Source organism: Euphorbia lathyris, chromosome 4, assembly GCF_963576675.1.
Source record: "Euphorbia lathyris chromosome 4, ddEupLath1.1, whole genome shotgun sequence".
Lineage (NCBI taxonomy): Eukaryota > Viridiplantae > Streptophyta > Magnoliopsida > Malpighiales > Euphorbiaceae > Euphorbia > Euphorbia lathyris.
The window spans coordinates 42,655,181-42,727,269 of NC_088913.1; the positions used below are offsets into that span (position 1 = coordinate 42,655,181).

The following is a 72,089-nucleotide window of genomic DNA, read 5'->3' on the forward strand; positions in this document are numbered from 1 at the left end:
TGGCAAAATCACCATCAAAGGAGACTGTATCTTGGCCAAAAAACTGCAATGGGAGGCGACTCAACCTCGGACGGTTCTCTATCTTGAAGACGGCCTGATGGATATGAGGGGGTACAATCCCACACCAATTGAGCCAGTCAGCGACTGCCTAGTCGGTGAGAACAAGACACTGAAGATCAGCACCAAGCTCTCGTCTCCGCTGGCCGATGAAATAAAGGCCGTTCTAGCTGAACATTCTGACGTATTCGCTTGGTGCACATAGGACATCACAGGCGTTTCGCCCGAGCAAGCAACCCACAAGCTGAATATCGACCCTTCCGTCGAACCGCTAAAACAGAAGAAACGGGTGCAAGCAAAGGACAAACAGGCAGCTGTCAAAGCAGAGATCGATAAGCTTTTGGCTGTAAAATTTATTCGTGAGGTCCACTATCCGGATTGGCTTTCTAATGTCGTACTTGTAAAGAAAGCCAGTGGAAATACCTCATGTGTGTAGACTTTACCGATGTTAATAAAGCATGCCCTAAAGATTCTTATCCTTTGCCTAACCTAGATTAGCTTCTCGACCAGACGGCCGGGTGCAATATTCTGTCACAATTTGATGCCATAGCTGGTTTTCAGCAGATACCTCTGGACCCAGCCGATGCCGAGAAGATCTCTTTCATAACGCATGAAGGCACGTATTGCTATAACGTAATGCCTTTCGGCTTGAAGAACGCAGGGGCCACATATCAGCGACTAATAGACAAGATGTTCACTCACCTCATCGGTAAAACGGTACAAGTATACATCGACGACATGGTCGTCCTGAGCACTGATGAGAGCGACCACCCGCGTGACTTGGCGGAGGTGTTTAAAATTTTCAGGGATTACAACCTCAAGCTAAACCCGAAGAAATGTTTCTTCGGTATTCGTAGCGGCAAGTTCCTTGGTTGCGTGGTTTCGGAAAAGGGTATTGAGCCTAATCCCATAAAGATCGAGGCAATCTTAGAAATGGAATTGCCACACAATTTACAGGGAGTTCAGAGGCTCAACGGGAGGGTTATCGCCTTGGTACGATTCATTTCCTGCTCGGCACAGCGTTGTTTGCCTTTTTACAAAGCAATCAAGAAGGAGCATCCTTTTAAATGGTCTACGGACTGCCAGGCGGCATTCAACGCCATCAAAACTTTCCTCGCCATGTCGTCACTACTGTCGGTACCAAAGCAAGGACAGGACATCCATGAAGGAAATTAAGGCTAAGGTATATCAGCGGAAATATAAAATTTTTAGCCTACTTCCTTTTAACCATAGGATCCGTTAATCGTTATTTCATATAAAGAGGGATAAGAAGGAATACCTTTCGATGAACAATCTACCGTTGTTAAAGAAGCGCCCACAATTCTTCTCCGAGATTCCAACCACAAAGTTTAATACGGTGAGGCTAAGATGAAATCAACCCTTATGAGATGCAACCAAAATAGATTGCCTCTAATAAACCAACACAAGATCAAAGAGAAAGAGGGATGAATAAGATTAATCAATCGATGGAATGCCGAATTAATTCTTGTCCACGAACTTGGGGAATAGAATTCTTTTTCTCTCTTAATTAAGCAATTTCGAAAATCACTTAAGGGGAGGGATATAGGCTCAGTCGAAATTCATTAGGGGAGGGGTATATATATTAGCTTGTATCTAAACCCTAGTTAGATAGGAATAGGTTACTTAATAGGAATCCAATTCGGAAAAGGATTCGTAATTATTATCTCACTATATATCTAATATATTTAGGATAATAATAAATAACCTAATTGGATAATAATAGGAGAATATTAATCTAATTAAAACTCCCAATTATATTATCTCTTAATTAATTTAATTCATAATCCTAATCTAATTAGGATTAATGGAATAAAATTAATTCCTTACTAACATATATAAATTTCGGCCCCCTCCTAGTATTTGGGCCTTACTGGGCTTAATTGGGCTTCCATCTATTAATCATATCCATCTCTCTTTTGGTTCCAAGTCTTATGTGTGATCCATTAGGTCCTTACTACTTCTGGCCGTATGCAACCTATTAAATTAATTTCTTCAAGAATTATATTTAATCCCTTGCATAACGGAATGATGTACAGAGTATGTTATTGGCAAGTCCATAATCATTCCCCCAGAGTCCGTTAAGAAGACAGGTTGATTCTGTCGTTAACCCTTCCGTATTAGTTACGGTATAATACGATCCTTTATCAACTACATCCTTGAACTGAATCTTATGACTATGGGTAATGTCAAGTCACATATAGCGAGACGTTCGTTTTACTTGTTATTGGCCGAGTCAACTCAAAAAGATAGGTTAAGTGAAATCCGAATTTCTACTCTTAAGCTATCACCTTGCAAGGGTTTAGAGTCGAGTCTTCCACAAGCGATCCTTGGATGTATCTCCCATTAATCGGGAGTGATAAATGCTCATTCCAATGTATAACTACCCTGAAATTACTTCCTGTGACACCCAACCTTTGCAGTTCACACCCCAGAGTCATCTCTGTTAAGGATCGTGGGACCACAGGATCAAAGTCTCACATTCAGTAATTCAGGATGACCAATTAACATTCCTTTGAGTCTGAGGATTAGTTATACCTATTAATACCAATGAGATGAACAGTTGACAAGGATGAATCTACCCATCCTGTTATCTCAAGTCGGATCCCCAATCCTAATGAACAACGTTTCACCGGATCTATGTAACTGTCTAGATATCTATATATGTGAAGCTTGTGAGATCAGCTTTCTGTCGGACAGAAGACATTGTTACATACAATTCTCAACTGTGATATATCAATCCTAAATATATCACTTGACTTGGGGTGGTTTTAAGTTTATTAGTTTATTATAAAGTTTTGTCTCACTTCATGCTTGTATGAACACTTTATAATCACTTTAAACAAACTTACGGATTTCCTTTTATTAGACTTTATTTAGTGCTTAAAAGGGATTGCCTTTATATAGTTATAAAACATATATCTCATTAAAACAAATGATATAAAGAACAATTCATTTACAATAAGTTTGTATCCTGCAACAATTGACTATAGGACACAAAACCCCAACATACTCCCACTTGGACTAAAGCCAATTGTTTCTAAAACTTATCCCAGTAGAAGTTAAATGACGATCATGTACTTTCTGGGTTAAAGGCTTTGTCAACGGATCTGCAACGTTGTCCTCTGTAGGTACTCTTTCTATTCTCACATCTCCTCTAGCCACAATCTCTCTAATGATGTGGTATCGCTTTAGGTAGTGCTTGGATGCATTATGAGACCGTGGTTCCTTTGCTTGCGCAATGGCTCCATTGTTATCACAGTACAGAGTAATGGGATTAACAATGTCAGGCACCACACCTAGTTCTGTAATGAACTTTCTAATCCAAACTGCTTCCTTTGCTGCTTCCGCAGCAGCGATGTACTCTGACTCGGTCGTAGAGAAAGCTACGCTTCCCTGCTTGGAACTTTTCCAACTGACCGCGCCCCCATTTAGGATAAACAGGTATCCTGATTGGGATTTAAAATCATTCTCATCTGTGAGATGACTAGCGTCTGAAAATCCTTGTATTTTCAGATCTCCTTCTCCGTACACTAGAAACATATCTTTAGTTCTTCTCAAGTACTTAAGAATGTTCTTGACGGCAATCCAGTGCTCGTCTCCCGGATTCCCTTGGTAACGACTCGTTACAGATAACGCGAACGCTACGTCGGGTCTAATGCATAGCATAGCATACATAATCGAACCGATCGCGCTGGCGTACGGGACTACAGCCATGCGTCGTTTGTCATCATCAGTTTTAGGACATTGATGATTGTTTAACTTTACTCCATGTACCATGGGTAAGTTACCTCGTTTCGATTCAAGCATGCTAAACCGATTTAGCACCTTTTCAATGTATGTAGCCTGTGAAAGACCAAGCAGTCTACGTGATCTATCCATATAGATCTTTATACCAAGTATATAGGCTGCTTCACCGAGGTCTTTCATTGAGAAGTTACCGGATAACCATATTTTCACTGACTGTAAAAGAGCAATGTCATTTCCCATTAACAGTATATCGTCCACATATAGTATGAGAAATGCTATAGAGCTCCCACTTGCTTTCTTGTAAATGCAAGCTTCTTCGCAATTTTGTTCGAAACCAAATTGTTTTATGGTTTCGTCAAAACGCTTGTTCCAGCTTCTAGATGCTTGCTTGAGTCCATAAATGGATCTCTGAAGTTTGCAAACTTTATTTGCATCCTTTGATATGAAACCTTCAGGTTGCACCATGTGTACATCCTCAAGCAGGTTTCCGTTTAGGAAAGCTGTTTTCACATCCATTTGCTAAATCTCATAATCAAAATGAGCGGCAATTGCAAGCATGATTCTGATTGATTTGGACATAGCAATGGGAGAGAAGGTTTCGTCATAATCAACACCTTGTTTTTTACGATATCCTTTCGCTACCAACCTAGCTTTGTAGGTGCTAACCTTTCCATCCATGTCAGTCTTCTTTTTGAAGATCCATCTGCACCCTATGGGTTTTATCCCTTCGGGTGGATCAACCAAAGTCCAAACTTGGTTAGTATACATGGAATCCATTTCAGAATCCATGGCCTCAAGCCATGCTTTAGAATCTGGACTAGTAAGAGCCTCTTCGTAGTTTTCGGGTTCGTCGTCTAACACGGGAACCTCGTCATCATCTCCCATTAGAAAACCATATCTAACTGGGAGTTCACGAACTCTTCGTGATCTACGAATAGGTGCCACTAGAGTCTCATCTAATGGGACTTCTTCGGGTACCTCAACCACTTCTATTGTTTCAGTCGTTGTTTCTTCCTCTTGAACTTCGTCGAGTTCAATCACGCTTCCCTTTTGTGTTTCTTCGAGAAAATCTTTCTCTAAGAAGGTTGCGTGTTTGGATACTATTACTTTCTGATCATCTGGATGATAGAAGTAATACCCTATGGTTTCCTTGGGATATCCAATGAAGAAACATTTATCAGATTTAGAATCTAATTTGTCGGACGCAACGCGTTTGACATATGCTGAACAACCCCATACTCTCATGAAAGAGAACACGGGTTTCCTACCAACGAACAATTCATATGGCGTGGAACTAGCGGATTTAGTTGGTACTCGATTTAGGGTGAAGAGGGCAGTTTCTAAGCCATAGCCCCAGAACGTCTTTGGAAGTAAGGCCATGCTCATCATGGATCGTACCATATCTAATAGGGTACGGTTTCTCCTCTCGGATACACCATTGTGTTGTGGCGTATAGGGAGGTGTCCATTGTGAGCATATCCCACATTCAGTTAGATAATTCAGAAAATCATCAGAAAGATATTCGCCACCTCGATCAGATCGAAGTGTTTTTATTTTCTTTCCTAATTGATTTTCCACTTCATTCTTGAAGCATTTGAACTTGTTAAAAGCTTCTGATTTGTGCCTCATCAAGTAGATATAACCATAGCGAGTATGATCATCTATGAAGCTAATGAAGTATCTGAATCCTCCTCTTGCTTGGACTGACATAGGACCACATACATCTGAATGAATGAGTCCTAGAGTGTCTGATACACGCTCACCTTTATTGCTAAAGGGTGTCTTTGTCATTTTACCTTTTAAACATGATTCGCATGTTTCCAATGATTCAGAATCGATTGGATCTATAAGCCCATCTGAATGTAGCTTTAGCATGCGTCTCTTGTTTATATGGCCTAAACGACAATGCCACAAGTAAGTTGAATTATCTAGCTTATGTCTTTTGGTATCAATTGCAAAAACAGGAGTTTTATCATCTAACACATAAATCCCATTTTGTGATATTCCTGAAAAATAAAAGATCGAATCTTTATAAAAATTGCAACTATTGTTCTTTATTGAAATATGAAAACCGTCGTCAACGAGACGGCTAATAGAAATAATATTACGAGACATCTCAGGAACGTATAAACAATTCCTTAATTCTATTACAAGCCCAGAGGGCAAAAGTAAAACATAATCTCCAATTGCGAGGGCGGCAACTCTTGCTCCATTTCCCACTCGCAAGTTTATGCTTCCTTTCTTTAGTTCCTTAGTCTATTTTAGCTCCTGCATATTTGTACAAATATGAGATCCACATCCGGTATCAAGTACCCAAGATTCAGACAATGAAACCGTATTTATTTCAATATAGAACATACCAGATGAAGAAGCACTGCCTTTTCCCTTCTTGAGGGTGGCTAGATACTCCTTGCAGTTTCTCTTCCAATGCCCGTCTTTACCACAGAAGTGGCACTCTCCTTTGGGCTTCTTAACTTCCTTTCCCTTAGACACATCTTTCTTACCTTTCTTGGGATGTTTAGAATTGGGAAATTTCCCTTTTCTTTTCCTCGATCCCTCGATTACAAGAGCCGGTATGGCCTTGTCTTTCTTCATATTGGGCTCAACTGATTTGAGCATGTTTGCAAGCTCTTCAAGAGAGGTTTGCAAGTCATTCATTTGGTAGTTCATGATGAACTGTGAATAACTCTCTGGGAGGGACTGAAGAACCAAGTCGGTACTTAATTCGTTGTCCATCACAAATCCAATACTAGAAAGTTTGGTAATATAGCCTATCATCTTGACACAATGTGTCATGACAGATGTGCCCTCTTGCATCCTGCAACGATATAACAGTTTTGATATCTCGTAGCGTTCGCACCTGGTTTGTTTCCCAAACAATTCCTTTAGGTGCATGATGATGGAATAGGCATTCATCTCCTCATGTTGCCTTTGTAATTCCGGTGTCATCGATGCAAGTATGATGCAAGCGGCATGATCATCATCAGCCTTGTGCTTCTGATAAGCATCAATTTCCTCGATGGGAGCATCATCTTCAGGGACAGGGGGTATCGATGTATCAAGTACATACCCAATTTTCTCGAACTTCAAAACAATTTTGAGGTTACGAAACCAGTCGGTGAAGTTTGAACCATTCAATTTGTTATCGGTAAGGATGTTTTGCAGATTGGTTTTAGTCATGATTTTAAGAGTGTGTGTTTAAAAAAAACCTTAGGGTGAGAAAGAGTAAACGTATGTCATTCATTTGCTTTAAAGTTTAACAATCTAAAATTATAGGCCTTTTAATTTATTTCAGATTGCTCCCACTATTTTGCCAAATTAATAACCCTCCATATTAATTCGAAGAATTTCACAAATCCTTTAGTGAGCTAGGATCCTAACTCCTGAGATTTCGCCTTGAGTTTACTCAACAAGCTAGTCTCATTCATTAGGTAGATTCATACAATCAATCACATCTTTAATGTGATTCCTAGGTTATTGGGTTACTAACCACATTAGTAACTAATATGCTATTCATATTAATCCCAACCGTTTTGCCCATTAGTTTATGACAACATGAGTTTACTCATCCAATTATCATAATCTAATTTAAGTATTACCCCATATTCATGAAAAATGATTTTCGATAATTCAGGTGTTACCATAAGACCCCGAGCTTGAGTTTACTCAACAACCCAAAGGCCCCCAGTACTGCCGGCTGAATTATAATATTAGGGAGGGGCAACCGATTTTAATAACTTACTTATTTACTTAACTTTTTAATGAGGGATTTTATTTAAGTCTCATAATCTAACTTAGTCTTGATTTGCTTTAGCATACATCAGACATACATACATTCACATACATTGGCGTTATGGACACATTATCTAAATTATTCTGTCGAGCCAGAGACGGAATAAAAGGCCAAACCTAAGGAAATACTAACTATTACATATTTCTCTTTAGGTCCTCTGTCTTCTCCATGGCGCCTTGAAATTATATATTAATTTCTATACTACTATAAGAAAACTTCAATTGAATTGAAGGGAATCAGATGAGAGGAGAAATTACAATAGATAGTAGAAAGGCAGGACGCGCATGCCCTATTTCAAAAATACCAAAAGACTAAAAGAGGGTCCAAATATGTCCATAACTCCAAACATGCATAGACTCAATTAAATAAATTTAATTGGTTGATTACATAACCAGCTTATGTAATATTTAGGTTAATCACATTAACTCGTCAAATTAACTTTCATCCAATTTTACTTCTAATCGTTTTGTATCTTTATATTAATCCTTAGATTAATATAACCATATAAAACGTTGATTATGCTCGTCCCATTTATTTTGATTTTAATTCATTTAACACTTTGATTTACATATTTGTAAAAACAAACATTTAAACGAATTATTCATTCGATAATCAAAACAGAAAACTATTAATTTCTGAAACATATATTTACATAAAACGATTTTAAACCTATTTTAAAATCAAGTGGGTGTCGGGCCGGGCCCGAGGTCGGGGCCGCTGCCGATTGGCAGCAGCCTTTAGGGCACGCGGGGCGCTGCCGCCTTGCGGCAGCGGCGCCCCTGCGCCGCACGCGGCTGCTGCCGCGTGACAGCGGCCAGTCGCGCCGTGAGGCGCGACTCGGGCTGCTGTCATATATTTTTTTTATATTAAATATATATATATATATTTATATATATATCAGTTCTAAAATAATTTTAAAACGGTTTTCAGAAATAGGATAATCTACAATAGATTTTCGTTTTATCATTTAGAATTAATAAAACTAATTTTATCAACCTAACTATAAAACTAATAGATTTTGTTATAATGATTATCAAACGAAATAATTAGGAACATAAGCATAATCAGTTTTAATTAACAATTAATCAAAACTTTATTTATCTTTAGCATTAATCAATCAATACTATTTGTCAATTAATCCTAACCATAAATATTTATTCAATCCTATTGAAAACTTCTATATTTTCATATATGAAATAACGGATTTAACGATGGCTCTGATACCACTGAAGGAAATTAAGGCTAAGGTATAGCAGCGGAAATATAAAAATTTTAGCCTACTTCCTTTTAACCATAGGATCTGTTAATCGTTATTTCATATAAAGAGGGATAAGAAGGAATACCTTTCGATGAACAATCTACCGTTGTTAAAGAAGCGCCCACAATTCTTCTCCGAGATTCCAACCACAAAGTTTAATACGGTGAGGCTAAGATGAAATCAACCCTTATGAGATGCAACCAAAATAGATTGCCTCTAATAAACCAACACAAGATCAAAGAGAAAGAGGGATGAATAAGATTAATCAATCGATGGAATGGCGAATTAATTCTTGTCCACGAACTTGGGGAATAGAATTCTTTTTCTCTCTTAATTAAGCAATTTCGAAAATCACTTAAGGGGAGGGATATAGGCTCAGTCGAAATTCATTAGGGGAGGGGTATATATATTAGCTTGTATCTAAACCCCTAGTTAGATAGGAATAGGTTACTTAATAGGAATCCAATTCGGAAAAGGATTCGTAATTATTATCTCACTATGTATCTAATATATTTAGGATAATAATAAATAACCTAATTGGATAATAATAGGAGAATATTAATCTAATTAAAACTCCCAATTATATTATTTCTTAATTAATTTAATTCATAATCCTAATCTAATTAGGATTAATGGAATAAAATTAATTCCTTACTAACATATATAAATTTCGGCCCCCTCCTAGTATTTGGGCCTTACTGGGCTTAATTGGGCTTCCATCTATTAATCATATCCATCTCTCTTTTGGTTCCAAGTCTTATGTGTGATCCATTAGGTCCTTACTACTTCTGGTCGTATGCAACCTATTAAATTAATTTCTTCAAGAATTATATTTAATCCCTTGCATAACGGAATGATGTACAGAGTATGTTATTGGCAAGTCCGTAATCATTCCCCCAGAGTCCGTTAAGAAGACAGGTTGATTCTGTCGTTAACCCTTCCGTATTAGTTACGGTATAATACGATCCTTTATCAACTACATCCTTGAACTGAATCTTATGACTATGGGTAATGTCAAGTCACATGTACCACGCTTCGCGCCTGCGGCGTTTTCGCCAGACGGTCTTTTCCAGTAGTGCCATCCTCCCCGCTGGCTGTATGGGCGGGTTGTCCCTCGCTGCTGCGTTCTGTTAGGCGGCTCTCGTTTTACTTGTTATTGGCCGAGTCAACTCAAAAAGATAGGTTAAGTGAAATCCGAATTTCTACTCTTAAGCTATCACCTTGCAAGGGTTTAGAGTCGAGTCTTGCACAAGCGATCCTTGGATGTATCTCCCATTAATCGGGAGTGATAAATGCTCAATCCAATGTATAACTACCCTGAAATTACTTCCTGTGACACCCAACCTTTGCAGTTCACACCCCAGAGTCATCTCTGTTAAGGATCGTGGGACCACAGGATCAAAGTCTCACATTCAGTAATTCAGGATGACCAATTAACATTCCTTTGAGTCTGAGGATTAGTTATACCTATTAATACCAATGAGATGAACAGTTGACAAGGATGAATCTACCCATCCTGTTATCTCAAGTCGGATCCCCAATCCTAATGAACAACGTTTCACCGGATCTATGTAACTGTCCAGATATCTATATATGTGAAGCTTGTGAGATCAGCTTTCTGTCGGACAGAAGACATTGTTACATACAATTCTCAACTGTGATATATCAATCCTAAATATATCACTTGACTTGGGGTGGTTTTAAGTTTATTAGTTTATTATAAAGTTTTGTCTCACTTCATGCTTGTATGAACACTTTATAATCACTTTAAACAAACTTACGAATTTCCTTTTATTAGACTTTATTTAGTGCTTAAAAGGGATTGCCTTTATATAGTTATAAAACATATATCTCATTAAAACAAATGATATAAAGAACAATTCATTTACAATAAGTTTGTATCCTGCAACAATTGACTATAGGACACAAAACCCCAACAATCCAACTGTACTTCACTATCGCCGATGAAACTGTGGCAGTGGTCCTAACTCAAGAAGAGGGTACGGAGCTCTATCCGATTTACTTTTTGAGCAAGGTCCTAAAGGGAGCAGAAGTCTGATACTCCGAGGTTGAGAAAGCTCTATTCGCCATAACGCAAGCATCCGAGCGTCTTCGGCCATATTTTTCAAGCGCATACGGTTGTGGTCAAGACCAATTATCCTTTCAAGAAGGCAGTCCAGAAACCAGAAGTCTCCAGTCGGATCGCTAATTGGTCGGTTCGACTGTCGCAGTTTGACATACGCTTTGAACCCCACACGGCAATCAAAGCTCAAGTGATGTCCGATTTCATTATCGAATTCACCGGGTCATCGACTAGCGACCTCACACTGGCAAAAGCTCACAACAGCGACCTATGGACCATGGGTGTGGATGGATCCTGCGGCCCAGGACGGGCAGGCACATGCATTGCTATTCAGGGACCTAATAACCTCTGACTACGGTACGCCGTCCGACTTGACTTTCCAACCACGAACAATCAAGCAGAATATGAGGCCCTGATCGCGGCCCTTCGGTTAGCCAAAACGATGGTAACCGGACACCTGACGATGTACTCAGACTCCAAACTCATCGCCAGCCATGTCAGCGGTACTTACAGAGCAAAAGACCCAACGATGTGTCAATACTTGGAGCTCGCCAAATCCCTACTCGAGGATCTAAAGAACAAAGGAGTAACCTTCATCCTTACTATCGTACCGCGAGAAGAGAATAAAGAGGCAGATGCCATTGCCGCTCTCGCAGCAGGCGAGCAGTCCCGTGACCCGCATACCCTTATAGAAACTGCTCAGGCCCCAGCCATTAGCACACAATGCTCGTTGCAGATCGACACGGCAGATGCAGCAGCAAGCGGCTGGAGGAGTCCGATAATCAGGTATCTAGAAGATGGAACACTGCCGGAGGATAGGACGCAGGCATCCCTCATGGTTCGGCGTTCCTGGCGGTATGCAATGCACGACGGCCTACTTTATCGGAAGTCCTCCAAATACCCTTGGTTGCGTTGCATATCCGAGGAAGGAGATCACTGTCTAAAAGAGATACACCAGGGCGTGTGCAGCTCACATCAGGGCGCTCGGTCCATTGCAAAGAAGGCCCGATTATAGGGACTTTACTGGCAGACCATGGACTCCGATGTAGTCAGTCTAGTGTATAGATGCTAGGCATGTCAAATTTACGTGAATACTCATCACGCACCGGCAGCTCCCCTCAAGGGCATCATCACACCCTAGCCTTTCACAGTATGGGGAGTTGATCTACTTGGCCCTTTTCCGATTGCCTTGGCTAAAAAACGCTTTCATAGTAGTCGCAGTCGATCATTTCACAAAATGGATTGAGGCGGAGGCTATCGCTAAGATAACCGGCAATAATGTTATAAGCTTCCTAAAACGAACAATAATATACCGATTCGGAGTCCCTCATTCATTCATCACAGATAACGGGCGACAATTTGACTGCACTCAATTTCGCGATTTCTGCACCGAGTGGGGCATAAGAGGTCGTTACACCTCAGTTGCGCATCCTCAGCAACGGGCTCACTGAAGTAAGCAACCGCACGATCCTGTGCGGTATAAAAGCATGCCTTTTTGACAAAGGACAAGCATGGCCCGACCACATCTCAGCGGTATTATGGTCATATCGCACAACCCCGCACTCCGGCACAGGACGAACCCCTTTTTTCTTAACCTATGGAGCGGAGGCAATGGAACCATCCGAGGTCATCCTTCGTTCTCCTCGACATATAACTTTCGAACAAGCTGACAACGACGCAGAGCTTGCTGAGGCCGGAGAGCGATTGCAGGAAGAGCGCTTTAACGCACTGCTCCATATCACGACCCATAAGCAAAACTTGGCACGATATCACAACAAGTGGGTGCGACCCCGCACTTTCCAAGTAGGGGACCTAGTGCTCCGAGATGCAGCCGCCGCTCAATCTCTACTCGCCAAAGGAAAGCTAGGGCAGACATGGGAAGGGCCCTATGTAGTCGACACAGTCCTACACAACGGGGCCTACAAAATCGCCTCCTTGGACGGGACGGTCTTTGACAATAGCTGGAACATCCAAACATTGAAGAAATATTATCAATAAGCTCTTGTAACCTGAATCATGAATAAAAATACATGTTTACAGAACACCTCGTTATTCCCAGATTTCTCAAAAATCTCGAACGTCTCTCCGATTGCGTCAATAACCCTGTGTTATTACCAATCACGCAAGAACGCGAGCTATCCGACAAGGGTCCTCACTCAATAATAACTCAAAACGTTATTTCTAGGCTTCTCGATCATCTCGAACGCCTCTTAGCAAATCGCGTAAACAACCCCATGTTGTTACCGATTAACCGGAACGCGAGCTACCCAATGAGGTCCTCGCAACTAATAACTCAAAACGTTATTTCTAGGCTTCTCGATCATCTCGAACGCCTCTTAGCAAATCGCGTAAACAACCCCATGTTGTTACCGATTAACCGGAACGTGAGCTACCCAATGAGGTCCTCGCAACGAATAACTCAAAACGTTATTTCTAGGCTTCTCGATCATCTCGAACGCCTCTTAGCAAATCGCGTAAACAACCCCATGTTTTTACCAATTAACCGGAGCGTGAGCTACCTAGTGAGGTCCTCGCAACGAATAACTCAAAACGTTATTTCTAGGCTTCTCGATCATCTCGAACGCCTCTTAGCAAATCGCGTAAACAACCCCATGTTGTTACCGATTAACCGGAGCGTGAGCTACCCGATGAGGTCCTCGCCACGAATAACTCAACACGTTATTTCAAATTTTCTCAAGCATCTCGACCACCCCATAAAAACGCGGGATCAACCCAATGTTTCTTTCCGAATAGGAACTGAACGAATATACATTTTGACAAACAAGCAAGAAGCATCGTAAAATTCATGAAAACATAAGTCGGTACATCATATCAAAGGAAAGCACAGATACAGAAATTTAAGCAAACATTCATGCGCGCTGCACGTTTACACGGTCCGGGTTGGGGATAGCTTCGTCATCCATCAAGTCTTGATACATTGCTCGCCAGTCAACACACTCATCAGTATTATGCCCATTCTGCCTATGATACAAACATGCCTTGCCAACATGGGTCACGCGGTGGTTAGGGTTAGCCGGAACCGGTCCAAGACAACCTTCCCTTGCAAACTCGAGAAACACCACGCTTCGAGGCTTTAAAGGATCGACAAACGTCGGACCATACAGACGAGTCCGTGAAGCATGACGCCCCACTCGTCGATACTCCGATTCATGAGGAAGATTAGTTACCCTCTCCAGCTCGTCGGTAAGATGCCTCTTAATCCATGAAGGATGAGGATTTAAAACAGGAGCAACTGTCTCATCGGGATTAAGATAGCCAATCCCTTCTTGCGACTAGATTTTCTTCTCAGTCGAAAAAAACGCACTTACAGCTACCTCGCAGGAATCCGTCACCGACCCAGTATAAGGCATGGAACTCTCACTTTCCATAGTCATTTTTTGAGAGCTTGTACTCCGCCTCATCCACATCGGGGAGGCATATCGCACTTTTCTATCCAAATCATGATCATCCCTCGGCGGACAATACACATAAGGGTGAGGCATCGCCGAGATCGCTTTCTGCACTTCGAGCACCCTGGCAGGATCAACAACATCCCGAAGAGACATACGGGAGGAAGGATAACTCACAAAACAACAAAGAATAAATCTTACCAGAATAGAAGCACCCAGATTCAATACAAAAACGACACCAATTTATAGCCAAAAAACGACAAGACATGAAAGATAGCTCATCAAAAGTAGACATCAAATCAAGTACAGAGATAATGATAAAGAGTTCACAGAGATCTTCCAAAATCCAACAGAGTACGGTTACATCATTACATAAGAAAAATTACAACATGACACTGTTCACGTCTTTTTCTTGAACCGACCACAGAATTCCACAACTTTGGCCAGGGCCTCTTTGTCGAAGACATCTGGCGCAAAGATCACCTCGGGAGGCACAGAATAACTAGCACTATGAGCTGCAGAAATCAGCATCATTTGGTCCATTTTGATCAGTTTCTCTTCGCGCTGCCGAGCAAAAGTCCGCAGATCCACCGCCTCTTTCCTCGCTAGCTCAAGTTCCCGATGGAGTCTCTCGTTCTCCGCTTGAGCGCCAACTTTTTCCTCGATTGCCATAGCAAGCTGGCGGGTCTTGTCCGACAAAGTCTCTTTCTGATTGCGGGTCCAAGGCACATCCAATTTTAATAGCAGCCCGCGGCGCCGCAGTTCTCCGACATCACGAGACAATCGCTGCAACAGCTTGACTTTCTTCTTCTTTTCCTCCACTAGCTAGTCAGACAAACTGGTAATCCGCTCCTTACGACGAACGAGCAACTCATCGGCATTGACCAACTTCGCCTTCACCGTCTCTAGCTCAGCCACAGCGCCTCGCAAACCCTCCTCCATCTCCCGAAACACGTTTTCATCATTCACACACATATCAAAAACCATGTTCGCATTCGCAATAGCCTACAAACATAACAACATGATAAGTTTCTAGCCTTCAAGAAAATGACCATGTTAAAAACAAAACTTACCACACCAAGGGCCGATAAAGTCTCCAACCCCAGATTCGCCTTCGAGACACCATCCATCCGGAATAACTCTCCAGGGACTCTGGCAACCCGGGCCATCGCCCGAGATAGGTCCGACATCATCATATCGGAGTGCACCGATAACCCCATAATGAACTCACGATACTTTGCCAGTTTAGTGTCCATCCTCTTCACCATCTCTGGGTGGTCGGCCTCCCCGGCGTGTGTTCGCTTTGAACTCTCACTTGCACCACCAACACCCTCGGGAACGACCGACCCTTCTTTTTCGCTCCCCATTTTTCCTTTCCCCTTGATCAACTTGCATTTCCGAGATGACGCAGCCTCAATCTGACCCTCATCCATAACGCTGTCATCAGGAATAAAATCGGGTTGCTCCCCCACCCTAACAAGCTCATTATCTTTCACAAGAAGCCCCTCGGGAACCTCTGCAGCCACCTCCCTGTCACCGGCTACGGAGAGCACCCCGCCCATACTTTGAATAACTTGATTCGCATCCTCAAGCGATGAGAATGAGGCCAGAGAGGCCGAGGCCCCAGCAAAAGCTGCCTCAGTATTCTCGATGCCCACACCGAACTCATCTGGGTCGAAGTCCATGCTTACCTGCGGATCTCCAACACCTGCACATACATAAAGCCATTCAAACACAATTTCTAAGTAGAAGAAAAAGCACTACAAAACCCCCCACACTCCTCACCTACTACAGCAATATTCACAGTTATAGCTTCCAATTCAGCTAGCTCGCCAGCAGAAAAGTTGTACCCTATTTTCCACTTCTCGAAATCCGACGCTACCCATCCCTTTAGTTGCGCCATCCGCCACTGATTCCAAATATAGTATCCGGAAGCGAGAAAGTGCCCGACGAGTTCATCCATGTCTTTCTTCTGGTCCTCTCCAATCGGTAAGTTTTTCAAGTATTTCACCAAATGAGTCTCGGAGGCCAACATCTCCCGCGAACTTAACCATCGACCAGAATCCATAGGGTCACCATTCCATTCAACTCGAAACGGGAAATCACCATGCAACTTCCGAATAAGAAAGAACCGATGCCTAAACTCGCTGACTTTGTCTTTGAGCCCCCCGAGGACTTTGAATTTTTGATGAGAGAATGTAACGTGTTACGATCTCGGCCCTTGATTCGGCCGGAAGAACTGGCGGAATACAAGACCGTCGCTCTAAATCCCACCGACTGACATAACGAGTAGAAAGCGACCATCATCCGCCATCCATTCGGATGGATCTGACCAGTACAAAGGTCGTATTCCTTTAGAACTTCCACAAAGAATGGAATGAGGGGAAGCCGCATGCCCAACTCAAACTGCTCTTCATAAACAATCAGCTCATCGCCCCACCAGCATGATGAGCGCGGTCATCCTCATCCAAAGCAACCAGTTCATACGGCTGCCCTATCCGATATGCCGTGGAGATCGAGGCCAAGTCTGCGGACATGATTATACTATGAGCGTCCTCAACAACAAACGACTCGGGTCTCCTCGGGTGCTTCACTTGCTCAAAATGCCTACCATCGGTGCCCGCCGCACCCGCCTGTCTCGTCCATATCTTAGACTCATTTCTTCGTACAAAGTGCCCAGGTGACGTGTCGGCGTTATCAAGTTATCCGGCAGAGTCACCATAACCTCCAGCACACCAGGCCGAACGCCACCAACAGGTCTCTCCAAACTCGGGGCAGCCCTAACCGCAACCGCCTTTTTTCTTCTTCGCTTTTACAGCAGGAGAGCTACTTTCCCCTTCCGACTCGGTCCGCCTCCTCCGCTTCGATGAACGAGTAAGCGACGCGTCACGAAGAGTAAAGTCACCCGGAGTAACATGCGGTAAACGTCTGAAGGCTCCCTGGGAAGAACCCTCTAACATACTCCCTCTCCCCAAAGAAAACAGAAAAGCAAAGGAAAAGCAGAGAAAGCAAGGTTTAACTGACCTCCGACAAAGGCAAAACAAGACACGGAAAGAAGAAAGCTCCACCGGACGATACGAGGAATGCTGCACTACCGGACACCTCCTAATTCCGAACAAACGAACTCCGTAGTGCGACAGGCAGCCTTTTTGCAAAAAGAAATTTCCAGGTACAAGAGAAGTCCCCAAATGAAAATCGCAAGCAAAAGAGAAGGGGAAGTCCTTTCTCCACTATTTATAAACACAGCATAAAGTGACAGCGCCGACAAAACACCCTTTCCAATACATATGGCGGCGCATGTAGGGGGCAATAACTATCGCATTCAATGCTACAACTGTAACCCCTAAATAAAGAAGCACGGAAGTTAAGGGGCCTTCCTCATAATCGAAACAATCGGCTATCCGCTTCTACCATTTCAAATAACACAACCACATCGACTCCAGGCCTTCAATTCGCCAAATCGCATGAAATGCTCGCCATACCTGTTCACGGGGGGGACTACATGATTCGGAATATATATATCCCGACCCAAGACTAGGCCCAAGGGCCCGAAAGCCCACACCAATCTCCTATAAATACCCCTAACAAGGGAAGGGAAAAGGGGGGTGCTTCTTGAATAGACTGTCCGGGTAACCCCACATCTTCTCGAATATTTCCTTTGTTAATCCCCATTGAATATCTAACTGTCTTGATCGTCAGAGTGTTCACAGGGACCACACCCCGCACAGAGACGATTATCAGGAACCGCGGGAATCTGCCAAGGCTGCCCGAATCACTGTAGTGCATTCCCTAATTACTATATAAAACCTCCCAAAGACATTTACGATTAGCGAGGATAGGATCAGCATACACAATGGTGATAAAGAAAGGGTATTTACTAGGACATATGACTTTACCGTGAATAAATTGCTTATCCATCTTCACGATATCAAAAAGAATTAAACCGGGCTTCCAGAAAAGCCAAATCCCACCAGCACGACCAATAGCCTCAGACCGAACACACTTCCAGCTTCTAAATTTCTTAACCACATCATCTGCTTTAGCTCCACTAATCTTACTCTCTAGAAAAGCAAAGCAACAATGGTTGAACTGTTTAATTAAATCCTTCACATGGAGACGGGTAGCCTTGCTTGTCGCTCCTCTAACATTCCACACAAATAAATCCATCAAACAGGAGGACAACCAAACCACAAACCCGCCCCATTAGGCCAGATATTTATTAGGGGCTCCTATGAGCCTAGAAGAGGTCCCTCCCGACCCCCGTTTCTCTAAGATTCTAAAAGAATTTTGGTTATTCTTATGACTACCTTTGAGTTTTTTCATACTCATCTTGTTAATTCCCATGGCCTTAACATTCCTAGACTCATTAATGACTTTAGGGATAACACCATCCTTATTCCTTACAGTCTCCTGTAGAATTTGAATCTGGGGACATCCCTGTACCTCTTTTTTAGACTCAAAGAGGGGGTTTACTATTGGAAATTAGGTTAAGGTATAGCAGCGGAAATATAAAAATTTTAACCTATTTCCATTAACCCTAGGATCCGTTAATTGTTATTTCATATAAAGAGGGATAAGAAGAATTACCTTTTGATGATCAATCTACTGTTGTTAATGAAGTGCCCACAACTCTTCTTTGAGTTCCCAAGCACAAAATAGAACACATGAAGATTAAGTTAGAATCAACCGTTGAATAGCAACCAAAGTAGATTGCCTCTAATTAATCAACACAATATCAAGGATAAAAGAAATAGATGAAATCAATTGATCGGAAGGAAGCCGTAGAAAATCTCGTCCTCGAACTGGGGGTCGAAAATTCTCTCTCTTGCACTATATAGGATTTCGAAAATCACTCTAGGGTTAGCCTTAGTGTCTTTGGCCGAAATTCCCACAGGGGGTATTTATAATCTCTTGTATCTAATCCCTAGTTAGATAGAATTAGGTTACTGAATAGGAATTCAATTCGGAATAGAATTCCTAATTATTATCTCATTATATATCTAATATATTAAGGATAATAATAATAACCTTATTGGATAATAATAGGAGTATTATAATCTAATTAAAACTCCTAACTTATTTATCTCTTAATTAATTTAATTCATAATCCTAATCTAATTAGAATTCATAAAATCAAATTAATTATTCATGTATTTTACTACATGAATTTCGACCCCCCTATGGTCCATGGGCCTTATTGGGCTCAATTGGGCTTCCATCAATTAATTAACATCTATCTCTCTTTTAGGTTCCAAGTCTTATGTGTGACCCATTAGATTCCTATTACTTCTAGCCGTATGCAACTATTAAATTAATTTTCAAAGAATTATATTTAATCTTTGAATAACGGAATGATGTACAGAGTATGGGATTAGCAAGTCCGTAATCATTCCCCCAGAGCCATAAGAAGACAGGTTGATTCTGTCGTTAACCTTTCCGTATTAGTTACAGTATAATTCGATCCTTTATCAACTACATCCTTGAACTGAATCTTATGACTATGGATGATGTCAAGTCACATATAGCGAGACGTTCGTTTTACTTGTACAAGCTGAGTCAACTCAAATAGATAGGTTAAGTGAAATCTGTATTTCAAGTCTTAAGCTATCACCTTGCAAGGATTTAGAGTCGAGTCTTCCACAAGCGATCCTTGGATGTATCTCCCATTTATCGGGAGTGATAAATGCTCAATCCAATATATAACGATCCCGCAATCACTTCCTGTGATACCCAACGTCTACTGTTCACACCCCAGAGTCATCTCTGTTAAGGATCGTGTTACACAAGAGTCAAAGCGTCACATTTCGTAATCCAGAATACCAATTAATATTCATTTGAGTCTGAGGATTAGTTATACCTATTAATACCAATGAGATGAACAGGTGACAAGGATGAATCTACCCATCCTGTTATCTCAAATCGGATCCCCAATCCTAATGAACTACTTTTCATCGGATCCATGTAACTGTCCAGATATCTGTATATATGAAGCTTGTGAGACCAGCTTTCTGTCGGACAGAAGACATTGTTACATGCAAGTCTCAACGGTGATATATCAATCCTAAACATATCACTTGACTTGGGGTGGTTTTAAGTTTATTAGTTTATTATAAAGTTTTGTCTCACTTCATGCTTGTATGAACACTTTATAATCACTTTAAAACAAACTTACGGATTTCCTTTTATTAGACTTTATTTAGTGCTTAAAAGGGACTGCCTTTATATAGTTATAAAACATATATCTCATTAAAACAAATGATATAAAGAACAATTCATTTATATTAAGTTTGTATCCTAAAACAATTGTCTATAGGACACTAAACCCCAACATTTACTGCATTCACGTTTTTCACCAAAGGTTCTACAGGTTCCAAGTCTGGCATACCCAAACTTAATTGATCAAGAGCTGGATCAGAATCATCAACCAAGCATTCATTTCCTTCATCTACAGGGAGAACCCCAAATCTCGATCCTAGATTGAATTCCATAGGCCTGACGGAAGTCTCTTTTGCCTTCAGGCCAGAAGAATCCTTTCTACTATTACCAGTTTGAATCGGAATCTGTTCTTTATTGATGTCAGGCGGAACATTTTGGGTCACAGAGGCACTCGTCCTCCGTCTCCCAGATCTTCTAGCAACCATACAAGGACCAAAATTAGTACCATCCCTCTGGATACCATCACTCCTAACCTCATCAGGTTCCTGTGATCCCTCAAACACCTTTTTCTTATTAGGACAACCATCATAAGTATGCCCAAACATACCACACTCATAGCATATATTATGGTTCCCTCATACTCAATATAGTAAATGGTATGCTGTAAGCAAAATTTCGACAAGAGAGGTTTAGATAGGTCAATATCAATACAAACTCTAGCAAACTTTCACCCTTTCTGCCCCAATAGTTGTCTTATCCACATTGTGAACTTTACCCACAAGGCCATCAATTTTATTCAAGAAAATTTCATTATAATATTCAATCGGAAGTCCCGGAAACCTCACCTAAGTTAGGATTCTATTTACAGAATAATATCTTGGATTAAAGTTAGGAACCCATAGTCTTAAAGCCAAAACGTGATTTGAAATAATATAGGCCCCCCCATTAATAACAGCATCATAGTCCTCGGCCTCTGTGAATTTAATCACATAATATTCATTCTCCAAATCGGTGATACTGACTCTTTCTTTTTTAGCCCACTGAGCCCGAATCCTTTGTGCAAAGTATTTAAAACCAATTCTTTTACATAGAACTGTCACAATTAAAGACAATTTCCATTTTGAACGCAGGGAACGTTTATCAGCAGAGGACAGACGAATTCCAGGGCACAATGGATCTTCCTGCTCCTCATCCTCAATATCAGAATCAGACAAAATATCATCCAAATCTCCCACCTCCGGACCCTCGTTCATCGACGTCGTCTCTTCTACCACTCCCATCACCATATCTCTCCAAGAATTTTTAATAATACATGGAGAATGCACAGAATTAATAACGTGTTGGGCATCGTTAACTGGATTGTTGCCCATCCCTTTAGCCAAAATCACATCACTGTTCTTAACCAGAGAGGCCAATCTCACGGTCGCTGCCACCGATCTGCCGCCTCCTCCCGATCTTGAACGCTCCCGCCGCCCAAAGCTTTCGATCTCCATCGCTTCCTTCGCTAACAGAGAGAGAGAGAGAGCGTCAAAAAGAAAATAATAAATCTGAAAGAAAGAAAGATCTGGGAGAGAGAAGATAGATCTGAAAGAAAGAAAACAGATCTGGGAGAGAGAAAACAGATCTGAAAGAGAGAAGGCAAATAAAATTTTATGATTATATTTATTTAGACAAACATAAATATTGTAATGGCAATTGCATTTCTTCATTTTCTTTTTATTTAACAATCAAACATGGTAATGGAATCACCATTCCATTCCACTACATTACAAGTTTGATTACATTACATTGCATTACGGCATACCAAACGGGCCCTAAATGAAGGTTTGTCCACTCACTACTTCGATGGTTATGGAATCTAATATAAACACCCACACTTCGATGTATTCAAAGTACACTTTCTGATTTCCTACCTTGTGCTTATAGTTTATTCTCAGAACCATTACTGACTTAAGCATCAGAGTGTCCTTGGCCGAACCCAACGACGCCTCACATGGAAGAGCGCTGGTGGAAGATTTTCCACAAGTTATCAAGTATCACTATATCTGTATTGTTGGTCTCTTAGTTATGTGAGAATTAGTTCCAGAAGGACAACACAACTCAGAGTGCAAATATTAAAGTTCATAGGCAACTTTAGTTGATTACCAACTAAGATTGCTTCTGTCCTTGGTTCGGAAGATAACGCTTATGAGTTTTCCGAACTTTGCACGTTTAAACTCTGATTAGTTAATGGTTCCGAATTAACAGCAAGTAACTATAAGGAGTAATAGTTAGAAAATGATACTCGGCAGATTTATCTTGGTTCGGCCTCGTGCCTACATCCAGTTCTCGAAATTCATCTTCTGAGGTTTAATCCACTACTGAGCTCTTTCTGATAGAGCACAAACCCTTATAATAGCTGTTGATCAATCATAGAGTACATTCCTCTATAATCCTACACTCCGAACTATCTAACTCTGTTTGCTAAATATCGAACAAAAAGAGCTTATGAGCTATTCTAAAGAATTGATAATTTTGTTCTAATCTAAGAACACTTTGAATGAACTTAAAGAAAAGATTACACAGAAAGATATAAAGGTGTGTGTAAACAGTTCTTGATTTGCTTTGTTTTTGTTTGCTTGGAACTTCAAGGAATAATCACTCAGAGTTTTTGTGCATTGAAGATCAAGTTCCAATGTTGCAAATGATAGACCTTTTATAGTTGACACTTGAGGCCGGGTTGAATTCGAAATTCAAAATAACCATTGAGAGGGAAAACGTTCGACTGTCGTTTTCAGTACTCAAATGCTAGTGCCAACAGCCAATGATATTCTATCCTTTACCGTTGTCTTTGTTTGTTGCGTTGTTCTCTAGAGTTGGTCTGAGGCAGACTTCTTGGTCTAGCCAAATCAGGCCAAGTTCCCAGGTTGACCAGGAGACAAGCCGTATGTGGTTCTGAAACTTTCCTTATCTGGTATGAGCAATGTCAGTTGTGCAGAAGTCAACTTTGTATTGTCCAGCGTTGTTGATCTTGTCCAACGTGGCTTGATTCTTGTCTTCCGGAAATGATCTTATCTTTGAGATAATTGGAAGGCTTTTAGATCCTTCTAAACACTGGGCTGAAGCTTTATTTCACAAGCCTTTGTGAAGTGGGCTTGGATTTAAGTCTTAAGGCCCATTCTCAATATATTTGAACTAATGCTTATATTATCAAACACTTCAACAAACACATTAGTATGAGTAAATCAACATTATATTTAATGTGTTATTAATTATGAAGATATTAATTTAATTTAATATTTTTGTCATAAATAAAATGAATGTGGAAATTGTGTCTCAACATATATCAGATAAAATAATATATTAAAGCACATATTAATTTATTATAAAGTTATCTTGTAATTGCTTTATAATTGTAAGGTGATGTGTCTATTCTGCCATATCGCTAGAATTTCAATTTTACTTTTAATATGACACAATTATCTTACAGTATGTATCATTTTAAGTTTGTGGGACTAAATTAATATTTTAATATAAAATATTTAGAATTAACAAATTAAAAATTAAAAAGTGGGATTTACATTTAATGTTTTATTTATAAATTTCTCTATCTCTTTGCTTTTCTGGTTAAATAAGCAATTTTGTTATATAAGGTGTTGTTTGATAAAAATGAAAAATAAGTATTGAAAAAATAAATACTGTATTTTAAGTGTTGAATATTATAAGTGCTGAAAAAATAACCATGTACCTTTACAAATTTATTCCTTATATACGATTCAATGATGTTAAAAGACCATTATGTCCTTTGTAAGAAGGTTAATAATATAAGGCCTTTTAATGAGGAACTGGGATAAGGTGCAAAAATAGCCATAACATTGACAGTTATGAACAATTTTACCCCTCACGTCTAATGTTGGTAAGTTTGGTCAATTTTAGACATTATTATAAAAACAGATATTTTGTTTCTTATTCTGCATTACATATCAGTTAATTCTAAAAAAAATCACATTTTAAGAATAAAATTACACCATTTTAGACGGTTAAAAATAAAAATAGTTACAAACTATCAAGGGTTGATAGTATTTTTTACACCCTTTATCTTAAGGAATTGGATTTCAAAATGGGCAAAAAATGCAGCTGACTCGCTGGTCTTGGGCTTTAAATTTTCAAATTTGATGTAATATGGCTGACCAAATATTTCCCATTGCTGAAGCGGGAAACACAAACGCTTTTAACAAATCACAAACAGCACCTCTACTCTACTCTAAATCTCACACAGAGATTACAATTCCTCCCCGGAGATAATGAGGCCCAGCACTCGCCGCCGACCTGCGGACTCCTTTAATCCTCAACCGACCCCGGACCGCCGCCAATTTTCATTTTCTACTGCTGGTGCCAACACCTCCCGCGACTCAGATGCTAGTTTTGCTAGCAGCCGACCGTCCACTGTCGGCGTCGGCAGATCCTCCGAGCTCTACACTGATAGGGCCCACCAAGCGTCGTTAGTTCGTTCTATCAACGACTACCTTTCCACCCGTTCCTCTCCTGTTACTTTGAGAACTCATCCTATCTCCTCCGCCAAGGAAATAACCAAAGTCATCGAATTCCTCCTCGAAAAACTCGATTTTCCCTCCACCAAAATTGAGGACGATTTGTTCATAATTTTGAAGTCCTTGAATTGTCACGCCAAGCTCAACAAATCTACTCTTCGTGCCCCTAATACTCCTCACAACTGGCCTTCATTTCTCGCAATAATCGAATGGCTAGTTCAGATCGCCAAGTATAAGGAGCATTTAGCGGCCGATTCGAGGTCCTTTCTGGAGAAAAACAGTATGCTTGTTTATGCATTCGAAAGTTACTTAAATTATATCCGAGGAGATGATGATTCGGTGGATGCATTGGATAGAGAGTTCATGGTCAAACTGGAGAAAGAAAGGGATAGTGTGCTTGAAAGTGTTAAGCTTTTGGAGGCAAATTTTAATGAACTTGGGGCAAAAGCGGAGGCGCTGAAGGCTGGGCCGACGCAAAGGGAGAAGTTGGAGTATCAGAGGAGTTTGTTAGAGGAGGATTTGAGAAAGTTCCATGCTATAATTGCACATCACAATCAAGGTATTGAGGCTGTGGAGAAGGTACTGGAGGAGAAAAGGAAACAATTGGAGACCAAGGTGGAGGAGAAAAAAAGGATTGATCAGGAGAATGATGATTTGAAAAAGAGGGTGGACGAGCAAAGCTTTAATGCAAGGGATGCCGATAGAATGAAGAGGGAGTTGCAGGCAGTGGAAAGGGATATTGAAGAGGCAGAGACTGCAAGGAACGCGTGGGAGGAGAAAACATGGAATCTTGATGCAGATATTGGAATAAAGTTCAAGGAACTGGAGGCCCTTGCAATGGAGTGCAACCAGGCCGTTAGGAGGTTTGTTTTCTTAAATTCTTTCTCTCATTTTCTTAATTTGTTTAGTGGAACATGATACGCATATGTATGGATTACAATGCTCGTGTAGTTCTGAAAACTGCTCCATGAAATAAAGCAAGCTTGGTTCATAACATTCATTAGTTAAATCCTGGAAGCTAGAATTTCAATAGTAATGGTGGATGTTTGAGGGGTTGAATGCTGTGCTCTTTTATTAGGATATTTGGAGAGTTCACTCAGTAATTTCTATGTTGGCAAACTGTTTTGTCTATGCACGAGTTCCCTTTTTTGCTAGGGGAGTCATGCCTCGTAGTCTATGTCATTAGAAATCATTATTCACTACCTCCTTATAACTTCGAAATAGTTGTCTAATTTTATTTTAGTAATTGACCATGTTTCATTATTATGGCCTTTGAGTACTTTGTAATCCGGTAAACTACACAATGTTCATGATAAAGTGTTCAGGTGATCTGTGCAGGAGGTAATATGACGTTTTTAATGTTTATACATTTTTTTTCGTGAACTATATGCTTATTTCCAGGAACTTATAGTTTCAACTTGTTATGATGCTAATGTCTTGTTCCAAACATGCATGTGAAATTCGTGCTCTCGTCTTGATTTCTCTAGATTAAAGCTTGGAAATGGCTTTCAATATGTGTTGAATCCCAAAGGGGCTACACCTGCTGACATCATGGGGATTGACTATAAGTCTATAGTTAAGCCTGGGCTTCAATCCTTTGCTGATGAGATAAAGAGAAGCTCTATGGAAAAACTTGAAGAGTTTATTTCACTTCAAAAAGAGTCTTCGGAATTGACTGCTAAGATTGAGCACAAAAGAAATCAGACTGCCGCAGTTCAATCTCATACTGACGAAGTATGTGCTATCTACTTCTTATGAGTCATACGTAAACTTTTCTTAAAATATTCTCTATCTTTCTCTATCTTCTGTTGCATAAACTGTTGCAATTGATGGATTTTGTGCTAGTGAAAAGGGGCTATTGTTGAAATGTGATGTGGTTACATATTTGAACTCTTTGCTTCTTGTTGTAGTAGTTTTTTGTTTTTACCAAATATTATGTCCAATTGAGCAAAAAGATGGATACTGTATGTGCATAACAGAAAAGCATATAGAAAGAATCAAATTCACACATGTGATGAAATTTTTCTTCAGAAATGAAAAGCTTTTTTATTTCATGGCTCTTTTTTTTTTTTTAATTGATGATGACTACTTAGGCTGGCAGCTTACTAGTTAGGCTACCCAATCATTATGTGATTATTGCAGGTTTGCTAAAAAGGAACTGTTTTCAAAATTGATTTGTAGAGTTGAAAGGAAAGGTAACTGTGATATAATTTTGTAAGGGAAGCCAAGTCGTAATACGATGTCAAATTGAGGTGAATGAAAATGCTCCAGAAATCACTATGAACTTTTGGTTGTTAGTTTCTTTTGCGGCTGTTCCATTTCCATTTGGCCTTAGGTGCTAAAGTGTCTATAATATTGTTATTTCCTTTGAGTTTCTCTACCTATGTTGTTTTCTTGGCAGTTCCTATTGCCAGTGTGGATGATAAGGAACCATACCTGAAGCATTAGTATATAAGAGAAAACACACTCAAAGCAGTAGAAGAGGAAGATGATAATAGTTGGTATATATTCAAACAATTGAACAGTAACAGAACTGGTAGGCATAGATGAGCACCAATGACCAACTAGGAAACAAGACTCCTAGCAGACAGCCTTCCAGCCCTCATTTATTTCGTACAGACCAGCCTATCCTAACCTTCAATCACCTCTACTCAAGTCTAATCCCCTTCTCATTGTAAACTCTCCAAATCTTTGGGCAATGTGTTAATTGATCCAGCACTGAATCTGCATCCACTACCTCTCACTAGGATCATAGTTTTTAACAATAGATAACATTGATGGTACTATAACACGAGCTGCCTATGCAGTATGAGGGGCCTCTTGTTTTCCATTCTTTCTTTTCAGCATGCCTTTTTATGTTTTCTACAAGTTTTTCTCCATCTTATATTTCCTTGTTTGGATGATAACCAATCCTTGTTTCCTACCAGTTATTTTATAGAAAAACAATTGCGCATACCTAATAAACTGGCTTGAAATTTTTATAATATTTTACTTCTTGGAACGTACTTAGGTGTTTGTTGTCTGAGACAAATCCTTTGCATGACTAATTCACTGGCTTGTTTGAGCTGCTTCAATATACTAGGTGACCAATGTCTAAGATAAAACCGTTGTGCTGTTTCATGGAAATGTTCTTGAAGAGCTATGAACAGTTGGAACCGTTTCATTCTCATGTTTTATAAGTAGAATATCAATTAGACCTAGTGTTATCCTTGAATGAACTGTGTTGCTGACCTTAATGACTGCATTTTTTGTGCAAGGTTTAGCTAATTAGTTAGTTTGAGTGAATCATAATATTTTTCCTTTGTTGTCAATTACAATCTTGATGATTTTTATAAAATTGCAAAACAATCCTTTGTCAGATGGAAGCTCATATAGATCATTTGAGAAAAGAAACAGAGGAATATACAAATAGATATTTGATGGAAGCTAAAAAGCTGGCAGACGATGTTGAAATGGAGTGTCATAACTTGGATATTTTGGAAAAAGAAGCAGCAGAAATTCTGAAGGTATGTCCTTGTTTTCATATTATATTTATTAGAATGACAATCTAAAAAATCTCTCCGGTTTTGTTTTGTTCAGAGCTCAAAAGAAAAGTTGCAGGAAACAATAGAACAAACGGAAGAGGAAATTCAGATGCATGGTCAGCAACTATTTGCAGTGGTGGATGCAGTATCAAAATATAAGGAGCATATGGAGTCTAAAATATCAGAGGTAAAGAGTAAGCTTGCAAGAACAGTTGATGATATCTCTGCTCTTTACAAGGATTCGTGTCCGTGTCCGTGTCCGATCACAATGTAATTTAGCATAAAGTACTATTTGGCTTCATGCTTATCTGATTGTGGATTAATTTTTCATTGAGAATTCAATCATATATTTCAGTGTTAATTCTAAAAAGAACCGTTACAGATGCATCTCAGGCCTAATAAGAAACATTTCATTAGGCAAACCAAAATTAAAATCAATTTTCCATCACCTATGCGCCATGTAGCATTAGAAACGAAATTACCCAAATCTTTTGCAGCAATTAGGCTTAATTAATCATAAAAAAAAATCAAGCTTAATTAAGACTGACAGATCAATTTGAGGTATCTAAACAAAAACGAACTCATTTCTGGAAAACCATAGAAGGCACATATAGCAACAAACAAATGATTGGGAAATTGAGTTTAACTAATTGATGATCAACTTTGGAAGACCAATGAGAAAAGTCCCATTCCTAAGATTTTATGAACGACAAAGGTAAAGGTAATAACTTCGAAACCTCCAATTATCTACTGAAGATTTTTCTAATGTATGCAGGATAGGAGGATAAAAGAACGTTGATGTAAACTTTTTTAAATGAAATTTAACATCCATAATATATTAAAGTTTAACTAAATATAACAAATTAATTTAATTAGAACAAGAGTTAGATTAATTCAAGTATACGCTTCGAAGCAATCCTTAGTGGAGATTTCTGAACTCTGTCTAGCACCCTTTCTTCATCATCACGGGTTATGGTTGTGTTCCAGCATCTCGACACACATCTTGGGTTCTTCTGAAGATATCTATTGTTGCTCTATAACTCTTAATCTTTTCAAACTAATATGCTATATGTAGGCTAAACTTGAGTATTTAATAACAATGAAGGTTAAAAGGGGAGTTTAGAAAGCCATAGCATACAAGAAAGAAAGAAAATTTTTATTGCTCAAAGCAAACCGTGATCTTACATTAGATGTCTTTTCCTTATATATGCACAATATGGAAGTTTAAAATTACAAAAAGAAAGATTACATCATTTTTCACATTATAAAAGTTAAAAGTTCAAAAATTTAGGTTACACTTGTCTAATTCTTCTTATCTTGCTTTTTCACCTCATGCTTTACATCTTACCACCAATTTCTAATGTCTCCACCTCATACTTCTCATCTTGACACGTGTTTTTTAATATCTTCATCTCTTGCCACATGTTGATCTTGTTGCCACCTCATTCTTATTTATTGTCACATCGTTATTATTTTTCTTATACATTTCTATTTCATTTTCTAAGCAAATGGATCCTCATTTTTTCCTTGATGGGCTTCTTCTGTGGGTCTTATGGAGTCAATTCTCATGGGATTAGGTTTTATGGGCTCAATTCTAATTAGACATGATTTTCTTGGTCCATATATTGATTCATAATAGGCCAATGTTGCTGAACTGTGTTTATATTTCTTATCCATTATTTTCGTATGCATTTCGGTCAAAATCTGCTGACTTGTTTCGTCAGCCATTTCCATTAAATAATTAATGGTTATTATTTATTTGACTTCCCCATGGTTCGATTTAGCTATTATAGCAACTTTTTTTTTTATCTCTAATATAGTCTTCTAATCTGCATTTGATCGTATAGATTATGTGTGCTCTTTTTTCTCCTAACCAAGATTTAAAATTTTCTATTTTGCATGGGATTTCCCATTGATGGTCTAAATTGTCTACATCAATCTTAGTCTTTTTTATTAGTTTGAATATCTGAGCAATTATTACGGGTTTCCCTTCTAAATCCATAGCAGCATCAAGGATTTGAACACAAAAAATTCCTCTTTCAAATCTCAATCTGAGCTCGTCAATAGATCTAGGTATTATGGATGGTAGTTTTGAAATACTATGAAGGCTCTCATCAATCATGACTTTGTCCAGAAATCCATATCTGAATAATTTTCGAACAACATCTGGACTGCAGTCTTCTAAACATATATACCCAGGGTATTTGGTCATCTTAATGGCTCTGTATACTGTTTGACTCTTCTTATATGTAAAAAATTTCATGATGTTCTTATATGCTTCTGTAATTTCTGAGTTCTTCCCCAAGGTTGTCTAGAAAGTTCTCATGATTTCTGATCACTGTCAACATCTGTCGGTTCCGATTTCTAACATTCTCTGGAAAATTGTCTCCATTCCTGCTTAAAAAACCAGCTAAGATATTTCGTTTTCCAGAAATAGGTTTAACAACAAAATTATCACAATTGAAAAAACTTTGTCAATGTCTTCTTTTATTAAGTTCTTATATTCTGATTATTCTGAGGCTGGAGTTTCATGAGTTCTTCCTCAAGGTTGCCCAGAAAATTCTCATGATTTCAGATCATTGCCAGCATCTGGCGATTTTGATTTCTGATTTTTGATATTCTTTGGAAAATTGTCTCCATTCCTGCTAAGAAAACCAGCTAAGATATTTCATTTTCCAGAAATAGGTTTAACAACAAATTATAACAATTGAAAAAACTTTGTCAATGTCTTCTTTTATTAAGTTCTGGTATATGATCTATTTTATTTCTGATAAATGCTCCTACCTATGTATTATGTGTTCTTATTATAAATTCTATGGGTAACAAATGATACATAAATAATTTAATTCCATTTTTAACAGCTAGTAACTCTTTCTCATTAATATGATAATTTTTCTCTGATGGGTTTCAAGTTCCTGATTTATAACCACATATTAAAGGAGTTTCTTTATCTATATACTCTTTTCTACATGCTATGAGGATTGCTCCCCACCCGATATCGCTAGCATCTGTATATAATTCTAATTGATCATTATCTTTAGGCAGTCTTAATTTTGGTAGAACTTTTACTTCTTTTATTTTTCTTATAGTGTTAGTATGAGTCGTCATCCATTCAAATGGTTTATGTTTCTTAATTAACTCTTGCAAGGGTTGTCGTAATTTTGGTAAATCTTTTATATAATCTAATGCATAATTTATTATTCCTAGAAATTGTTGAACATCTTTCTTAGTATCTATTTTTTTAAAAAATTTCTATTCTAGTTACTATATGGTCTTGTAGTTGTAGTCATTCACTATCTATGATATATCCTAAATATTCTATTTTATTTTTAAAGATTTCTGATTTCTTTTTTTATAAAAGTATTCCGTGTTGTTTGACCGTTTTTATGAATCCATCTAGATGTTGTAAATGTTCTGCTATATTATTAGTGTAGATTAATATATCATCCACATAAACTACACAAAATTCATTTAATTTTCTAAATATCGTATTCATTCTTCTTTGAAATATCCGAGGTGCATTTTTCAGACCAAAAGGTAACACAATCCATTCATAGTGTCCTTGTGGTGCACTAAATGTTGTTAAAGGTCTAGATTCTTTAGTAAACTTAATTTGTCAGAATCCACTTTTACGATCAAATTTATTGAACCACTTCTTTCCTGATAGCCTATTAAGTAAATTTCTCTTATAGGGTAAAAAATAGCCTTAAAAAATTGTTTTCTTATTTAGTTCTTTATAGTCGATTACCATTCTAGTTTTTCCTCTCTTTTGTTCGCTATGTTTTCTTACTAAGAAAGTCGGGCTACTATGAGGGCTCTTACTTTTTTGGATTAAATAACTCTTTTATTTGTATTTCAAATTCTTTTCTTATCATCGGGACTATATCTTATTTGTCCGGTTCTAACAACATCATTAGGATTTATGAGTTCAACAACTCCAGCTAGCATATGCATCGACCTTGCACCTTTAAGAGCTGGATCATACATTGAAATATGAAAAAAGAAAGAAAACATTAAAATATAAAATACTAAAAAAACCACTTTTATACCAGAGCCTAGTTTCAATCTAGGGACCTCTGGGTTATGGGCCCACTGATAGCTCCCATTTGTATAGGGTTTTTAGACCTTTTTTAGTTTATTTTCGCTTTATTTCCTTTCAGTTTTCTTATCGTTTTGTTAGCTTTTAGTTAAAATAAGTAATTTCGAGTATTTATGGCATTTTCTGTGTTTTCAAGTGTTTTTAGGCCTATTTGAGCATTCTCGAACCAGACCCGAGCCTTATGGAGCAATTCCGGACAATTCAGGGACCGTCGGAGCATTTTTGGGATTCATCAGAGACCATTAGAGTGAAATTCGGAAGCCCAAGGACCAAAACAGAGAAAAAACCGGTCCTTATGCCCCTCAGGTTGCCTGTCTCGTCGAGACACAGGTCTGTCTCGCCGAGACAGGCACTGTCTCGCCGAGACACTAGGCTGTCTCGACGAGACAGCCACTCGTCTCAATGAGACAGCCTCTGTCTCGACGAGACGAGGCGTGAGAGGCGCAAAAACGCCTCTCCCCAGCTGGAAACTCGAGCATAAAGCCTTTTAACATTTATTCAGCGTGGAAAAGACATTTTTACCCTCGGAAAACCTAGGTTGGTTGCCTGCGACTATAAATTGGCAGCTTAACTCAGTTCTTCGGGAGATTACACACCGTATTATTTTCTTGTACCAGTTTTACATACTTTTAGCTTTAGATTTCAGTAAAACTTCGTAGTTAGATTTAATTTCATTGAAGAACAGCTCAACGGGTGGAGGATCTACCAGCTTTGTTTATACTGTAATCAGACAACGGGTTTTAGAAATTCTTTCTCTTTCCCTTTATCTTAATTTACATATTAATCAGAGCATGCCTTCATTTATTCCCTTTTACATTATCATTGTGATGAGTTTGTCTATGAACTAATCCCCATCCAATCTAGGATGGGGATGAAATTGGTTGAATTGCTATGAATGTTTAGGGTTTAGGGTTTGAGAATCAGCTTTTGATTCGATCAGTTTATGCATACTTTATGCCTAGGCGATGTTAGGAACAGGTTTAATTGCTAGAATGAGCATTGATAATGATCAACTAGCGTGTTTATGTATATAATGTGCCTAATGCTTGTAACCCTGACATTAGCTAGATAATAGATAGATTGATTCTTGACCACGGAATCATCTATACCGAATTTGCATTAAACTGACTTCGCTAGAGACCACTAGGAATGAGGCTTTGTGGCTGGGCTACGGCTTTAGCCTTATTTTCCAAAGAACCTAATGCTTTGTATGACCTAGGGTATATGCCTAATCAAGCTGTCACCCAAATGCATGTGAATAGGAAGGGCAATACTGATCACATTAGTCTTTCACTTAGGGCAATTACCTTCAATCTTTAGTCGAGCTTAAACCTGAACCCCTATAAATTCATTCATGGAAATTAACCAATGGATTCCCCTTTCTAGGTTGTAACGACCATTGACCACAATCCAGCTTGCGGCTAGTTCTGTTTACTGCTTTCCAAGATTAGTCTTTATTTTATTAGTTTATAAAGCAAACTGTTTTTTTACCTTGCTAAACAGATAGGTTGCCAATTAATTAAACTAATTAGGTTAGTAGTCCTTGTGGTTCGATCTCATGCTTAAGCACTGTATTACTTGTTGCGATAGGATACACTTGTCCTATTTATTGCTATATACTTTACGAGCATCAAGTTGTTGGCGCCATTGCTGGGGACTATTGTAAATTTTGATTAGTTTACTTTTTGGTATATTTTGTTTGTTTAGCTTACCATGAACCGACGTTCTTGGAGTCATTCTCCATTACGGTTTGATCCTGATATAGATCGTCTTTCTCGCAGGTTAAGGAAAGAACGCTAGGCAGCCCTGCTTAAACAAAGAACCGACGAGAACTTCAACACAACAATCCCAGAGGAGGTTTGTGAAGAGGAACAAATGGCAGAAAGGTTGATTATGGCGCTGCTCAAGGCAAAGAGGTCGGCTGCGACCTCAAGCATCCTTGATCCCGAGATCACGGTGTCTTCCTTTGAGATCAAACCGGCAATGATACAGATGATCTAGAACTCGAGTCAGTTTGGCGGGGATTACCATGAAGATCCCAATGCACACCTCAACAAATTTATGGAGTATTGTGGCACCTTCAAGTACAAAGATGTTACACCTGAACAAGTCTTCATCAAGCTGTTCAGATTTTCTCTGAAGGACGATGCTGCAGACTGGCTGAGCTCACTAGCACCGGGTTCTCTAACGGATTGGAATGTCACAATGGCCGCATTCTTGGCCAAGTTCTTCCCGCCATCAAAGACTGCATAGTTCAAGAGCGACATCACTTCGTTCCGGCAGTTTGAGAGCGAGAACCTGCATTTGGCCTGGGAGAGATTTCAAAAGTTGTTGAGGAAGTTCCCCCACCACGGTTTTGAGGTGCACCATCTTGTTGACCTGTTCTATTCAGGTATCACTTCTGCTAGCAGAGCTTCACTAGATGCCGCAGCGGGAGTTAATCTGTTCAACAAGACGGCAGCTCAAGCTTACAGTCTGGTAAAGGAGCTGGCTGAGAGGAGTGCACATTGGCAGATAGAGAAGCCGAGGCAGAGGAGGGGAGTGTTTGCAGTCGCTGCCCCAAGTACATCTGCAGAACCTGATCCACAGATTACAGCATTGACTGAGAAGATGGGCCTATTGGTGGCTCAGTTTCAGAAACCTGAAGTAGTGGCGAAGTGTGAACTTTGTAGTGGCGGGCACAAGAACGCAGAGTGCCTGATGGTCATTGAGTCTGTGAACTACATCAAACAGTTTGGGCCGTACAACACGCCTTGGAAGCAAAACCATCCAGGGTTCAGTTGGTCCAACAACCAAGCAGCTCTGGGACCACTAGGATTTGCAGCTCCTCCAGCTCAGCAGGACCAGAACCAAAACTAGAACCAAGGGAAAAGGCCCAAAAGTGGGATGGAGGAGAAGATAGAATAGGTTAAATGGTTTAGTTAATAATAAAAAAAAAAGAGAAGAGAAGATTTGCGCCTCGTCTCGGTAAGACAAGTAGTGTCTCGTCGAGACAAGGCCGTGTCTCGTCGAGACATGGGATGTCTCGACGAGATGTCTTGGGAGGACCGCGGCGGAATTTCTGCCAGCTGCGGTGTCTCGTCGAGACATATAGTGTCTCGACGAGACGAGCCACCCAAGGCTTAACTTGGGCGGCTCATTTAAGGGGATTGGCCGAACCAATCCCCAAAACCCCCCCCATTTTAACCCTAATTAACACCTTCTCCTACCATTTTCACCTTCTACCACCACCATAACTCTCATTCCCTTTCTCTTTCTTCAAATTCCTTTGTTCTCTTTCTTTCTCTATGCCAAACTCACTTCCATCTCCTCAACTCCTACCCTTTCACCTTTCTAACTCCCACCTATTCATCTCCCAACCCTTAAATTGCCAAAACTCCCTTCCAACTTCACCTATTTAAGGCTTCCAACTCCATTACCTTCTCCTACCTCTCCTCCTCCCCATTTCTTCTTTTCATTCCACTTTCTCTTCAAGGTTATCAGTTGGTAAGTTTTATTTCAGTTTAATTTTAGTGATTTTGGTTGATTTTTGTTTGTTGGTTCCTTGATTTGAGCCTGGAAGACTTGGGTTTTTACATGTTCTAGGTTTTCTCTTGCTTATTGCTTGATTTGGCTTAGGTTGACTTAGGGATTTTGATTAAGTTAGAGTTTATAGGGATTTTATGTGTTCGAACTCGATTTTGATAATTGGAAAGTGTTTTGAGGGTTATTTTGGTTTTAGATTTGCATGTTTAGGTATGGGTTCTTGTTTCAAAGTTAGGATTTGATTTAGGATGTGGATAGAACTGATTAGGACTTTTGATGCTAAACTTGACTAATTTTATTCCCAATTTAGGGATTTGCATGTTTCACTTATTATGTTTTCGAGATTTTGTTTTACTAATTAGGTGATTTAAGTAAGTTTACATTGTTCTAATTTCAATGTCTGGGGATAGCCTTAGGAATTGTTATTGGACAATCTTACTTAATTGTTTCTTTTAGCATTTCCATTTTTTTTGTTTGATTTTGATATCTAACTTTGGTTGTTGTTGTACATTATTTTGCTCGTGTTTGTTTTGTTCTTTTGTAGATTCAATGGAAGATCAATGAAGATGTCGTCTCCATCGCTGGACCGACACACTCCCTGAAGAGTTGGTGCCTATCCCTGGCACCGTTCGTGCACGAATTGTAGATCCTCCTACCCCGGCACCAAACGCAAACCGTTACCACCCAAGCCCACTGTCACAGAGGTATAAATGTCCCTTCCTTTTAGAGTCTGTGGATGAGGGTAAACTTTTCCGGAAAATCAAGAAATATGATTGTGCAATCCCTCGATTTTTTGATTGGGATTGGTTGAACCAGTGTGGTTTTCATGAGCATGTTCACGCTTTTATGTCTGCTATGGGTTGGTTAGTGATTGATAGGCTCCGTCGGCCTCTGTCTCCCTCTTTTATTTTAGAGTTCTATACGACTTTGAACTTGGAGAGAGACGCCAATGGGGTGAAAACTTTACATTTTCGCCTTAATAACATTGGGTGCGTTTGGACTGAGGAGGATATGAATCAGGCCTTCGATTTCAAGGAGGCCGATATCACTGAGTGGGAACGAGACTTATCCCACAACCAATACTTTACTGAAGTATCGAGAGACTTGCGTTATAGCAAGAAAACAACCACTAATACAAGTTTGGCGGACCCAATGGACCGTCTAATGCATAAGTGGATTTCGTTTAACCTGAATGGTCAAAGGGAGGCTGACAAGGTAACGGAAATGGACCTCTTGTTGTTGTAGTGTATGAAAAAGGGTCATCCAGCTCAGATGCCCCACGTCCTATGGTCCCAAATGGCTAATTTCCGCTTTACTAAGCGGTCTGCCTTCCCGTTTGGGGCTATAATTAGCCTAATGGCCTTTTTAGAGGATCTTCACGTGGAATTAGACGCCAGACCCTCCACTCCATTCTTATTGCTTGACAAATCTTACCTGAATAGAGCAGGCATTATTCACAACTCTGGTGTGTGGACTAAAGATTATAAGGCAGGTACAGCTGGAGCCAGTTCATCTGGAACAGGTGCAGCAGATGTGATGGCAACAAGTTCTGAGGAGGAGGAGGGTGAGGATGAGGATTACCAACCGAGTTACACTGGTGAACTCGAGGAACGGCTGGAGCAGGCCATTGCTGTGGGTGAACAGAATAGGGCGAGTATCCGGGCACTCAATTATGAATTCCAGGATTTTCGCCTAGATTTCAACAGCTTGGCGAGTGATATTCGGGGTTGGATGGATCGCCACCCCTAGGGAGTATTTCTATCCTATTTTTATTTTTAGCACTTTGCTTTTGCATTTCTGGAATAAATGTGTATCGTAAGTGTGGGGAGGATGCAATAGGATAGAAAACTTTGGAGTTCTTCCATTTTGATGCATGTTTTTTTTACTTTTAATGTATTTTTCTTGGCTGTGTGTGTGCGTTTGCGTTTAGACCTTTTGCATGTCTTAGGAATTTTGAGTTTTTGTGTTGCTTGTTAGTTTTTAGGATTTCTGAGTTTTGTGTTTTTCCTGTTTTTGCCATTAGCTTTTAGGAATAAAAAAATCCTAGGCAGTTGATTTTGATGCATCTAGTAATCCTGACATGACAGTTGAAATTGTGCCCTAAAAGTCTGAAAGCTCAGTTGAAATTGATGCATGCAAAAACTTGTGAACAACATTTGAGTCTCCAAAGAGTGTCATTTAACTAAGATTGACATGGAACGATTCGTTAGGTGAGGCTATGATTGTTACAAATAACCCCTAAATTGTGAGTTAGAGCCTAAAGGTCAATATTTTAGACTCATTTTTAGGAACAATTGATCTCTTAGGTGTGGGATACAGTTATTGTCATTATGCTCATAGGAATTGCATCCAATACTGGTTGAATGTTGTGTTATAATTGAACATGAAATGATTAGGCAATCTAGGTATAGCCCATTGTGAACTTAGCCTTTTCTTTTATAAGCCAAAATCCCTTACCAATTCCACTAGATAAGCCCCTTTGAGCCTGATTTACCCCTTTTCTTTGATCAACCTAGTTACAAGCCCTTAGCCTTGCTGAAACAATCAAAACTGACCAAGTCAAGAGGTCAAGTTGAGTTGTGCGCATTAAAACGTAAGAGCTCAGGAATAGACTCTAAGTGCTATCTCCTGACTCAAGCTAAAAAACTGACCTAGTCACCCGTTGACTAAGCCAGTATCTTGCTGTTTACTCAGCGCCGCTGTTCAAACCTTTTCTTTAGTAAAAGAAGTCTGCCTAAGTTTGGAAAAAGCTTAAATAGTTCCTAACCCCCCCTTTGGAACTATACTTGCAACTAAATAAGGGACCAACAGATTCTTCCCTTTACACTTGCTAATTAGCTTGATCTCATCCTATGTACTAGGCTTGTCTGTAATTCATATTTACACTTTCCATATTTATAATTTATGATTCATAATCTTCTTTTCTATATATGTGTTGATGTTTGTTACTTGTTTTGACATTCATAATTGACTATTGTGTAGGAGAACGCGATTTCCGACGCCATTCAGGCTATCTTTAGGGATTCATATAGGTGTTGCCTTACCGGAAGTGACAAATCGGAAACCGTAGGAATTGACAAGCCACGGAACTTACGGGCCCTAATTTCTGGTCCCAAGCATTAGACACGCCTTGACTAGGAACCACGTAGTCTAAGTACTTCACGGGTCGGTTATACTACACGTAGTCGTCTTTGCACGAGCAAACCTTCAACCGTATAAACATTAGAAGTCATTATTTGTCATAGTTATAACTTATCGCATTCACATCACTCCATAGAGTTTCGTTATATAAATTCGCCTCACAACATAGTTAGTAGTAGCTTGTAGTTGTGTCTCACACCAACCTTAAGGTATTCACCGCTTAAATAACGTATAAAACCGAGTCGTTTAATACTTGCAGTTATAAATCCCGTGGATTCGATACCCGGTCTTAACCAGATTATTACTTGATACGACGGGGTACACTTGCCCCTACGTAGTGGTATCTAGTAGATACAAAGCATTTAGAAAGACCATATCCATAGCCATAGCACAATCATCGTAATACACATTTCGTCGTAAGGAAATACGACACCTACTAGAAAACACGCATCAAGTTTTTGGCGCCGTTGCCGGGGATTTATAACATCTTGCAATATTAGACAAAAACGTTTTATTGTTAGTTTAAGCATTCTTTTTGTATAAATTGTTTATATATACTTTTACTAACAACATTCTTTTCTTGTCAATATTATATTTTATTTCGCTTATTTTATGCATACCCGATCTCGGAGTGATCCTCTTATTCCTATTGATCTCGAAATTGAACGTACTCTTTGTAGGCTTCGAAAAGAGAGGATGGCAAATCTCAACGCCGAGGTCAACCAGCCCGACGGAAACCAAAGGCCGCACGTGAACAACATCCGCGGGGGCAATGATACGCGTTCGATGATGGAGATCATTGCTCCGTATCGCCCCCAAAATCGTATGGCATTGTCGCCCCCATGATCCCGGCCAACACATATGAGATCAAGATCGGAATGATCCAATTGATACAACAATGTGGTCAATTCGGAGGGGAACTCCATGAGAACCCCAACGAGCATTTAGATAAATTTCTTATGTGTGCCGATACCTCTTGGCAAAATGGTGTTCCCGTTGAGGCTATGAGACTGAAATTGTTCCCTTTTTCATTGACAGGACAGGCGTTGGAATGGCTACACTCATTGGAGGCGGGATCCATCACGTCATGGGAGGAGCTCGAAAAGGAGTTCCTTTCCTACTATTTTCCGCCGTCCAAAACAGTCAAGTTACGGACCGATATCACATCCTTCAGGCAGTTGGAATGCGAGGCCCTTCACGCAGCTTGGGCTAGGTTCCGGAAGTTGCTCCGAAACTTCCCCCACCATGACATCTCGAAGCACGACTTGGTAAGCACTTTTTACCATGGGTTAACCCCCACTAACCGTGCGACTGTTGATTCCGCTGCAGGTGGGGATCTATTTCGGAAGTCAGCTAGTGAGGCCTACGAGCTCATTCATGAGCTCGCAAGGAAAAGTGTGCAATGGCAAGAGGATCGGCTTGCCGGCCCGTCGCGACACCAGACGTTCGCTGTGGAGAAAGAGGCTCCGAAAAGCTCCATAGCAGAAATGAACAAGAAACTTGACTCGTTGATCACCCAATTGAGCCTCAATAAAAGTGTGCAGGTCCTGATGTGCACTCACTGTGGTGGAGACCATGATGCGTTTAATTGCCAAACCGGTAGCCCTTTCGCCGGCGATGCCGAAAACGTAAGTTATATAGGAGGCAACTAAAGGTATAATTCCCATCCGAACTCCTATTCTCACCACAATAATAATAATAATAACGGCGGATGGAGGCCTCGGTACCAACACCCGAACTTGTCATATGGCAATAATAATAACGTGTTGAGGCCCCCATCCGGCTTTGAGTAGGAATTTCGGGAAAACGGGCTCGGGCAATCACAAGCCACGCCTGGTAATAGGAACGCTTCACCTTCTAACAATGTACACGACCAATCGGTCACGTCTTTGTTGAAGGACATTTTAACCCGTCTTTCCGATAGCGAAGTGTTTTGCAGGGATCTTAGCCGCCAGGTGGCCCACCTAAACCGTCAACAACAAGAAAGGCCACTAGGAACCCTCCCGGCAAACACCGAACAGAACCCGCGGGGTAAGAATAGGGAATCCGGACAGGTGATAACGCTCCTCAATAATAAAAGTTCGGACCTGTCAAGTTCTAACCCGGACATCTTGCCTTAAGCCGCGGCATGAGAAAGTCGAGCTACTTCGACTATAAACGTAGCATTGGTTTGAATTACTCGAACCTTTTTGTTTATATGTATTATAAATTTTTGTTCTTTTCTCTTCTCTTTAATTTTTCCTCTTTGAGTTATTGTTTTACATTTTATTTTCGCTTGTGTTTTAATTTTTACTTTAATTTTTATTTTTAGCCTAGTCTCTATTATTTTTATAAAACCGAAAGAAAAATAAATCCCACATTAATCCAAAAATTTTAAGGTACGCAGGACGTATAACCCCATACGCCCCGCGTATCTTAAAATTAATCCCAATAAATGCCACGTAGAGGACACGCGGGGCATACCCTAGGATACGCCGCGCGTATCCTCGGGGAGTTGTGAATCACAACTCCCCATGGCAGCTTTTTCTTCATAACCTCCCATCATTTCTCTTCCCCAAAAATCTTTCCCACTTCTCCACTCCACCTCTTCTTCCATCCAATCAACTTCCATCCTTTCAAATTCAAATCCTCAACCTCCCTCCACAATAAATTTGCATTAACTACCCTCTTAATTTCAAAATTAAAACACCCAAAAACATTAATTAAACATAAAAACCATAAAAACATTAACACCTCATTAATAACATCATAAATCAAAACTCAAAAAAAAATTCAAAATACATCTAAAAAAAAACCGAAAAAGATTTTTCACATTCCGTTTTACGCGCGGCGTACTCCCTTGTACGCCCGCGTCCCTGCCGTTTTCTTCCATCAAAAAAGGTAGGAGGTGCACTACGCGTGGCGTACCCCCATGTACGCCCCGCGTGTCGCGCCCCTATTGTGTAATTAGCGCTCAAGAGGTGGGATACGCGTGGCGTGGCCTCTTCACGCCGCGCGTACCCCTCCTAGGGATCCGAGTTTCACTTGGATCCCCACTTCCCTCCTATATATATCCTTCCTTTTTCCCTTCTTTTTCCTCACTCATTACCCCAACTCTTCCCCAACACTCATCTCCCACTCTTTCTATCCTTCTCCATTCCTCACTATTGCCATGGCACGAAAAAGAGCCGCCGACATACGCCCTCCATGGTCCACTCGGGCCCGATCCTCCCGTTCCGCACAAAACCAACAACCACCTCCACCTCCCGAACGGGAGGAAACTCCACCACTCACCCGCCAATATCGGGCTCCTTTTCATCTCCTAACCAAGGAGGAAGCCCAAAGGTACGAAGATCTTTGTGCCTCCATTATCAAAGAGCTTCCCTACATCCAACAGAGCATGCTTGATCACTATGATCTCGGCACTCCCTTCGAAGCTCGCCTCCATGCCCTCGGTTGGTACGAGCTTTACACTACACATCAAAAGGTGTACCCATCACTTGTGGTGGAGTTCTTCACCACCCTCACCTCCAACAACGTCCCCGGAGCCGCCCTCTTCACATTCCGCCTCCACAACCGCCCCTTCTCCATTGACACTCAATGGCTCCAACACCATTTCACCCACCAAGCGGAGGGGGGCATCTCCCAATGGCCCAATGATGTTTCCGCTCACGAGTATTGGACCTCCATCACCGGGTCCGAAAACTACGATATATCCAACCTCCGCCCATCTCTCATCCGGGACCCTATCCTCCAACTTCTCCACCGTTTCATCTCATTCTACTTCTCGGGGAAGTCCGAGTCCACTAAGGTCAACAAACACGAACTGTTGGCACTCTACTGTTGTGCCAATGGGCTCACTTATTACCTCGCCTACCATGTGGCCGCTCACCTCCACTCCACACCCATCCGAAAGCGGGCCAAGCTCGGATTTGGCCACCTCATCACCATCTTCGCCCTCACCGCTCTTGGTGCAGCTGCCTTGGACCACCTCCCGAGCCTTTTGCCTCGGCCCGTGGAGAAGAACGCCTTCAAAAAGCTCAACCGTTCTACCTCCGGTCCAGGTGAGACTTCGGGGGCGGCCCACTCCAATACGGAAGGTGACTGACTCGAGTATGGGTCTCAATTTTAGTCCTCCACCCCTCCATGATTTTAACTCTCTTTATGTTCGGTTGGATATTTTGGAGGATAACCAACGTCGGGATCGGGCTCATTTCGACTCCCGCTTCGATGCCCTCGATGCTCGCTTCGATGCCTCCGAGGCTCAAAGGCAAGCGGATAGGGCTAACTTTGACGCATTCACCAACGCCTTCTACACCCACTTCAACATCCATGGCAATCCGCCTCCACCACAACCATAGTTTCCGTTTTTTTCTTTTTTATGTTTTCTTTATGTATGTTCTTTTGTTATTTCCTATGTTATTTTTATGTTTTTAATGTACGATGTTGTTTCTAATTAAAATCGTTAAGTTCCGTTTGTGTTTTGTGCTTTCGTTATTTTTGTTTTTATTGTTTAAAATAACACCACGCAGGGCGTACCCCATGGTACGCCCCGCGTACCCATCATTTTTATGCTTTAAAAAGTTCAGAAACTCAAACACGCGGAACGCCCTGTTCCTGCGCCTCGCGTATTTGAGTCTCTGACTAAAAACGCACTAAAAACGCTACCCTACGCGAGACGCCCCCCTGGGCACGCCTCGCGTAGGGCCCCTGACCACTGAGGGTCCTCTTTTCCTTCCTTACTTTATTTTTGTTTTTGTTTTAACTTCTTTTTGCGACGCCCTTGGAATAGGCGTCATTTTAAATAATGCGGAGGGCCGTGCAACCCCGCACTTTTAGTTTGGTTTGCACTACCAAAAAACAAAAATAAAAATTTAATAACATCAAAATAATTAAACTCATTTATTGACTCTTTAAAATTTTCCCGACACGCTATCCCTCCTTCGGAAATTAACTAAAGTTCCGTTATTTGTCGTCAAAAATAAAAGCGTCGGAACATAAAGGAATGATTCAATTAAGAGATTTTAGTCTTGGTCTTAAAGTTAGGGAATTTGTGCAAAGCTTAGGTTAGTACTGAACTAAGGCATTGAGTCTTAACCCAAATGTTATCTCCATAATGAACTTTAAAAAGGCAATAAAAACGGGATAGTTGAGAATTTAGCGAAGACTTGATAGTACACAATTTAAACCCGAATTTTTGTGAGATATTTTTTGAGCCTAAAAGAGTTCGTACGAGAACTCTAATTCTTTCACAATTTTTCGAGAACTTTGACTTCACTCGACTCATAGAATTTGCATCCAATACCGGGTTAAGTACACTTATTTTTGGTAAAAAGGCAATAGATGATAAACCGAACCCACTTAGGCTAATTTTTCTTAATTTATTTTTCTCGTTTTCATTGAACATTAGGAAACCCCTTCGAGCCTATTAACCAACCTTTTTGTTAACACCCTTTTAAACATTTAACCATTTTTCCTCTTGTTCAAATACCGACATAATCAAGTTGCACCCAAATTACCCGAAATAAGTCACGACCTTAGCAAATGAGCACCATAAGTTTTCAAAATATTGTTTTTGTGCCTCTATCAAAACAAAGGATACGATAAAAATAAAAAGGCATTCTCAAGCTCCACCCGAGCAATTTTGAAGTATATTTTGTAAAATTTGCCAAGGCCGGGACAAACAAAAACACGGTGCAATCACAAACCGGTATCTCTTGAACTCGAATTCCTTTAAACTAACCACTAAAGAAGCCACCCACATTACAACCCCCCTCCGGGTTCATTTTTAATGTTGCCTAACCATATTTTAGGAGGAAAAACCCGGACGCAAATGCAAATTCAACATGATCTCGAGTAAGTGTAAAGAAGAGTGCCAAAACACCAACCCACCTAAAATTGAGCGTAAGAGCGAAATCCCTTGGTGAGGTACTATCGGGTTCTCAAAAGATAATCAACCCCGTTAATATTGCCTATTAATCTTGATCATGGAGGTTTCAAATAAGTTTTGCACTCAATTGTTTGCGTAGGTACCTACCGAAACCTTTGCATAAAACCGTAACTTTGAAATCACGCACTTGGCAAAACCAACCTTCGGTTTGTTTCTTAATTTTCTCAATCCCTTGTCTTTCGATTTCTTTTACTTGAGGACAAGTAAAACTTTAAAGTCCGAGGAGGTTTGATAGAGGTATTTTACCCCTATCTTTTAGCGTGATTTACGGGTTGATTTTGGATAAAATAAATGAGTTTAACCATAAAAATAAAGCGTTTTAATAAAATAAAGAAATAAAAATAAATTTCGTACTTTCAGTTAATTTTTCGTGTTTTTGATTAGTTTAGGAAATAAAAACGTCAAGCTAACTCGGCTCACAAGATTTGTATTTCAGGTACGACCAAGGAGTGAAAATCCACTCAAATACGGGCGTATCATCCCTTACGCGGGGCGTGAAACATGGTGTCAGCAATAATTGCCTTATCCACAGACGCCATGTGGAATTGACTCAGCATACGCGGGATGTATGCCACCCTACGCGAGGCGTATGACACATGTCGGAAATGATTGGCCTAATCCTGAAAGTCAGACTGCATTGTCTCCTTGAGTCAACTCTTGGTACGCGAGGCGTACCACCATATACGCGAGGTGTATCAGGCAGTTCTTCAATGATAAAAGCTCAGAGATTCATTTAACGCGGGGCGTGTTTCAACCACGCACGGCGTAAAAGCTCCAATTCAAGCAATAAAACTTCAGAGACTCAAACACGCGGGGCGTACTCCAGCTACGCAGGGCGTGTTTGAGACAATTAGACATGGAATTGGTCCACACGCAGGAGATTTCTGACGGAATGGGCATTTACGCGGGGCATAGGCAACCTTACGCGGGGCGTATCATGGGATTTCTGCACCAAATAATGTTGCTCCATGCTTGTTCCTTGTGAAGTTACAACTTTGCCCTTTGCTTGATGTTTATAAATAGGAAGCTCTTGAACCCCATTTGGACACACACAACTAGAGAGAGCAAAAACTATACTTGTTTTGATTATTTGTAGTTTAGGTTTGTTTTTAGGCTTTGTGTAACTAAACTCTTCCATCTCGAGAGCTTGTCTGTTGCTCCCGGCATTTCACCAAAGTTCCGCTCCATCTTCGCACACCAAGCTCGAGAGCTCCACCATTCAAGACCTTAGAGACGGCTTTTGAGTCCGGTTAGCTAGTTCCGAGGGTGGATTCTTCCCTTTACACTTGCTAATTAGCTTGATCTCATCATATGTACTAGGCTTGTTTGTAATTCATATTTACACTTTCCATATTTATAATTTATGATTCATAATCTTCTTTTCTATATATGTGTTGATGTTTGTTACTTGTTTTGACATTCATAATTGACAATTGTGTAGGAGAACGCGATTTCCGACGCCATTCGGGCTATCTTTAGGGATTCATATAGGTGTTGCCTTACCGGAAGTGACAAACCGGAAACCGTAGGAATTGACAAGCCACGGAACTTACGGGCCCTAATTTCTGGTCCCAAGCATTAGACACGCCTTGACTAGGAACCACGTAGTCTAAGTACTTCACGGGTCGGTTATACTACACGTAGTCGTCTTTGCACGAGCAAACCTTCAACCGTATAAACATTAGAAGTCATCATTTGTCATAGTTATAACTTATCGCATTCACATCACTCCATAGAGTTTCGTTATATAAATTCGCCTCACAACATAGTTAGTAGTAGCTTGTAGTTGTGTCTCACACCAACCTTAAGGTATTCACCGCTTAAATAACGTATAAAACCGAGTCGTTTAATACTTGCAATTATAAATCCCGTGGATTCGATACCCGGTCTTAACCGGATTATTACATGATACGACGGGGTACACTTGCCCCTACGTAGTGGTATCTAGTAGATACAAAGCATTTAGAAAGACCATATCCATAACCATAGCACAATCATCGTAATACACATTTCGTCGTAAGGAAATACGACACCTACTAGAAAACACGCATCAACACACCCTTAAAATTTCCGTTAGCTACAATAGAAAGGTTGTAAAACAGAAAAAGTAACCCAATGAAATTGACTCTTTGTCCCCTCTATTTCAAAAAAAAAATTATATGGTTAAAAAAAAGGAACCGAATAAATTGTAGAGGAAAGGATAAAAGATATTCTTTAGTTGCTTCCCAAACTGGAAAATAAAAACAACCTTGAGCTTTTATCTCGCACATCGCGGAAAAGTGCCAATTTGCCAAAATTCTAGCTAGTTGAGTCATTAAATTTTTGCCTAAATTCCCTTTTTCCTACCCTGAACCTTTAGCCTTGTTACAACCCTGTAAAGACCTATAATCTTGTTTAGTTATGATGCGTAATTTCGACCAGATGGATGATGCAATCCCAACGTGACCATTTTGTGCAATGAACTGTCGAGCGTTTACCGTATGCATATTATACCTAAACACTTGAGTGCAAGAGCGACCACCTGTGAGCTAGCAATCTTAGTCCTCACCTTTCGTTTTTGCAAAGTGTTGGTTGATAAAATTGCTTGATCGGTTTTGGAGATTATTTTAAGGTTCACTTTGTTTTTAATTGCAACTTGAGTAGTCTGAAACCGTATGATCATAAAAGTGCAATGGATCCTTGTCCGTGTACGGGAGCTATTTGTTGATTTTTCGCTGCTTTTGATTCTTTCTTGCTTGAGGATAAGCAAGATTCAAGTGTGGGGAGGTTGATAGCTCCCATTTGTATAGGGTTTTTAGACCTCTTTTAGTTTATTTTCGCTTTATTTCCTTTCAGTTTTCTTATCGTTTTGTTAGCTTTTAGTTAAAATAAGTAATTTCGAGTATTTATGGCATTTTTTATGTTTTCAGGTGTTTTTAGGCCTTTTTTAGCATTCCCGAACCAGACCCGAGCCTTGTGGAGCAATCCCGGACAATTCAGGGACCGTCGGAGCACTTTTGGGATTCATCAGAGACCATTAGAGCGGAATTCGGAAGCCCAATGACCAAAATAGAGAAAAAACAGTCCTTCTGCCCCTCAGGTTGCCTGTCTCGTCGAGACACAGGCCTGTCTCGCCGAGACACTAGGCTGTCTCGACGAGACAGCCACTCGTCTCGACGAGGCAGGAGAGGCGCTGGAAACTCGAGCATAAAGCCCTTTTAACATTTATTCAGCATGGAAAAGACATTTTTACCCCCGAAAAACCTAGGTTAGTTGCCTGCGACTATAAATAGACAGCTTAACTCAGTTCTTCGGGAGATTACACACCGTATTATTTTCGTGTACCAGTTTTACATACTTTTAGCTTTAGATTTCAGTAAAACTTCGTAGTTAGATTTAATTTCGTTGAAGAACAGCTCAACGGGTTTTAGAAATTCTTTCTCTTTCCCTTTATCTTAATTTACATATTAATCAGAGCATGCCTTCATTTATTCCCTTTTACATTATCATTGTGATGAGTTTGTCTATGAACTAATTGTTGGTCCCTAGTAATTAGTTCCAAGGGGGGGTTAGGAACTAATATAACTTTTTCGCGTTTAGTAATGCTGACTGAAGGTTATTTTAGGAGTTTGTTAACTCAGCTTTTGGTCAGCTTGGTGAGATGTGTTTTAAGACAGCTTTAGTCAGGTGTTGACTAAAGTTATTTTCTTGTAAGTTAGGAATTGACACTCTTGGAGGTCAGCTTCTAACTCAGCACAACTTATTTACTCACGGTCAGCTTTGGCAATTTATATGCTAAGTACATAAAGCAAACAACACATGCAATATGAGAGAGAGTTTAGAGATTACTCAGTATCACTTATCCTGGTTCGGCCTCTCTGCCTACGTCCAGTCCCTAGAGTCCTCCGGGCTTTTTGAATCCAATACTGAGCTCTTTAACGGTAGAGCACAAACCAATTACAAGGCAGTTGAATATGCAAGAGTACCTTCCTCTATTCGTCTACTTAACTCCTACTAAATGCTACAACCCAGCACCTAGATTTCTCTACCACTGAATGCTTACAACCAAGCACTCAGCTTAACACTCTCAATATTCCTATTGATCACAGACTTGTTCTTTTTCAACTAAAGAACACTTTAGATGATTACAAAACAATCAATCTAGCATTTACACAGAGAATAGAAAAGTTGGTGTAAGATCTTTTTGTATATGAGTGCTTTCAAGATTTTCTCTCTTTGTATTTTTCTCTTGAAGCTTCGGTGATTATCCAAGGTTCTTCATTGTCCTTTTATAGAAGGAAAATTTTCAGATTTGGATCGTTTGAATTGTTGTTACCGTTAACACCAAAACGGCTCTTTTGGGGGACAAATTCTGGTCAGCTTCAGTCTGTTCCGCCATTCCCTTCCTCTGTTTTCTTCAGGCGTCAGGTTTTGTCTTATTACACCAGACTTGTCTTTTTGCGCCAGTTGTCTTTTACCAATAATCCAATGTCCCATGTTTCTTGGAATTAGTCTTTTGTGTGTCTTCGAGGTTCCAATTATTGGTGCAGAGGATTGGCAGACTTTGTCTTGTAGTGAACGGATCCTTCATGATGTCCTGACTGTCACTCATCTTTATTCGTTATCTTCGGATGTTCAACTTCTAAGCTGAGTTCCTTGTTGGTCAGCTCCGTTCTGTTTAAACGCTTCTGAAGAAGTCTCCAAATTTAGTTAGCTTCGTTTTGCTTCTGAGTTCTACTCCACTCAGCTTCCATTCTGTGATGCTGAGTTCCGTTCTACTCAGCTTTGCTTGAGCTGACTTTTGTCATGTCTTTACTTTATATATATTTTTGCACTCAATATTGAACAAACACATTAGTACAATTAAATCAAAGCATTTAAATTTAATTGCCTCTTAATCATGGATGATTTTGTCAAATCAAAATCTTGTGGAAAAGGTGTTTCAACAAACTCCCCCATTTTGATGTTGGCAAAATACATAATTATGGAACTCAGTTATAAGTTACCCCATGATTGACATTTTTGAAATAACTCCCCCGTAAGGGTTGCACATATTGTCTTAACTTAATTCTAAACCTTCCAATGTTTAATTGAATTACTTTTAAGACACTTGTGTATGCTGACTTAGTTTAATGTTGGATTTTTCAAGATCTGATCCTTTTTTTTTTAATTTTAAGTCAGCTTCCAAGTATGTTGTTACTAAGTTTATTACCTAAGTGTTTTAGTGTTAATGTATACTGAGTAATTTTTTACTTCTTAATTTGTTTGTTCAATTTTATCGACCAGTTTGAGGAAATTGTACTTGACATAGATTTAAGCAAAAAGATAAAGCCAACCAGAACATATAAATGTTTCTATGCAAGTTCTAAACAACATTTACTAGACTACATCTAGTTCTACTTCTTCTTCTTCTGAGCTTGGTGATCAGCTTGAGCAATTCCTTTACCTTTCTCTTTACTTCCTGAAGCATTACCTGCAGGCTGAGTTCCTCCTTGACTAGTCTCCCCCGTTTTGCCATCATCGGGCTTATACAGGAAGGTTTCATTACGAGCTGGAGTGGAGAGATAATGGGAGTAGCGCTGAAGCCTCTTTGTGCTTTCACCCAAACCATCAATAACAGGAACACTGTCATCCTGGACATGCCGAGGAACCCGGAGGGAGCTGCTGATCATGCTAAGTAGGCATTCATGGGATTTGCTCAGCCAGGTGAGCGAGCTTGTGATCTGACCAAAAGATTGATGGTATAGTTTTAGCAAGGCAGAATCAGAAAACATGCGCTGGGCATTGTTGATTCGCATTGCCTTCATTATAGCTTGTGAAAAGCTCAAGAGTTCACTGTTGTAGACTGGATCAACATCCATCTGTGCTCTGTTGATGTTGAGTAGGCTGACTGCTTCACTCAGTTGGTCAATAGTGCACTGAGAAGAGGAGGATACTAAGTCACGGTTACTGGTCAGCTCAGCATGAAGCTTGGTAAAGCATTGTTGAAGTTCGACAGAGGTGGCAAACTCAGCATTGTCGGGTGCACTCAATTTGGTCAGTTCTTTAGTTAACTTGGTAAAATATCCTTGAAGTTTAGTAGAAGTGGCATACCCTGGATTGACTTCCGTCAGCTGTTGAATTTTGCCTTCAAGCGAATTCATATGGTTCGCCATTGTGAGCACCAATTCGGTCAATTTTGCTATTTGATCTTGATTGGGTTGCCGAGTCTGAACTGTAGTTATGATGCTGACCAGATCCTTCAATCCTCTGAGTTCATTTAGAAGCTGAGTGATACCTGACAATTGGGAGGACGCAACTTGAGTAGATGGATTAGCATTATCTTGAGGAAGGTTCAAATCTTGAAGCAAGGACTGAGCAGAAGCAATGATACGACATCCTGACTCAGTGGCATTCAAGTATGTGAATGTAGCAGCATGAGACTCAGAGGCTGGTATTGAGCTTGATGGTGGTGGAGGAGTTGGCTCTCTGCCAGATTGAGTACCTTGATTGGTACCTGGACTTTGATTGATTTCATGAGCTGAGTCGTCAACATGCTGAGTTGGAGGTGGAGTTTGATTAGGCATGTTGACCTGCTCATCCTGAATGGGTGAAGTTGAGGCAGGATTTGATCCATCGTGATCAGCCTGGATTGGATCGTCAGGGGTTTTGGCTTGTTCCTCATCCTGAGTAACAGAGGCTTGCTTTTGTACGGTATCTGCTAGAGGTGACTCAGTCTCAACATCATTCGAGAAGTACTGGAACTGGATTTTGGAGAGGTCAGTCTCAATCTCATCAACAGGAAAGTCGTCCATAAGATCAATTTGCTTTTGTGCCTTCTTTTTGAGTCTTCGCCGTGTCTCAGCTCTTGGCGGTGAAGGGTCAGCTCGAATACCTTCACTGGACTCAGTATCAACTGTTTCCTCTTCTACAGTTGGATTCTCCTGTTGCTCAGTATGAACTTCATCCTCAGTTTGAGTTTCAGCTTCCCTTTCTTTCTCAACTTGTTTTTCTAGGTCAGTTCCATGACCTTCAGAGACAGCCCAATCTAGGGGATCAGCTTCAACTGTCTTTAAGGTATTAACCTTCTTCCTCTTCATCAATGGGGATTCTGGAGTTTCCTCTTCTTCATCTTCAGGCCCTTCTGGCCTCTTTCTCTTTTCTACTGACTCAGCTTTTTCCTTAGCTTTGTCAGCTTTAACCTTTTCTTGAGACAATAGCCTCACCTTCTTTGGGACAACATGAATGTCTTTGGAGCAAGTTTCAAGAGCCATCCTCTTCTTCTTCTTCTTCTTCTCAGGCTGAGCTGTCTTAGGGGACTCAGCATGAGCCTCTACTTCTATTTCAGGCTCATTGTCAAGCTCAACTTCTAGTTGCTCAGCTTCATCATTCTCCTCAGCTTCTTTAACTTCTTCATATCCTTTCAAGGGTTGATTGTACAGCAATCCGTCCAGCAGAACTGCAGTGATTTCACTCCCCAAACTACTTGTTTCATTTATCGTCTCGATCTGCTTGTCTTCGAGAATTTTTGTGATTAGAGAGCCCAAGCGGAGTTTCTTACCACCTCGTTGAAGAGCTCCAACTAGGAAGACGGGGAGATTGAGCGGAGTGTAGGTCAGCATGTGCCATATGAAGCACTGCTCAAAGTTAGAGGCGGATGAAGCTGAGCAGAGTTTGGGGAAGATAAAGTTGGTCAGCATGTAGTGGACCATCTTTTGTTCTTTCCCCATACAGGTGCTGGGTATTTCACCTTTATGATCCTTGGGTTTACAGAACCCCTTGATCTTCTCAACCTTGTCTTTTGGTACTTTCTCCTTTGTTGTCCTAAACTCTATTCCTTCGTCTGGTAAATCTAGCAAAGTGGCTAGATAGGCAGGAGTTATGGTGATTTTCTGACCTTTGACCGTGGTTTCCAAATAATCAGAATCATCTTCATCAACATATAGATTCGAGTAAAATTCCCGTACTAACCTAGGGTAGGTTGTTCCCGAGAGAGAGAAGAGACCAGTCCACTTGTTCTTCTCGATCCAGTCACAAAATGGTTTCTCAGAGGTGACGAATCCTAGAGAGAACCATCTGCATTTCAGAACCTCCAGATTGTTGACCTTTTTGTGTACTTTGATCATTTTTCTTTCTATTTGCGTCGAAGGACCCGCGGGGTCAGTCTGAGTGGGTTTGCCAGAGGTTTGGCCAAGTTGAGTAGTGAGGTTAGGGATTTTGTCTTTGCCGGAAGCCATTATTGAAGGTTTTGAGGTTTTAGGGAGAGAAGAGTTTGATTTCAGAAAATCGTAGGCGTAAAGAGTAATGAGTGGGGATCCTTCCACTTTTTATATAGATTTATGGCGGCCCTATTCATTTAACTAGCCGTTTTGCCTAGGGACGTTCAATCGACAAAGATACTGTCATTTATGACATCTTCGGCGCATGGGATTTGTCATTAATGTGCGTCTTTCCAAGGTGCCAGAGGTTACACGTGTAGGTATTTATTTTACGCGAGTGGGTTTCCTTTTGGTTTCGCTGGAATTCGAAGCTTTCGTGATGTTGAGTGCCTAGTTTTTGTAAACATGATTTTTTCTATCTCTAAGTAACTCAACATACGTTTGATCACTCAGTATGTGCATCTACTCAGCATAAGGTGATTACTCAATATGTTTATCTACTCAGCACAGAATCATTTGTATCTACTCAGTATAATCATACAATGTATATGTCCACTCAGCATAGGGTGATCATTTTAAACTTGGTGAGTAGAAGTTTCTCATTGTTAATTTACTTAGCATGGCATTTATACAAACATTTAACATTCCACTCAACATAGCAATCACTCAATCATTCAATTATACAGTTTTATTTAGAGTGGATTTGACATACCGATGGCTTCCCTTAGTGTATGGAATTGTTCTCGTGCCAAGGGCTTAGTGAAGATATTTGCAAGTTGTTCATTTGTTGGCATATAGGTCAGCTTGATCTCATCTTTTAGTACGTGATCTCTGATGAAGTGATGTCTTATGCTAACATGCTTCATCCTGCTGTGTTGGACTGGATTCTTAGATAAATCAATGGCACTTTTGTTGTCACATTTGATCTCTATTGTCTTTGTTTTGACTCCATAATCCTCAAGCTGTTGCTTTATCCATAGGACTTGTGCAACACAGCTTCCAGCAGCCACGTACTCAGCTTCGGTTATGGACAGGGCTACGGATGATTGCTTCTTGCTGAACCAAGATACTAGACAGCTTCCAAGGAAATGACATCCTCCCGAAGTACTCTTCCGTTCTAGCTTATCTCGTTCATAGTCAGCATCAGTATATCCAATGAGTGTGAAGTCATTTGAAGTTGGATACCATAGACCTGCATCAACTGAGCTTTGCAAGTATCTAAAAATTCTTTTTACAGCAGTTAGATGAGATTCCCTGGGGTCAGCTTGATATCTAGCACAATAGCATACTGAGTACTGAATATCAGGTCTACTAGCTGTGAGATAGAGTAAAGAACCTATCATACCTCGATAGAGTTTACTATCAACTGACTTACTCTTCTCATCCTTGCCTAGGACAGTATCAGTACCCACTACACCATAGATGGTCTATAACAACACAAAATAAATGTGTTGCCCCAAATATGTTGCAATTTATATGTTTAGTTTGGATCTATTGCAACATTGTTTATAAGTGTTGCAAATGATAGAAAAAAACTAATTCAACTTGGAAAAATAGCAACACCTATAAAAAAGTGTTGCAGTAGATACGAGAATTTAGCAAGATTCTACAACCCATAAGTTTGTTTTAGAGATAAGGTGTCAAAATACTCCTAACGTTTGCTGGCAGGAGTAATTTTACCCTTAGTACTAAAATGGTGCAATTTTACCCCTAACAGTTAGCACCAAAGAGCAATTTTACTCTTTATGTTGGCAAGTTGGTTTAATTTCAGACATTATTATAAAATACAAATATTTTGTTCTTTATTCTGCATCAATTGCATATAAGTTGATTATAAAAAAGATTTCATATTTTTTGTGATTTAATAATAGAAGTGAAGATTAATATTTTTAAATTCCATGAAATATTTTGAATTTTTTTCCAATTCGTACAAAATACAATATATATTTTTAATTTTTTTTATATTTCACATTTAATCATATGTTTGTGATTTCTTACTAATAAGTTTGATAAAATGATGCACCTGTGAAGTGTAGATAAAAATATTCATGACCGAGAGGACAATTTGATAAATAATTTATCCAATTGACCCAACTTCTTAGCATTAGAGGTATAATTACTTTTGGTTTTCAACATTAAGGGTAAAATTGCACCATTTTAAATGTTAGGGGTAAAATTGCTCCACATATAAATATTAAGGCTATTTTTGCACCTTATCCCTTTGTTTTAATTCTAAAAATATTAAAGGTAAAATTACACGTTAGGGGTAAAATTGCTCTTTCGTGTCACATTAAGGGTAAAATTGAACCATTTTAAACTTTAGGGATAAAATTGCTCTACATAGAAATATTAGAGATGTTTTTGTATTTTATTCCTTTGTTTTAATTCTAAAAAGCAAAACTACGTAGTTTTGCAACTACAATTAAGAAAGAAATTTGGGCGGGAATATTTTGTTTTGGAGGGAAACACCTAATTTATTCCCCCCTCCGATTATTCCTCACTCTTCGAGCCAAATAAACAATTTAGGGAAAAAAAGTTCATCCCTCATCGATATCTTTATACAAAAAGGATTGGGATGCAAATAACTATCTGGGATAAAAGATAATCATACGATTCTCCTCTTAGCGGTCATCCCTATCATTCTTCCTCTAAACAGTCATCGCATCGGTCTGCTACACTCCGTCTATTCTGTCTTTGCTATCTTCTCTTCTCCTCTGCTTAGTACGGTAAGAATTGTTTTATTTTCTCGTTTCTTTTATTCTTCTCTTATCGATTGATCCGATGTGTAAATCACGTCAAATTTAGGGTTAAATTTATACCTGGTTATTAAAGATTGTTCTTCCATTCAATTTTTAGGGCAACTGGTTATTAGAGATTGTTCTTCCATTAATTTCAAGGTTTTACCATAATAAGATATAGAATCTGACTAAATTGCAATTATTTTATTATTTAGTTAAGCGTGAATTTCTTACTTTGTTGTTCTTGGAAGATGAGTAGAGCATTCAGTTTTCTGTCTATCACTACTCTAAAGAAATTGATAGAAACGATCTAATTGTTTTAAAAAGTAACCAGAAGGAACTTATGAACTTACTCTATTAGAAATTGATCATGTTTGGAAAATTTTGTTAGAAAAGCTTAGTTAGTATAGAGCTGCGAATATGTTTCTGACCTGCAAATTTTACTTATATATATTGGGCAGCTTTTTAAGTATAACAATCTCCTCTTCTCTTTTTCTTCTATGCCATCCCTTCCTTCTTTAAGGTATTAATTTTTATACGTTTCTCTCTTCCATTTTTATTGGTTTTGTTTTGATAATTAGAAAGAGTTTGTGGTTTTTTCTGAGGAATCATGTACTATTTTTCTTTTTAAACAAGTTCATTTAGGTCAATTCGTGTTTTTTTGGTGGGTTTGTTAATTGTGAGGTAAAATTCATCTTGAGGTCTTTGATCATTCTAATTTTGGTGGATTGATCTCTTAATCATTGTTTCCTAGTCACATTAAGACCCTAATGACCAAAAAAAGCAAACTTTGAACATAAAGCTCAGTTAAAAAATCGTTATTCAATTCATATGCTTTTAAATTTTGTGCTTTTTACAGTTACAGTTTCTATATAGACATTACACAAAATAAACTTCTTTTGAGTTGTTAAATCTGGCCAAATTTACCTTTTATTCGGTTGAGTTGTAGCAGTCATTTGGTCTGAACCTACAAGACTGTATTTGTAATAATCGACATATATCAAGTTTATAGTGTGTTAAGGAATTCAATTTAATGTTTAAAGTCTTCTATTTGATTGATTAACATTTATGAAATACTGTTTTGGGCTTGTGTAGGACTTCACTAATGAATGAAACAAGTATGAACAGTTTTTGTCCTAGAGCTGAATTCTTTTTTAAAAGCTACCAATTACCATAGTAGAAACTTAATTTAGTAATCTTATTTGGGAAATAGTTGAGCTCTCCATATATTTTGACTTACCAGGTTCCTTACTTGTAGCATAGACCATACGGTATATAATGGGGATTCGAATCCTCTCCTGTTTACCAAAAACAATAGAGGTTCTGTTGATGTAGTCTACAATTTTACTTAAATATGGATGGTTCAAATTAACTAGTAGGTGAATTTGGTTTGTTTTGTTGAAATTTCAAACACCATTGTCAAAGATCAATTTGAATTAATAAACATAGTTATTAAATTAAGAAGCACTAGCAAATTTATAGATGCACATGCTTTGCTGTATGAAATGAAGGAAGATGTTGCTAGTTAAAGTTAAAATGGCATAGATTTTCCATTAGTTACAACTTCTAGATTAGTTTCAAATATTTGAGCTTGCTTCTTGCTTTCTTCCTCCAAGCCCTTAATATGGTTTTCAAGTTCGTGTTTAATGAAACTCTCTCCCCTTTTAAGCCTGTAATTTCTCTTAATGGCACATTGAATTTTATGCAGCATGGTAAATGCTTTGATTATATTATGTCTAGGTGTTCCATGTTATATGATAGTTTTATGTGTATGTGTAGAAAAAGTTTGAGAATATTTTTTTTATTTAAACTGTTGTTATATGTAGCATTTTATTAGTTATCTCTTTGCAATTTTCTGATTGAGTAACTTGGCATTCTGTATATGGGGAAGTGCGAATGATTCAGCTATCAGCACACCAAGTAGCACAAGTGTAAGTCCCTTATCCTATTTGTGAAATAAAAATTTAAACTACACCTAGTCTTTTCTTATCGCGGTTCTATTTATGTGCAGAGCTTTGCAATAGCAGATAACCTCAGTGAATTTTCAGCAAAAGCACATGTTATTATTGTTGTCTGCATATATTTTCAGTTCATGTTTTCAGAATCTGCTTATCAATATAAAATGAGTGGTATGAAATCAATATAGGCATAAAATAGAAACAAAAATAGTATAAAAAAGTAACCACATATGAATTTATTTATGAATACTAAAATAAGATGAAATTTGATGATAAAACTGTCACAATGAATTTCATTTTGATCATCAGACATGTATATTGTTAGATTTCTCATACAAGTATAGAACTAATTTATCAGATTACATACACAACATTATGCCTCTGTCCCACTCTCAGACATTACATATTCTCCTTATTTGTGTTGTTTAATTTCCTGCACACAACTTGGTCACACCTGTGACTAAAGATTATAAAATTAAATATCAATTATAATTAGTTTCTAATTATCTAGTTCTCTAAAATTACACCGAAAAAACAAACATGAACTTACTATAATTATTTGAATGACAAATACACTCTGATAAACATACAGGTTACAACTATTATTTAAGGTCCTTGTCTTTTTCAAAAAAATAAAGAGTATAATTTAATAATAATGCAATTAATTAGTTAAGCAATATTTGTTTATTGAGTAGTATAAATAGTTGTTAGTGTTGGACATAAAAATGATTTAGTGTCATGAGCACTAGATATAACACAATTAAATTGTAAATAAGGGAATTGAAATATTTAATATTATTATCATTAAATATATATATTTTTTCTTTTATTATGGAACTGGAATATTTGTTTGATAATTTTTCTATTTCAATTTCACACTTATATTATATTATTTAATTTAGTTATTGAACATAGCTATTTCTTTTAAATATTTATAAGTGTTAAAAAATAGAACACATAAAAAGATTTAACAGAACTGATTACTATTTGATTCTAACATAAAACAAATTGAAACGAAATATTTCAGTTCAGTCCCAAAAAAGACTAGCAATTTGGTTCGGTTTTTTAACCGAACCAGACCATTCTCACCCCTAAGTACAAGTGGGGGTGTGCATCGGTACAAAACCGAACCGAACCGAGCCGAAAAAATCGAATACCGAAATGATCAAAATAATTCAAACCGACACCGAACCAAATAATATGTAAAACCGAATTAAAACCAAACCGAAATATGCGGTTCGGTTTGGTTTAAACCGAACAAACCGAATTAAGTTAAAAATAAAAAATAACAAATAAAAATCACTATATTTTCTCATTAAGTTTACCTCAACAACAACAACAACAACAACAACAAAGCCTTAGTCCCGAAATGATTCGGGGTCGGCTAACATGAACCATCATATAAAACCGTGAAAATCAAGTCGTGTCAGCGACACAGATTCGCTCCCTCCACTCCGTCCTATCCACTACCATATTTTCCTCAATTCCCAATAAACTCATATCACTCTCGATCACCCTCCTCCAAGTTTGCTTAGGTCTTCCCCTACCCCTCACCACTACATCCCTTTGCCACTCTTCGGTTCTCCTAACCGGCGCATCAAGCGCTCTACGTCTCACATGGCCAAACCACCTTAGTCGGTTTTCTCTCATTTTATTCTCAATAGATGTGACCCCTACTTTTGTCCTAATTATTTCATTACGCACCCGGTCCTTTCTCGTGTGACCACACATCCATCTCAACATACGCATCTCCGCCACCGACATCTTATGGATGTGGCAGTGTTTCACTGCCCAACACTCCGTACCATATAACAATGCTGGTCTAATTGCCGTCCGGTAGAATTTTCCCTTCAATCTATTAGGCATGCCGGGATCACAAAGGAAACCCGTAGCACTCTTCCACTTCGACCAACCAGCTTTAATCCTATGGGCAACATCTCCATCTACTTCTCCATCCGTTTGGATAATAGATCCTAAATACCGGAAGCAATCCGAGGCCTGAACAACTCTCCCATCTAGGGTGATTGTCCCTGTCTCCCTACTCCTACGGCCGCTAAACTTACACTCCAAATATTCTGTCTTACTTCGACTCAACTTAAAGCCTCTAGATTCTAGAGTTTGCCTCCATAGTTCCAACTTCATCTTCACTCCTTCTTTCGTCTCATCAACCAACACAATATCATCTGCAAACAGCATGCACCATGGTATGCCATCTTGAAGTGAACTTGTTAGTTCATCCATAACGATGGCAAAAAGAAATGGGCTTAGTGCGGAACCTTGATGCACTCCAATCGTAATAGGAAACTCTTCAGTTTTCCCAACACTAGTACGTACACTCGTGCATACTCCCTCATACATGTCCTTTATGATGTCAATATATTTCCGCGAAATGCCTTTCCTTATCAAGGCCCACCAAAGTACTTCCCTTGGTACCTTATCATATGCTTTCTCCAAGTCAATGAAAACCATATGCAAGTCTTTCTTCTTATTTCGATAGTGCTCCATTAATTGTCTCATTAGATGGATGGCTTCCATAGTTGATCTTCCCGGCATAAAGCCAAACTGGTTTTCCGAGATCTTCACCGTCCTCCTTAGCCTTTGTTCAATCACTCGCTCCCAAAGTTTCATAGTGTGACTCATTAATTTGATTCCCCGATAGTTGGCACAATCTTGGACATCGCCTTTGTTCTTATACAAAGGGATTAAGGTACTTTTCCTCCATTCTGATGGCATCTTATTGTTTCTCCAAATTTTGTTGAAGAACGTCGTCAACCATTCGATTCCTCTTTCTCCCAAACATCTCCAAATCTCAATAGGGATGCCATCAGGTCCTACTGCTTTCTTCAACTTCATCTTACTTAATGCCATTTTGACTTCACCCTTTTGAATTCTCCGCAGACATTCATGATTTATCATATCGTGATGGATACTTATATCTCCAACATCTTGTTGGCGATCTCCATTAAATAAGTCATCAAAATAGGACCTCCATCGTTCCTTGATATCCTTATCTCCAACTAGGACTTTCTGGTCCACATCCTTCACACATTTAACTTTTCCGAGATCTCGCGTCTTCCTATCTCTCATCCGAGCAATTCTATATATGTCTCTTTCCCCTTCTTTCGTATCCAATCTTGTATACAGATCCCGATTCACCTTTGCTCTAGCATCTCGTATGACCTTCTTTACTTCCCTTTTAGCCTCTTTGTATTTTTCGTAGTTCTCGTCACTCCTACATTTCCCCAATAGTTTATAGGATTCTCTCTTACTCTTTACTGCTTGTCGTACTTCTTCTGTCCACCAAGATGTGTCCTTACCCGGTGGCATGCTACCTTTAGATTCCCCTAGAACTTCCTTCGCTACTTCCCTTATACTATGCTCCATCTTATTCCATATCGAATCTATATCTGAATCCATATTGCAAGTCCAAATATCTTTTTTGGTCATCTCATCCACAAATTTTTGTTGATTCTCTCCTTGCAATTTCCACCACTTAATCTTAGTCTCTACTTGAGGTGTTTGTTTTCTTATACATTTCCTACTTCGAAAATCTAGCACCACTACTCTATGTTGGGTTGTCGTACTCTCACCAGGGATCACCTTACAATCAATATAACTCTTTCTCCAAGCACTCCTTACTAAGAAGAAGTCAATTTGGCTCGCATTACCGCCACTCCGATAAGTCACTAAGTGGGATGTTCTCTTCATAAACCATGTGTTCATGATACTCAAGTCATAGGCTGATGCGAATTCCAAAATATCATTTCCTGCTTCATTCTTATCTCCAAAACCATACCCTCCCTGAACACTCTCAAACCCATCTCGCCTAGAACCCACGTGTCCATTGAGATCACCCCCTAGTACCATTTTTTCATCCATAGGAACCTGTTGCACCACTTCCTCTAAGTCATCCCAAAAAGCTTGTCTTATAGACACATCTAATCCTATTTGTGGCGCATATGCACTAATGACATTCACAACCTCATCCCCTATCACTAGCTTAACACTCATAATTCTATCGCTCTTCCTAGACACCGCTACTACCTCATCAATATACTCCCTATCAATAAGAATACCTACTCCATTTCTACCCTTATCCTTTCCTGAGTACCAAAGCTTATAACCCCAAGGAGCTATCTCTCTAGCCTTGGCTCCAACCCACTTGGTTTCTTGTAGGCATAATATATTTATTCTCCTCCTCTTCATAACATCTACAATTTCAGCTAATCTTCCTGTCAAAGAACCTATGTTCCATGTCCCAAAGCGTAACCTACTACCCTTACCCCTACCCCTACCATTACCGTGGACTAGCTTATTTACCCGCAACCCTTGCATATTTGACACCACCCCCGGGTCCTGGGGTGGCGCGCCGCTTCGGGGCGACGACCTAGCAACCCTTGCACATTTATCACTACACCCGGGTCTAGGAAGTGCAGCGCGTCGCTGAGTAGGGAACGCCCCAACGGTATTTATATTATGGTTCATGTCATAAGATGTGGCTAAGTTTTACGCTGGCCGCCACAAACCTACCGCAACCCTCCTCCTTTGTCCGGGCTTGGGACAACAAAAATTGAAATATTTCCAAAATATATCTATATTGGGTTATTATCTCAACAATAATAAAAAAAAGTAAACTATGTGTAATTCGGTGCGGTTCGGTTTTTTTACAATTTCTGTCAAACCGAACCGAATACCGAAATAAATTTAAAATTAAAACCGATGCCGAACCGAATTGTTAAAAAAAACTGAACCGAAAAATCGAATTCACTCGGTTTGGTTCGGTATGCGGTTTAAACCGAACCGATGCACACCCCTAAGTACAAGTCCTATTCGATTTTGAAACGAACAGAACCAAACAGATCTGATTCGGTTCAGTCTAGACCAAATCAAATTGAATTTAAGTTCAATTGGATTCTTAAAAAATCATGTTGTTTTGATCTTATTCTGTTCGGTTTGATTTTTGGAACGAATCGAATATGCTTACTCCTAGAATAAGGTGTTGATGAGCAAGAGTGGAGTGAGGAAAGAGATACTGAGAGACAAAGTGAGGTGTTAATTAGTGAATCCCTAAAGTTTATAACATAAATGGTAAATAAATATTTGTGATTTTGTTTGTATTATTGGGAAAAATAAAATAAATTTATATACAATGGTTCTTGCCAATTTGAATTACTCTTTTGCTATCGTCTTTGTTAATTAGGATATTAATTTATGATTTTATTTGTATTATTGGAATAATTGCATAGTAATATCAAAAGCGGATAAGATGTGGCTAAAACTTCCAAAGTACAGTGATGGATATATAAATGGGGTGAATGCTTTTCTTGGAAATGGATTTGCTAATTTTTCTATAGGAAAAGAATTGAGGTGCCCTTGTAAAAAATGTCATAATCGTAATTGGCTTTGTCGAGATGTTATCTACGATCATCTCATTTGCAATGGTCATTCTCCAAGTTGTACCCAATGGATCTATGATGTTTCAGATCTAGATTCAGAAAACAATATTGATAAGATGGATTATGAAACGAGTATGGATTTTGGAGATGATCTTAATACGATGTTGCATGCTACTTATCGGAATGTGGTAAATTGCGAAGAAACAAATGAAGATGGACTTAATAGGGGGCCGAATGTAGATGCAAGAAAATTTTATCGGCTTGTTGAGGAGGGAACCCAACCTTTGTATCCTGGGTGCAAGAATTTTTCAAGATTAAGTTTCATAGTCAGGCTTTACCTTTTGAAGTGCATCCATGGAATTACTGAATCTGCATTTGGGGATTTACTGGAGTTGATAAAGGAAGCTTTTCCTGATGTCAATGTACCTAAATCCTTTAATGATGCAAAGAATATCATTAAAGATTTAAGTCTTGATTACCAAAAGATACATGCATGTCCAAACGATTGCATGTTATTTTGGGCTGAAAATGAAGGTGAAGATGTTTGTAGAACTTGTGGTTCTTCGAGGTGGAAGGTGGTGAAAAAGGAAGGTGTCGATGTTGATGATAATTGTGAAGAAAAGATTTCGAAAGTCCCAGCAAAGGTGATGCGATATTTCCCACTAAAACCAAGGTTGCAACGAATGTTTATGTGCAAAGAGTTCTCTCAACTTATGATATGGCATGCAGTAGAACGGAAGAATGATGGGAAGTTAAGACATCCAGCTGATGGTGAGGCTTGGAAGACAATGGATGCCAAGTATCCCCAATTTGCATCAGAAATTCGAAATGTTAGATTGGGTTTAGCTTCTGATGGGTTCAATCCATTTCGGACAATGAGTATAAATCATAGCACATGGCCTATCATTTTGGTGAATTACAACCTTCCCCCTTGGTTAAGCATGAAATCAGAAAATTTGATTTTGTCAACACTAATCTCTGGTCCGAATTCTCCTGGAAACAATATTGATGTGCATATGCAACCTTTAATTGCAGAGTTGAAAGATTTATGGGATGTAGGGATAGAAACTTATGATGCCTTATCTGAGCAAAATTTTATGTTACATGCAAGTGTCTTATGGACCATCAGTGATTTTCCGGGATATGCAATGTTATCGGGTTGGAGCACAAAAGGTAAACTAGCTTGTCCTGAATGCAATTATGAGACCTCCTCATTCTATTTGAAACATAGTAGGAAAATGTGTTATATGGGTCATAGAAAATTTCTTGATCACACACACAAGTGGAGGTTGGATAAAAGAAGATTTGATGGAAATATTGAAATATGAGAGAGTCCTGCAGTGCTTACTGGAATGGATATTGAAGTATTGTTAGGCGAATATGTGAATGATTTTGGGAAGCAAAAAAGAAAGCAAAAGAGAATGAAGGAGGCTCATTGTGAATCACCTTGGAGGAAGAGGTCTATTTTTTTTGAATTACCATATTGGAGTCATAATTTAGCTCGACATAACCTTGATGTCATGCATATAGAGAAAAACATTTGTGATAACATAGTGGGCACTTTATTAGATATCAGTGGTAAAACAAAAGATCATTATAAGGCTCGTCAAGATTTGCAAGATATGGGCATTAGAAAAGTCCTTCATCCTATTCCCTCTAGTGATGGAAAACACTTTGAATATAGGGCTGCTAGCTTTGATATGACAAATGAAGAGAAAGAAATGTTTTGCTCAGTATTGAGAAATGCTAAAATGCCATATGGTTGTTCATCTAATATTAGTCGTTGTGTGCAAATGAACGAGAGGAAAGTTTCAGGGTACAAGAGTCATGATGCCCATTTTATTCTCCAATATTTACTACAATTTGCTGTGGCGAAAACATTGAAACCGGAGGTTGCAATACCTTTGATTAGATTGGGTGCATTCTTTAGAGGTATATGTAACAAAGTTATTGATTTGGGTGATATTAAGAAGTTGCAAAATGAAATTGTTGAAATACTTTGTCAACTTGAGATGATCTTTCCACCTTCATTCTTTGACATAATGGTTCACTTACCAATTCATTTGTGTAAGGAAGTTGAACTTGGTGGACCAGTGCATAATCGATGGATGTTTCCAATTGAGCGTTATTTGGGTAAATTGAAGTCCTATGTTCGAAATAGGAGTAAACTGGAAGGGTCCATCGCCGAAGGCTACTTAGCGGAAGAATGTTTGACTTTTTGTTCGAGATATTTGGGTGATTGCATGAAAACAAAAATTGAAAGTTCAAATTCTCCAAATATGGGATATCCTATTGGGTCAAGGAGAAATAAAGATGGAAAAGTTATTCATTTGGATGATGATACATGGATCAAAGCTCATCGATACATTTTATTCAATTGCGATAACTAGGAAATAGAGGCATTAATCGAGTAAGTTTTTTTAATCCCATTTATCTAAAGAAAACTATAAGCTTAGCAAATTATTTCACTAATTCATTGTTTAATTTTGGTAATGAATGTAGGGAACATCGAACATTGCTTGATAGCCATGCAAAGTCAAAGAGGTATAAAATAGAAAGAGCACATACTGAAGAGTTTTATAAGTGGTTAAAGGAAGAGGTTGGGAAAAAAGAGACCATTTCAAGGGAACTTTCATCATTGGCAAAGGGGCCTAATCGATCTGCTAAGAGGTTCGGTGGTTATATAATAAATGGTTATAGATTCCATACAAAACAGAGAGATGGTAAGTGCACCACACAAAATAGTGGTGTCTTTTTGACAGCTTTAACCACTAGTTTTGCAAGTTCAAAAGACAAAAATCCAAAAGTTGGGGATGTTAGTTATTATGGAGCAATTGAAGAAATCATTGAAGTTGATTATTGGGGAGTTATTGATGTCGTTTTATTTAGGTGTTGTTGGTACGAAGAAGATAAAAATTATTATGGTCTGACTCGAGTCAATTTCAATAAATTATGCCAAAAAAACGATCCATTTGTTATGGCTTCACAAGTAAAACAAGTGTTTTTTATTGAAGATCCTGTTGAAAATGGTTTGCATTATGTTGTGAAGAAAACGCCGAAGGAGTGGTGTGATACAGTAGTAGAAGGGCATGATGCAATTGAGGAAGATATAAATGAACCCATTTTAGATGATATTGATGTTGATTATGGAATAGAATATCAAGTAGATGATGTTAGTTTGCATAGAGATGATATTCCGAAAAGACAAATCCCCATTCCCTCTAATGCAAAAAACTGATTGTAATGTTCACACACAAGTTTCTTCCTTTTACTGATTATAATTTATTTATGTGTTGTTTTTAACAAGTATTTCTTGTTGTGTTTTAATCTAATTTATATGTTCTTCATGTCGATATAGGATGGAAGAAAAAAGATTCGGTATTCGATTCCATCACAAAGGAGAGTTCTTGAAAACAAAATATTCGGGTGGAATATGTACTAAAATCTCAAATAGTGTAGATGCTGACCGATTTTCATATACTGTATTGATGGAGCATGTCAAAGATGACGTTGGATACACTGAAATTGGAGGTATTTATGTTAACAAAGGGAAGATGGGTGGTTGGAAATTAGTGGCGGATGACAAAGACTTAGGTGATTTCATTCGAGGATTTGGTGGTGGTGACTTTTTAGAGTTTTATATTGATAACATTATTGACAATGGAATAGAGCCATTGATGCAAATGCAACCGTATGTAGTGATACGGCCAAGACCATGTCTAGTTCAAGGTATGTTTGCTCTATGTAGTTTAATTTTTATGGATTAATGTCATATGATGAAAACTTCATTAACAATATCATGTTTTATCTCATTGTTATTATACTTGTAGATAAAAAAGTCCAACCAAAGAGGAAGTTCGTGACTATTCAATCCATTCAAAAACAAGAGAGGCAAAAAAAGAAGGCAAATGAAGAGGATCTTAACGTGAGGAGAAAATTACCACAAGGGATAGCTTCGAAAGATATGGCGGATGAGGAAAATATTCAAGAAAGTAACGACATTTCGTATGAGAAGATAAGAGAGATGAATATTATCGAGAACAATCGACGCATCGCTGCACTCAATTTGAAACAATTGTCTGTTTGTCTGAGTATTCATGGAGAACAAGAAAAAGGAAAAGAAAAATTTCATAAGGATAGTGAAGAATACTGTCCAGAAAATGACAGTGAACATAGCAGTGACGAAGATGACTCTAAGGTACATATTACATATTTGTGTTAATTGTTCGTCCAGAGCTACTAACATTTTAAGTTAAATCTATTATTAGTTGAAGCATAATACATTGTCTCCTCCGTTCCTAATTAGCAAACCAAACAACTTCAAAAGAACAAGGTTAAAGTTGGACCAACAACTCATTCGAGAACCAATATTGTTGCACCAAATGCTACTGAGAAGGAAGTGGGGGGTTCAACTTTTGTGCAGGTAATATTTTTGTCCTGTTTTTTCATGCATTAGCATAAGTAGCAGTAGTTGCAAGACCATAGAAAACTGCTACTAGTTAAACTGTTACTGCTAGGTCAGTAGTAGAAAATGGGATGCATAGAAAGAGAACTATCTAGATTATTTTAGATGATTGCAAGTATTTAGATATCATTTTTACCTCTGTTAATATTTGTCTAAGTATTAATGATTTTCTTACATAGATATGTGTTCATATGGAAAAGTAGATATAATTCTCTTGAGTATCCAGAGAAGTGTTTAATGCTTCTTAGTTATCAAAATTTAAAGTGGTCTTACATCTTGTTGTGAATGGATATTGTATTAGATAATAGATTTCTTTCTATCAAATGTACGTTTCATATATGAGTATGAGATTTAATCATATATGGTTTCTTTTATGAACAAGTAAAATACAATGGCCAAATTTCCTGTGAAGGCTTAACCTTTATGAAAAAATAAAGTACAATGGCCAAATGAACTTTCATGTACAAGTATAATAGATCATCTAACTGGAATCCATGTGGCTGACTATGTTCAGGCATTTAGTTAATTCTCTTGACTGTATTTTCTATGTTAATTGGTTTGAGTATCAAGTATGGATGAGTTGAACTTGATCTTGATCTTGATCATAATTGTGGTAACTGTTGAATCGGCCTTTGGCCCAATTGTTGTAGACATGATAGTCCGACACTGTTCACTACCCAGACAATATTGCCTTTAGAAAGTTCAACTTATTTCGCAATTAAATTTGTTAAATTGATCTGTCTGAGATTTTTATTAAAATATATCCGAGTTATTGATTAAGGTACTAAAATAAAGCTATGGTTTTTGGAAAAGTATCAATTTAGGCTTCACTTACTAAAATAAATTGAACTTAACGTTGTAAATGAATGATGTGTCATGTTCTGTTATCGAGGTCTAAATTGATACAATTTTTAAACGTTAAGCCTATATTGGTGCTATTTTGTACGTGAAACCTAAATTGATATTTCTCTAAAAACCATAGGCCTGTTTTGGTATCTTATCCTTTAATCAAGAGAAGTTTAATTAATATTTATTGAAAGAAAAATAAGGGATTGGTGTTATGGTATAAATTGTTCTAGTATAAAAGTGTTTGAATAATTAGAATATGGAATTTACAATATATTAGTATTTGTCTGTTGTTGGTGTGATAAGGTGAGTATTGTTTCTTTAAATTTAGTTACAGGGAAAATGTTATATTTAGCCCCTTTATTTTTTTTAAGTTTATAAAATTGGTGGATGTCTTTATATTAAAGTTAAGAAAAACTGACTTGGGATGGCAGAGAAGAGCAGGATGGATTAAGCACGCTGTCTCAAACATAGTTTTTATTAATTTTAATATGATTTCAAACACCATGTATCATTAATTATATATAAATTGTTGGATAGTGTGATTGTAGTTATATTTGATTCTAATGTCATTTTTTCTTCTTGTAAGCTTTTTGTTTTCAATTTCTATTAAAACCAACACAAAACAATATGTTTATTGTGACATTTCAGAGAAATTCTAGTGAGAAGGCTAAAAAAGATCTTGTTATTGGTGCTCATGATGTAGAGGTGAGCATGTGAAATAAACTCTCTTTTCTTTTTGTTTCTTTTTCCAATCAAGTTAGCTCCTGCCCATTTTATTAAATAAAATTGTAGTATATCAAGTAATATTATGGTAATTTTGTTATTACAAGACTGATGTCAGGAACACAGTCCCACCTTCTAAACAATCTTGTAATAAAGTATTACAGCGACAAGGGAATAAAGGAATTGGGTCAATGGCTGCATTTGTAGCTTTGCGGGAACGACAAAAGCTTGCTCAAATAGAGGATGCTCAAGTAGAGAATGCTCAAGAAAATGATGTTGATGAATCCTTCATTGTCCGAACTGATGATAAAATAATTGAAACTTCAAGTGGTAAAATAATATTTTGTATATTTAATATTTAAATATTGTGTTCCAACTATGGTTAACATATGATTCTACATGTAATTGAAGATATAACTCCAGTTAATAAGAGAAAACGCAGAGGACAAACAAAAATGGATATTGTCCATACAAGAAGGCATGAAGAGAGAAAGGTAATTATGTTAAACGATAATTTTCAACCTGTAGCAGATGATGGTAAATCAACACCAGAATTAAGCAATTTTTTGGGGACACTAGTAAGGTATTATGTGCCACTTGATATCATTGATTGGCGCAAGGTTCCTGACAAGGATAACATGTGGGAGTTTGTTAAAGTAAGCCTACTAATTAAGATGTTGGCATGAAGTGACACTTGTTATTATTTGTATTGTTAATTGTGTAATGATAATTAACTTTAGCATTTGATATATTTTAGGACAAGTATATTATTCCTGAGGAAGGTAAACCTTGGGTAATGAGGACAATTCGAGATGCATGGAGAGTGTATAAATGTCGTATTAAAGAAAAACATTACAGTTTTTATGACAAAGATGAGGAAAGAATACAACATAAGCCAAAGGACATTCCAATTGAAGAATTCAAGACGCTATTATAATATTGGGCTGATGAAAAAGTTCAGGTATATTTATATTATATTTCTCTAAAACTCCATACCTTTTAGCTACCCAAATTGTTTGTGTCCCATTTTCAAACATTTTATTTCATTGAATTTCAAGGAATTGGTTAAGAAAAATGCCGAAAGTCGAAAGAAGATAACAGATACACATACCGCTGGGCCAACAAGTTTTGCCCAAATCATGAAGAAACTGGTATGTTTTCTCAATTTGGAAAAGTTTTTAGATTCTCATATTTTGACATTGCATGTTATAATATTCACCTTAGTACAAGTTTTGTATGTGAAGAATAAGTGAATATGAGCATATGAGAATTTTGGGTATCTTAATATGAAAGAAGAAATTATATATAATAACTTAATATGTATTTTGAAATAAGATTTGGCAATAGGATGGGCTTAATTGGCATAGTTGTTAGCCTCAGATATAACAAAATCAAGCCTCATAAACATGTTGATTAATTAGACTTCTCTTTAGTTGCACCAAGTCAACACATTAATAGGAAATCAATAATACTTGTTACCTTATTAATATTTTTTACCTCATACCTTATTAAAAATAAGAAATTGTCTTTTGAAATTCAATTTAGTTAAATAGTTGTCTGAATACAACTAAGTTTTGTATGTTGAAATAAGAAATTGGGTTTGGATGATATTATTGGTGGATGGTGGAAAATACTATGTGGTAGCATGTAGTAGTTCAACTTAAGCTTAAGTCTAAATTTAGGTTAGATGATCAAACTAAAATCTTCTCGTAATGATTTCCGTTTTATAATACAATTGGCTGGTTTTCTTACTATCCACTTTCATTTTACCATTCATTCTATCATGAAACAATTTTGATCCCTTATTCATGTGGCTGTCATTTTCTTTAGTCTGGATTTAGGTTGTAGAGGAAGTCCAAATTGGTAAGAAACTAGAAAATCAGCCAGTTATATTATAAAACATATAGTATTATGTGTTGGGTATTATTGACACGTGAATTTATAAGAAGCTACCAGAAGGAGAATAATTATAAGAAACTACCATGAGGAGAATAATCCACAAATATGATGAAATGCCATTTTGAGTTAGGGCTGCCAGAAATGTTTTCTTTTTGTTTTAAATTTGAGAATGGCAACAAAAGCATCTAATCTGTTTCTACTGTTTGGCAACAAAATTGAATAAGTAATCTCTTTCTACTATTTGGCAGCAAAATTGATAAATTTCTAGTAATTTATCTTAAATTTGAGAATGGCAGCAAAAGCATCAATGACCAGTAATTTGTGTGAATTTACTAAAAATCTACTGCTTCTATTCTACTGTTTTTACTTGTTTCAATTTCTTAAATTTATTTGAATAAGTAATTTGTCAATTGCACCAAATATTTAAAAGTGCCATTATTGTTACGTTTTTTCTTTCTTTTATGTTAGCAACTTGAAAAGCCAAATCAGGAGGAACCGTCAAAAGCTGAAATTTTTATTGCAACCCGTAAACGTAAAGAGGGGCGTAAATACAAGTCGTCATCTGAAATACTCACATATAGACTTGTAAGTATATTTTAATGAAAGAATATTTCTATTTTTTATTATATTTCACATATGGATATGCATCTAACTCATGTTTTTATAGTCAAC

At 38.6% G+C, this 72,089-nt stretch overlaps 2 protein-coding genes across 5 annotated transcripts in view; both read left to right on the forward strand.

Moving 5' to 3' along the window:
- Window positions 1-24,697: 24,697 nt before the first annotated feature.
- On the forward strand, window positions 24,698-28,963 carry LOC136227828 (kinetochore protein NDC80 homolog). Its single transcript, XM_066016593.1, has 4 exons — window positions 24,698-25,917; window positions 26,542-26,788; window positions 28,414-28,560; window positions 28,634-28,963. Exons 1-4 carry the CDS (start codon window positions 24,809-24,811, stop codon window positions 28,850-28,852), a joined length of 1,722 nt encoding a protein of 573 aa, XP_065872665.1. The 5' UTR covers window positions 24,698-24,808; the 3' UTR covers window positions 28,853-28,963.
- A 26,960-nt stretch (window positions 28,964-55,923) lies between these two features.
- The window catches only part of LOC136225817 (uncharacterized), a 16,627-nt gene continuing 461 nt past the window's right edge, over window positions 55,924-72,089 (forward strand). Inside the window, exons 1-12 of one of the 4 annotated variants that reach the window (XM_066013935.1) lie at window positions 55,924-56,115; window positions 58,019-58,058; window positions 66,840-67,210; window positions 67,312-67,679; window positions 67,788-67,904; window positions 69,444-69,500; window positions 69,626-69,848; window positions 69,930-70,174; window positions 70,276-70,479; window positions 70,577-70,669; window positions 71,886-72,002; window positions 72,085-72,089. The exon at window positions 72,085-72,089 is cut by the window's right edge and continues 461 nt beyond it. In XM_066013935.1, coding sequence (XP_065870007.1) covers window positions 58,024-58,058; window positions 66,840-67,210; window positions 67,312-67,679; window positions 67,788-67,904; window positions 69,444-69,500; window positions 69,626-69,848; window positions 69,930-70,174; window positions 70,276-70,455 — 1,596 coding nt within the window. In that variant the 5' untranslated portion in view covers window positions 55,924-56,115; window positions 58,019-58,023 and the 3' untranslated portion in view covers window positions 70,456-70,479; window positions 70,577-70,669; window positions 71,886-72,002; window positions 72,085-72,089. The remainder of the gene's footprint in view (window positions 56,116-58,018; window positions 58,059-66,839; window positions 67,211-67,311; window positions 67,680-67,787; window positions 67,905-69,443; window positions 69,501-69,625; window positions 69,849-69,929; window positions 70,175-70,275; window positions 70,480-70,576; window positions 70,670-71,885; window positions 72,003-72,084) is intronic. The other 3 variants (XM_066013936.1, XM_066013938.1, XM_066013937.1) reach the window with 3 other exon arrangements.

Coding starts and splice junctions, on each gene's coding strand:
- LOC136227828 (XM_066016593.1), top strand. CDS start 24,809: ATGAGGCCCAGCACTCGCCGCCGACCTGCGGACTCCTTTAATCCTCAA. Junction 25,918..26,541: donor TGCAACCAGGCCGTTAGGAG/GTTTGTTTTCTT, acceptor TGATTTCTCTAG/ATTAAAGCTTGGAAATGGCT. Junction 26,789..28,413: donor TTCAATCTCATACTGACGAA/GTATGTGCTATC, acceptor ATCCTTTGTCAG/ATGGAAGCTCATATAGATCA.